The sequence below is a fragment of the Diadema setosum genome, chromosome 20, assembly GCF_964275005.1.
Source record: "Diadema setosum chromosome 20, eeDiaSeto1, whole genome shotgun sequence".
NCBI lineage: Eukaryota > Metazoa > Echinodermata > Echinoidea > Diadematoida > Diadematidae > Diadema > Diadema setosum.
Genome location: NC_092704.1, coordinates 29153266 through 29219836, shown reverse-complemented (window position 1 = coordinate 29219836; position 66571 = coordinate 29153266). Strand labels below are relative to the sequence as shown.

Genomic DNA, 66571 nt, shown 5'->3' with positions numbered 1-66571 from the left:
CCCTTGAACCGCCTACATCAGGCGTATGGATAACTGGACAGGCTGCAGAATGTGATACGAATATTAATGGCGAAAAAGTGCTATGAGAGAAAAATCGAGACTGACCAAAATGGTCCTTTATAATATATTAACATTGCGACCCATATTTGTGTTATTGATAGCAAATTATCATTATTTTATTCGACATCGTTATACATACATACACACACACACACACACACACACACACACACATGTGGAGGTAGGCCCATATCACTTCATATGTAAGTACTATAGAGCCTACATGGTAAAGACCCGGCCATAGAAAACAAAAACAGAAGAAAATAAAAACTGCGATATGAAACCAAAAGTGAAGGGTACACAGATAATTGAACGCAACTAAACAATGGCACTACTAACTATGCACATCATAAAGCAACATAATGCATTAGATATAGAGGAAGATAATTACACAGGAACTAACTTTCTTGGGCAAAAGATTGCTAGAATTTTACATTTTGATTTGAGAACCTTCATTAAATTCCCATTTTTGTATTTTGGGGGTTCAAAGCCTACCTGTTAATCCATCAGGGCAATAATTCATGGTGAAAAACAGCGAACACACAGACATTAAACATACACATGAACATTTGTGAATGCAGACAGTAAACCCCTCATGAGTATTGTTTGCTTGTTTGTTTTTATTGTTCCATATTCCACGTTTGAACAAGTAAACCACAAACATAAAAAGCCACTTAATAAATGAGTGAATCGTCGAATACACCAAATAAAACAAATACCATATCAAACAAAAATATATAAGTGTATGTTAAATAAGATTAAATATCAGTTGAACAAAGTTTGTGTGTGTGTGTGTGTGTTTTTTTTTTTATAATTTCTTAACAAGATTGCAATTCCCAACTCACCCGTCTGGTAGGTCGACCCGTTATACCCCGGTAAGCACAGACATGAAAACATATTGACCGCGTCCTGGCACGTTTCTCCGTTCAGACACGGATTGCTGGCACACTCATCAATATCTGCACAGTAAAGGAATAATTAAATAAAATAGATTGAAATATAGGCTAGAAAAAGTGACAGGATAGAAAAAGATGCAAAAACAGGCGGGGTTGAGGGTATGTTTGAAAATGGGACGTGTAAAGACTTCCTAATTCTAATGGTATAAATCCATACACATGCAGTAGATTGAATGTTCATAAACAATGAATTATAAAGAAAACAAACATGTTCAAAACTTCAAACTTGATTTATCTCTCCTTATTATCTTCGTTTTTACTGCTAAAATAGCATTGACATATTAAACTGCGCGATTTTATGTACACCCTATAGCACACCTGTCTGGCAGTTAGACCCGTTATAGCCCGGTGAACAAAGGCAAGAGTACATGTTGACTGCGTCCTGACACATTCCTCCGTTCTGACACGGATTGCTGCCACACTCATCAATATCTGTAGAGGTGTGATAACACAGAATAGACTGAATGCAAACTAGAAACGAAATAACAAACAGGATGTAAGGAAATATCTCACTATTAAAGGAATAATTTGTACCAGATGAAGGGTATGTAAAATTTTCATTGGGTATCTATATACATACATAATTTTGTGCTATTCAACATTACATTCAACATTGCATTTAATTACTTTGGCAATCCCAACTTCCCTGCCTGGCAGTTCGACCCATTAAAACCCGGTGAACAAAGGCATGAGTACATGTTGACTGCATCCTGACACATTCCTCCGTTAAGACACGGATTGCTGTCACACTCATCGATATCTGTAAAGTAAAGGAATAATGAGATGAGGTAAATTGATATCAGAAAGTATTAGGAAACACTAGCAAAGGTACGCAAAAACTTACAAATTTGTGGCTTCCTCGTATAGCGCCATAGAAAAATTTGATATTTTTCTTTTTTGAATTAAAAATAATTTGTTCCAATTGAATTCAGCACGATCTTTCTTTTTTGTTTTCTAAGGCTACGGTCACAACCCCCAAAATCAGCCTGCTTGGCGACCGGTCGGCGAGTTTTTAGCCAATTTCGGTCGGACAACGACCAGTGACCGACCAGTGACCGACCAGGCACCACTGATTCTTAGGGCATCGGTCGGTCGCCGCTAAAGTTTTAACGCGGAGTAAAAATTTCAGCGGCGACCGACCAGTTTTCACTCGCTGCCCAAAATACGCTCAGTGTCCGAGCGGCAACCGCCCAGGCACTGACCTAATTGAGCAGTCGTCGCCGAGCCATTTAGAGAACAAAAATGATAGAGACAAAAATGACAAAAGAACAGAAGAAAACCAAGGGAACAGATCGAGCGGTCGCCGTCGAGCGATTTAGGGATTGAAAATTATTATAAAGATAAAAATGACAGACGCACTGATGGAAACCAAGGACTGGATGGGGAAGAGAAGACAGGGCAATGTGGAAGAAGCAAGGAGAGGGATAGATGCAAGGAAACTTCACCAAAATCTCAGCATCTCGGCAACCATCATGAGGGACATGGAAGACAGGGACAACCACTTTGGGGCAAAAGAGATGAAAGCTAAACGCTAGTGTCGATATGTAGACTTAGTAATATACGGTTTGGAAACCTTATCATTAATTTTATTAAAGGCCTATTGAATGAAGAAGTCATGAATGACAAGAGATGGGGAGATGAAAATATGAAATTAAATAGGAATAGAAAAAAACTATTAAATAAAGAAGCAAAAAAGATATTTTGGAAAATTCTAATCTATTCTGGTCTTTGTTCCATCTTGGGTTTTCCTCCCTTTTGTTTGATTTCCTAATTTCGAGTTATCTGTGGTTTCACATATTAACTGAGGTTTGTTAGTTCGTGATTTAACTCTTAAATCTTTATCCTCCAGTTTTATCTTAATTAATTGATTGATTATCACGTCACAAATCACATATAGGTACATGAATAAACCCAGGCAGCTCGTAAGAAATTCCCGGCAGAGACCGGCGGGCGGCCGCCGGTACGCTTACGGGACACCGGTAGATGACCTATCGATTACCCGTCGGTCGCTGAGCGTTTTCGTTAAAATAGGCCGATGGCCGGTGGGTGATCGCCCAGTTGCCAATGGGGCATCGCTCGATGACTACTCAGCCTCTGCGCTGAGAAGATCCCCATATTTCGCAATTTTTTAAAAACCTGAAATCGACCGGTGACCGACGGGAAATCGACAGGGCATCGCTCAGTCACCTCTTTGGTATTACAGTCTGCTTAGTCCATGGGCCAAGATCCGATAAATGGGTTAATGGTACCACCTGAGGTGGCAAAACCTTTTTGGTGTCAGTTTGTTTGTCGGGCATAGATATGCTTATCAAGCTACGATAGCATTTCCAAATGAGTAGCTCAGTCATAATAAATGAATTTTTAACCAATTTGGTCTCGTTATATCCCTATACTTCTGAATCGAAACTAACCGCTACACAAAGAAGAGCACTGTCTTCCGTATGTCCACAGGTGTTCTGTTGTTGTTGTTGTTGTTGTTGTTTTGTGTTTAGTGGCGTTTTCCATTCTCTTTAGAATATTTACGCCAAACACTTATCTATAAATTTCTTTTCCTTTTATCATTTTTTTTTTCCAAAAAAGAATATTGTAATGAGTATCCTTGGTCAGCTGTCGGTACGTCTATTTGCCTGCTTAAAATATCATATCTTCTGGCCAATCCGGCTCATTGTCTCGAGCAGACTTCTCAGCCGTTAAAACGGCCTAGGCCCCTCCGATATGCAGGCAGTAGAGTCCGATGCTTACCAGCACAGGAACCTCAATTGGTCCGATACAGAGCCAAACAAAACAAACAAGCAATATTGTGGGCAAGCCCACATATTGCTAAAATATTAGCAAGAGGTAACCCCTCCAGAAATTGACCCTGGCACCCCATCTTCGAATGGAAGAGTCCAACACTTTCTTTGGGGTTGTTATCTCCTCTGCGGGGTGAAAGCATTCAAGACTTGCTTTTCACCACAAGAAGTCTGCCATCTCTCTCTCTCCATCTAAGGTGAGTTCAAACATTTCATGGTATATTTGCTACAATTATTTGGTAAAGATTTGAATAGTGAGCAACTAATATCATCAGAAGTAGACATTTTATCCTGAGTAGATGCTATTGAAGGTATACAAAAGAATGGATTCCAAGAGAGCACTCTACGCAGGTTACAAAAGTTGAGACATAAATGGCAAGCCTGAGAAATTCTACAAATTCGATAAATGCAGCCGAGTTGGCCATTACCAATATGGTTTCATTGTGAATAGCCAGTAGATTAATTGCCTTAAAAATGGACCACTTGGTCAGTTAAGCTTTACATGTGTTGCGATTGTCTCATGAAAATAATGTCCTTTGTTATATTGTACTCTGTAAACTGACGAAGGAAACGGGATAATTATGTCAGTTATCAAATACGTTTCACAAATTATCCTATAACTCAGTAAAACTAAAACTACAGAGTGTAGTGTTGTATATTGTCATTAAAAAAATTGCAGTACTCATGTGAGGCGTACATGAAGGTATATAATGTGGGCCTGTTCAATAATTGTTCTAGAAAATATTGCGAGTTGTTATGTGTGTATGTGTATGTAGGGATGGTATGCATGTGGCTAATGTAATAATGTGGCTCAATGTGCATTGCAATGTCAGGGCATATAAGACTGTAGAATTAGACACTGCAGTGAAGAAAAGTCAGTCAGTTTGTACACTTCATTCTAACAGACTCCATCAAGACAAAGAAACCTCAGTGGTCTCCAAAGAAAGATACGCAGTGGAAAAGATAACAGTTTGATGGGCTAGGGGTACTTTCACATGGGAAGACTAATACACCACATGAGACAGCGTATGGGGAATGTCCCTCGAGGGAATATGTTGAGACTGGTGTTAAATGTTATAATTGTGTGTAGTGTAGATACCGTGTGCCATAATTTGACAATCCAGGTGGAGGGATGAGTAATAGATGACTGTCTCACACAATTCTAAGTTAGATACTCCTTTTTAAGTTTTGAAGTGTTACAGTATATGATAATACAGGATTGTATTTTCGCTAATGAAATTGAGTTGTGTGTTATAGGTGTCAGCAGAAATAAGTAGGGTTATTATTAGGTATACAAGTGTGATGGGGGAGACGGAACTAGAATTAGAGTGTGAATACTCCTCCCACTGCCGGAGTGAAAACCACCGGTATGCACACCAGCGAGCCAGTGGTTCTCGCTCCAGCCCTGTGGTCGGATGTTGATGTGATGTGGTCACTCCTCTCCTGCCTCTCGCCAAGGTTGAGATAACTCTGTACCTCGGCAGTGTAGATAGCTTGCTACTTTCTTCCCTCTGCCTAAACAAAGTCCTTGTTTTAAGTTTTGGACACCACTTGGGAAAGTGAGAGAGTTTATCTCCTCCTTTTGAGGAGCCATCTCGAAGAGTGCTGGGGAAAAGAGAGGAGGTGTTTTATTTTATTTTAGTTCAGGAAGACAAGTTAGAAAAGAACCAGTCAGTGCAGATTGGTAGTAGAAATTTACAGCAAATGTCAGTGTTATTATATGTAGCCTGAAAGAATCCAGTCATTTGAGTCATCGAATTGTTTTGAAGTGAGAAGGAATAAGTTTAAGGGCTATTTCCATATGGATTTTTATTTGTTTTGGAACAGAATGGTTTAGACAAAAGAACAAACATTTTTTTAATTAGTTACATAATGAGTTGGCAGGATAAATTGATTGGAATAATGTTGAAGTTAGATTAAGTGAGTTGTAATTCTATGACTAATTATGATTTGTTTATTTGTAGCACCAATGAGTTATAGGCATTGATATAGATGTAACATAGAACTGCATTTTTATCTATCGCACAGCTCTATGGGATGTAATCAGTAATAGAGATAGGAAAGGGATCAGTGAGAGATTGTGTTATAAGGCATATACCTAATGAGTAACCGCTTTACAGCTAAATCAAGAAGGGTGTATCAATTTAGTTGTTTACAGCTGCGGATAGGGTAGGCAGACAAATAAGAGAGTATATCACATATGTTATTTTGTTTCACACAGAGTGAGCAGTTATCATTCGTAATTACAGGCTGGTTGCACTAAGCAGATGTTGTGTAAACACGGTGTGCTGACATAGAGCCGTAATTGTCGTACATGATTTTGTTTATAAGTTGTTTTGTGTTTCATCATTTGAGTATTCATTTGGTCATTAACGGAATAAAAGATTCAAGACTTGCTTTTCACCACAAGAAGTCTGCCATCTCTCTCTCTCCATCTAAGGTCTACGAGTGCGAAAGAGCGAGAGGTGGGCTACAATATTAATAAATTACAAATTTATATAATAATCACATATACATTCTTTAATGAAGTAAGCAATCTCTGGGCTGTGGTGCGCATGAAAAGCCTCTTCAGGGTACCTCGAGGCAGAGTTAGTGTAAACTATGTGTAACCCGAATGTTACACTCCCGAGTTCATAAATAAAGAATATCACACCTGGGATTAAGTTTTGACAAAATAATCCAATGACAAACTTTATTAGCTTGTTTGTCGTTCAACAAAGTACATCATTCAATTCAATTTGTTCACAGACTCAAATGTGACCTTTGCCACATTAGCATAATTAGATATTTGCCAGTGTACGATGATAATTCGACTCGTTGCTGTCTCTTTGTTTCTCTCGCCGGTTATCCTGTCGACGAGCCCAGAGTAGTCGCAAACCAGTCGTACACGGTAGCTGGTGCAATGCTCAGTAGCCGTCAGTCACGCTGAACCAAGCAAAGGCTGGCCAAAGCTCTCATCCAAATATGTATCTAGTCAAAAGAGTTTATAAGACACAGGACTTTCCTAATATTGTGTCTATCTGATTCAATAATATTTCTTCAGGAATATGGTAGTCCACTCCAAAATCTGATCTGGTATATTATCTATACATACTTGCCTCATAAACCTATATGAGCGCAGTAGACAATACAGATATAAACTCCGATCGTCAAATGTTTGTCAATTCACTTTGACACACAAGTGCTCACGGTCAGTGTAGCCTCTCGAACTTCAGTTTAACATTTCAACATTCTGAATTATATGCAACACTGCTCCCCAAATAATCTTTGATCTATCTGATCGACCTGGCAGTATAATTGCTTGATTTGGGGTCTCCAAATATTTGTGACTCCCATTCAAGTGTCTCCCAGTTTGAGTGGAAATAATGCTCCATGCATACAATGATTACACTGAGCAGTTGTACACTTCACCACGCATGTACAGTTAACATGTATACATTAAAAAGAGCATGAATATCTCCATTCATATATTCACAAGCGCACAGCTATTCCAGGGAGGTGTACCTCCCTGGCTATTCCTCACATTTAGTTCTTTGCAAGGTTCTTCACATCTAGTGGCTAGTCCTCCCCTCTAGAGTTCACATTCCACATTTCAATAGTGCAGTGACCTCTACCACTTACAGCGAACGGTCAGTTGACATAAATCTGTCAATCCAGACGAGGGGGGGGGGGGGGTGTGCTCATTGTAGACCTCAATGTTTACGAGCATAGCCTCACTTTCTCTGAGTGTGAGGGTCTACAAGGCATTTCAATATGCATGTAGGCCTATGCAAACATCTGACTTCTAATTCCAAGTCAGCTTCCCAATTTTGTCTGCCTGTTAATGAACTTTAGTGTATGCATAATCATGTCCATTCATAAAACATTCAAAGCGCAAATACCTTGAAGTACATTGCAATATATCTTCAAATAATATACAAGCATCAATCATCGATCATCAGTTTACATACCATAGCAGATACTGTCTTCGGAATCTACATCTTTCAATATTTTTGGCATAACATATAATAACTTCAGAATTTATATACATGATATCAGAGTCTTCTTCTTAACAAGCAACCTCCATGTCTATTGATTGGGGTTCATAATCACAAACACTCTCCAATGCAATACATAACATGAGAAATACAATGACTTACCTAGTCAAAAGAGCCAACACTCGTTTTCACTACAAGTTGCTCCACACGGCAGTCAGTGGATGTACGTGCCACAACCAGTTGTATCACAGGCACATAAAACTTGTATATAGCAATACAGCTGATGCTTATGAGGGTTTACCAGTATTTTGTGGTAACCTCTCAGCAGATAAATGTGTGGAAAAACTTTCTGGATCACACAGTCGATGTAACAAGCAAAGTGGGTGCAGGCCTCAAAGCGCTGGCAGGAAGCAGATATGCCTATTTGTCCAAAGCTATGGGCTTTTATACTTTTCTAACTTTATGTAAAATGTTTATATTACAAACTTTCTCGAGAAAATCAGAAACTTCCAGGAAGTTAACTGACCAGCAGAAATATCATTGGTTCATGTTCCTATGACATCATTCAAAGTCTACCTCATTGGCTAGAGGTCACTCATTCCCCTTGACTTCCAGGAACATGACTGACGTACTGACCATCCACTTGGCCAGACAAAGTCTTAACATTGACCAAGGGCAGTAACGACAGGCTTTCCAGTCACTCTCAAGCCTTCTAGCTACAGGGCTTTAAAGTTGCACTCCTGTGACCTTGGTCACGAGAGCTGCTGCCTAACCAGCATAGCTATATAACACATTGTTTATACTCATGCAAACACTGACCTAGTTAACATACTAGACAAATCATATAGCATAAGTCATAAAAAGCACTCAATTAGGGTATAGAGACATAATTATACCTCGTTTGCATAAATTATGTATTAAACATAACCACTGCACATACATATTTCTTATGCTGAAGTGCGTGGATCACACTATGTTCTGAACATATGACATGTCAAATAATAATCTTGCAAACAGTCATACCCTTACAGCCATTGATAATATATAGCACAACAGTATCTGTAATATACAATGTAACACAGGTAGAGTAAATCTATTAATGTATGGAGTTACTATACTTTAAGGCACACGCAGAGCCTAAACAGTTCATTGGAAATGGGGGGGGGGGGGGGGGCAGAGAAATGGGAGGGGAAAGGAATACGAGAGGACAGAATTTGGGCTAGACGTGCACTCTACGTCATTGTCACAGAAAATGTTGGTCTACAGTTAGAACCAGTCCACTCTGTATAGGCTTTGCCCATGGTAGGACAGTATCCCTAAATCCCAAAGCAACTACTACTTTGTCCTAGCGAGAATGACCTTCCTCTTCTGAGACATGGTCCTTTCGTTTCTCTTGATGTGCCTACACACCAACAAGGGGAGGGGTGCTTAAAACAATATCCCTAGACTGGCTAGCTTGCTCTCTCCTTGAGTTTTATTACACCTACATAGTCTAACACCAGCAGGGGCGTTTCACAGGGCTTGACCAGTCTCAATACACACAGGCCAGGGAGGTGTGAGAGAGATCTCTCTCACACCTCCCTGGAATCACTATGAGGTCAGGTGGTCGAGCGGTCAGTTATGCGGTCAGTGTCAGACGGTCGGTTGAAATTTTGGATATATGATCAATGTAATGTGTAGTTGTGCTGGAGACTCGTGTTTGTTTGTGAATAAATCTGTTGCCATGGCAACAGCAGTTTTTTATACCAATCATTAAAAAAAATTGTGGGTTGATCGACCTATAACTCCCTGAGTTTTTGAGCAATTGACTTGAATTTTGGCACATGTGACCACTACAGTATGCAGATGTGCAGAACACATCTTCTGCTGATGTTGAACAATGCATTTCCATGGTAGCAGCATTTTTCACTAAAAAGAATACGAAAATATTATGGATTCTGCTAACTCCCTCGGTCTTTGAGCATATGACTTGAAATTTGACACATGTGACTGCTGTGGTATGTAAATGTGCAAACGTATTCTTTCGTCATTGTTGAACCATGCGTTGCCATGATAACAGCGTATTTTGAATGAAAAATCATACAAAAATAATGTGGATCAGATGTCTCCTTAGGTCTTTGAGCACTTAGCTTGAAATTTGGTACTTGTGATTGCTATGGTACATAGATGTGCAAACTTAATCTTTCGTCATTGTTGGGTAATGTGTTGCCATGGTACGTGTACCAGCATATTCTTAATGAAAATCATACAAAAATAATGCAGATTTAGCTGACTCCCTCAGTCTTTTAGCATTTAGCTTGAAATTTGTCACATTTGACCGCTATAGTACAAAGGTGTGCAAACTCAATCTTTCATCATTGTTAAACAATGCATTGACATGGTAACGGTATTTTTTCACTAAAAAGCACACTAAAATATTGTAGATTCAGCTAACTACCTTTGTCTTTGAGTATTGATATATACACACACGTAGCTTGAAATTTGGCACATGTGACCGCTTTTGTACGTAGATGTACAAACTTAATATTTCATCATTGTTGAATAATGTGTTGCCATGGTAGCAGCATATTTTGAATGAAAATCATGGGATAAAATTATTTCAGGTTACTCCATCAGCTTTTGAGCATTTGACTTGAAATTTGGCACATGTGACGGCTATGGTATATAATATAGTTGTGCGAACTTCAATTTTTGTTAATGTCGAACATTATGTTGCCATGTTAGCAGTGTTTTCGTTTAATGAAAATCACAGAAACTGCCAATTTACTTGTCTTGCTTCCCCTGGTTTTGAGCACTTGACTATGATGCATGTGATACATGTGGCCATAGTTGAACAATTCAGTATTGAACAATACATTGCTATGGTAACTTTTTTTCCTTTAATAAAAAGCATACAAAGTTGAGCAAACTTCCTCAGTGTTAGGTGGGGTATTAATCACATTGAGTGATAGTTCTAGTTCTACATGTGACCGTGTCTGTAAGGCGTTGCTAGGGTGACACCATGTTTGGGAGGGGGGATATGCTGGAATGCACTTTTCCTTTGACGGAGAATTATAACTTGCATATTTCTGTGGTATGTGTAGTTACAAATTGTATTAGCAACAAGAAAACATTACAGGGAAGCATGCAGGCTGTGCTCAGTTTCGGGGAGGGTGCATTTCAGGTGTCTTTCCTTTACAATGTATGTTTGGTACTTTGCTGATTATTGACAGGTGTGGTCGAAAGCGGACTATTTTGTTTGGAGGGTCTTTCTGCGGGCATGCCAAAAAATCTGCATGGGGAAAGATAATATGGGGACTAATTGTGAGGTGTATGGCGTATTAGGATTTTTGTTTACCTGCACGGGTGATGATATTATTGAGGGTCAACGAAGGTTGACATGCATTTACACTGCATAGGCTGTTTTTGTTATTCTTTGAATTAAAATAAATTTTATAGTACCAGTAAGTTATCGAAAGTATTTATCTATTCGATGTGAAATTAGATAACGTTTGATCTCCTTAATGATTTTAGTATGCAGTTAGGCTTGTGAATTTTATGAGCAATTAGGGCTTATATGTTTATTGTGTAATTTGACAGATTAAGCATGGATAGCGATACAACATTTGACTGCGACAGTTACTGCAGTTTGTTTGTTTTTTCTCCAAGGAGTTAGGGTTAGGGATAATTGTGATAGGAATTTAGGTTTAATTAGTTTGATTCGACGATTAGGATTAAGGTTAGGGTTAATAATATTTGGCTTCATGTGCAGACATTTCATGAGAGCAATTATTGCAGAAGCAAATGTCATGAAACCGTGCGTGGATACATTGTATGTAGCTAATTGTTAACATAATAAGGTGAGAGTAAATGGTGTTTGAGTGTGAATAGTATATACTGCACATATTGACTGAAAAAATCAATTTGATTGTTTCAAATTGTTAAGGGGATGGAATGAAATATGTATTATTTTTGTGCAATACATGTTAAACATCAGTTTTTATGTTTTTTCAGCTTTTAAGTGTAGGGCCTACAGTACTAGACACCATGAAAGAATGGAATCATATGACAATAATGAATTTGAAGTGGGCATTCCATTCATTTTTTAATAATCTTGATTCATGTATGATTTATGTAATGTTCTAGCAGTGTGTTTCTTATCGATTTGAAATGGGGAATAAAAATGCTATCAAACAAACTCCAACAAGTGATCTCATTGCAATCAGAAAGTTACAGCATTAAAAAGAAATACACTTTCATTGATACCATCAAGTGTGACTGTGGCCAGTGTTACTATGTCTCTGTTTTGTTTTGTTTTACCAGTTATATCAAATTATATTATTCTTGATCAACAGTGGAATTCTTGTATACCTTTTTTGTGTATTGTTCATAGAATGCTGAGCTGTTATATTAAATGCAAGATGCCAAAATAATTTTTATTTTTCCAGAGTGATATCTATATGATGTGATTTTCATGCAGTGTCGAATTCTAAGGGATTGACTGATATGATGTCTTTGTGACAGGACTCATTGTGCATACAAGTGTAAATGCTGTGTTTGCAGTCATACTGATTTTTGTTTTGTATTTGAGGTGGTTTATTTGTGCATGTGTGTGTGTGTGTGTGTGTGCGTTTACTTATGTCTGTGTATTTGTCTTTGTATATGATACAGACTAGACTATACATAATGGTGTCATTGTAGAGTAGACTGGAATAAAAGAAATTACACTGACTTCGTGAGAAAAATAGAATTCTAGACATCTCACAGTTCCTTGCTTGTAAAGTATAGAATGAAACTATGGTTGGGCGAGAAACTGTATCTCTCGATACATTCTGAGATTCGTCTGTAGTCCGGTAGGGACATTTCTAACCACTTCTACTGTTTTTTTTTTTTTCATTCATTTATATTTCATTTCCAACAAAAACATATAGATATATTACAAAAATTGAATACAGTGCATACATTTCATTATACAAAGTAAAGGATAAATTTACAGAAAACTTGTAGGTATATAGAAACATGTTGGAAATGGGGAGGAATGTTAAAAAGCTGAGCTTGTAGGGGGCATTCCCCCACACGTAATACAAGAAATTTATATGATCGATTGACTGATAAACATTGAAAATGGATGAAACAAAGAAACTAAGACAAAAAGACCTATAACCTAACTTATCCGAAACAAAAACCCTGAACAAATCCCTACACTAAGTCGCTGTCATGCCGGAAGAGAGAGGAGAGAAACAAAGAAGTATATGTGTGTGTGTGTGTGTGTGTGTGTGTGTGTGAGTGTATGAGAGAGAGAGAGGGAGAGAGAGAGAGAGAGAGACTACCGACTAATGTGTTTCTGTTAGAAGCATATACAGGTGTAATGTACCAGCAAAGATCAGAAACATGGACTGAACCGCCGAATGTCTAAGCTGTTGGAAAAAAAATTCGCGACGAAATTCGCAACGAAGTGCGCTATAAATTGTGAATATATTCACAAATATTTGTGAAATAGTTGTGAAATTTTTTCCGATTTATTTCTGAATTTATTCACAAATAATTGTGAAAAAAATTCACAATTTTTTGTGAAATACTTGTATATTATTTGTGAAATCTAAGACAAATTCACAAATATTTCACAATTATTTGTGAATTATTTGTGAATTCCGACTTAAATTGCGGGATGTTTGCGACGTCCCTTACAGGCTTCCATAAAGACATAAACATGCTTACCACATTCTAATACTAAACATTAACATAAACATGATAAAGAGGCCAAAGAGATGAGAGAAATATCAATATGGAGTAAATCTCGATAGACGATTAAACAGCTACAATTTAAGTACATTATACCTGTATGTAGGTATGTTCATATATATATATATATATATATATATATATATATGTGTGTGTGTGTGTGTGTGTGTGTGTGTGTGATATAGATATATACATATAGGGTTATATATAAGGTTATGATAGGGTTATGTTTTTCCGATGTACTGTTGGTTGCTACGGAAGCTTTAAAGTGCCATTCGACTTGGAGACTTGGCGAGATAATTTATCTTGTCAAGTCAACATAATAGCTCTATCATGTCGACTTATCAACTTTATAAGTTGACATGGAGACAAAAATTATCATGTCAAGTCGATTTCTAAAAATTTAAATGTCGTCATGGCAACATAACATATCTTGCCAAGTCACATCTAAAAAGTTACATGTCGTCATGGTGAGATGAGGTATCTTGCCAAGTCGACATCTAAAAAGTTACATGTCGTCATGGTGTGATAATGTATCTTGCCAAGTCGACATCTAAAAAGTAACATGTCATCATGGTGACATAATGTATCTTGCCAAGTCGACATCTAAAAAGTTACATGTCGTCATGGTGAGATAAGGTATCTTGCCAAGTCAACATCGAAAAAAGTTACATGTCGTCATGGTGACATAATGTATCTTGCCAAGTCGACATCTAAAAAGTTACATGTCATCATGGTGCATAAGGTATCTTGCCAAGTCGACATCTTAAAAAGTTACATGTCGTCATGCCTACATTACGTATCTTATTTATTTATTTATTTATTCCGTTTTCACAGGGTAGCCCTTTCAGTTAAAAAACTGATTTACAAAGGGGCCCTGCATTAAAACAATACAAAATACAATACATACAATGTTCAATACAGTAATACAGTAAATCCAAAAATAAAAAAGTACACCACACATGACTTACAAACTCAATACAAAATTAAAAAAAAAAAAAAAAATGTATGCATATATGCATTTGCAACCCACATAATACATTGAAAGAGGCGTAAAGAGCCTATTATACCCGCCCGGCTGACACATAAGCTGCCGAAATGAATTGCCCGTGCGAGCATCTCAGGAGCTACAAATGGTATGTACACGCCCCCCCCCCCCCCCTTCTGAAGCGCCCTCCCCGTCCAAAAGTGGGCAGGCAGAAAACCCACGTGATAACCAATAAAGCCCTAAACAACCTTTGCTGTCATTATACGTGTATATTCACTTCAACTAACTTTAAACATAATAATATCTCTGTCACTTACGAATGTATACAAAATATAAACGGTCAATAATAGAGAGGATTTACATTGCTTTTTAAACAAAGATAGTGATACTGCATTTCTAACATGAGGGATATTATTCCATAAGATTGAACCATGATACTGAAAAGATTTTTTTCATATATTCTGTTCTGGGTTTGGGGACATATAATGGACAAGTTACAGCATATCTGGTTAATACCTCACATGTTCGGTATACAAATAATTCTTTCAAATAATATGGGGTAAGACCATTTAGAACTTTGTACATATACAATGCAAACTGATATCTTACTCTTTGGGACACAGACTGCCAATTCAATTCTCGTAATAACAGTGTATGGGGTGTGTAAAAATCCGCATCCAGTACCAGCCTCGCGTACTTGTTTTGAAGACGTTGTAGTTTAACAATGAGGTACTGAGAAGATAATCCCCATATTACCAGACCGTAGTCAATGTGTGGGAGTATAAGACTATTATACAACATAATCAGTACCTTTCTTGGTAGGTACTGTTTTAACTGCCTTATGTAACCAATAATTCTTGAAATTTTACCACAACTCTTTTCAATGTGTTTATCAAAGCCAAGTCGACATCTGAAAAGTTACATGTCATCATGGTGACATAAGTTATCTATCCAAGCTGAATAAATTTGCATGAATTTGCATAATTAATGAATTTCACGTTTTCGTGTAGAAGTTTGGAAGCCCTCACCAAGCCCTATCAGATAAAACAATCAAAATCAAAATCGGCCATGAAATGACGGAGAAGTAGCATTTTCTAACATTTGAGCACACACGGACAGACGCACGGGCGCATGGACGGACACACACACACACGCATTCACTTGTTATATTTCATGGTTTTGATTTCATTTTTTTTTTGGTAAAATATATACCATGGTATTAATTTTGATCATCTTCCTCCTCATCTTCTCTCACCCTTTTTATAGGTCCTGATCAAGCAAGAATCACGGAGGATTGTGTGGGATATGCTGTGATAGAAAGAAAGACAGCTTTTTCATTCCATGTGGGCACACACTCTGCCTTCCATGCAGCACATTCCTTGAAGAGAATGAAGGAAGAGATTGCCCATTTTGCAAGCAGAAAATACAGTCTGTTCGCAGTTTGTATTATTAGCTACCTTAGACCCTTAGTTTGTGTCTGAAAGGGGTGCATTAATGCACAATGATCTCCCAGTTCATGCCTATGTGGCAGTCCTCGATAAAAGGGGAATTCCACCCAAGTCAGTCCGGTGTTTCTACAGTATGTTCCTAAAAAAGGGAAACCAAACCTCAAAGGTAAATTATATCACAAATGCATATTTTTTTCTTTGTAATTTGTGTGCTGGATTAAAAAGTAGCTCACTAAGTTAAATTTGACACCTTGCTTGCGTCAACATTGCCATGGGTTTGTTTCGGATCGAGTAAGGTTTCTTTGAAGGAAAATGATACAACATCTACTTTTCCAAGTTTCAAAGAACCCTAACTCTCTAACTCATGTCAACGTTGACGCAAGCAAGGTGTCAAATTAAAGCTGGAGAGCTACTTTTTATTCCATTATACAAATTACAAGAAAAAAATGAATAAAAAAAAAATGATTGATCCAATCATGAGTGAATAAGGAAACTACACTCATTAACGTTATCTAGTACTTCATTGTCAGTTATGCAAAATGGCAATGCTGATGAAATCACAGTATTTTTAGGAGTAGTTCTCCATTCACATTTTACACAAAATTTCTCATTTTTCAGAGTATGTATTTTCACATCTTAAACTCTGAGTATATTTAGAACAGTTGCCACTCTTTGTCAAACAACTCCTTAGAGTATAGGGTAGAAAAAAAATGTAGCTTTCAAGAAAATTTAGAAAATGGGAAATTCTTATGTACAGAGAATGAAACGGAGACTTGATGACCCATGCACCATGACGACATGTAATTTTTTTTTTTTGTAAGTCAACTTGGCAAGATACCTAATGTCACCATGACGACATGTACCTTTTTAGATGTCGACTTGGCAAGATACCTTATGTCATCATGACGACATGTAACTTTTTTGATATCAGCTTGGATAGATAACTTATGTCGCCATGATGACATGTAACTTGTCAGATGTCGACTTGGCAAGATGCGTTATGTAGGCATGACGACATGTAACTTTTTCAGATGTCGACTTGGCAAGATACCTTATGCACCATGATGACATGTAACTTTTTAGATGTCGACTTGGCAAGATACATTATGTCACTATGACGACATGTAACTTTTTTCGATGTTGACTTGGCAAGATACCTTATCTCACCATGACGACATGTAACTTTTTAGATGTCGACTTGACATGATAATTTTTGTCTCCATGTCAACTTATAAAGTTGATAAGTCGACATGATAGAGCTATTATGTTGACTTGACAAGATAAATTATCTCGCCAAGTCTCCAAGTCGAATGGCACTTTAAAGCTTCCGTAGGTTGCAGAGTGTACAGGTAGAGATGAATGACCCGTGATCATTGCCAGGAATCAAGCCAATTAGTCATAATGGCATCGAATATCCTGAACTGAATTTCTTTCCATATGTCATGTATGTCACAGTGTTAATTTTGTGAACCCTCTTCAGTGCCACTTTCATTTTTTTTTTTTTTTTTGGGGGGGGGGGAGGTGGCATGGGGGATGGGGCAGTTGAAACGTAGGGGAATGTTCTATTTGTCATCGCATCCGACGAATACAAAGCAGCAAACTAGCATCTGAGTTCATCCCATTTTATTTCACCAACTACTTAGTATTCAGGTAATGCAATGATATGTATGTGGTGCTCTTGTATGATTAAATTCATTTCATTATTATGGGTACCAGACCCATTTTATGAGGATTATGAATATAATTCGCTTTTACTTTGTTGAAAAGAACAATGTGCCTTATTGCAAGCTCGATTTCACATGGAGGCTACTATTTTTTTCCATTGAGGATGAGTATAATTGCAATTGCTTCACTGCAATTGTGAACGATCCATTTGTGCTGATGAAATGGTTTGAATAATTAATTTCTTTGCAAAGCGTCCTTTAATGAGAAATGAAATGCTGACGCATTCTGCTTTTACGTGAGTGAAGGTCATTTTTTCTCCACCCTCCACACTACCCCCACCCCATGATATGGATATTCGTTGTAAGATATTGGCACTTATGTCGTTTTGTCTGTTAACATTTCAAATTTGTAACCCATTTCCATAATATGTTATCATCATTCATCTGGCGTCACTCTAGCATTCACGCATTTTGCCATCGCCATCTTGCTCTCGAGGAGCGTACAAATCAGCCTGAGTTTTCATCAAAGCAGAAAACTAGCGAAATTGAAAGTCTTTAAACACCCTTTTACTTTTAATAGTACGACCAATAACTGTTCGCCACTATGACCTATATATATATATATATATATTATTATTATTATTATTATTATTATTATTATTATTATTATTATTATATATTATAACATAACCTTTAAAAAACTTTCTTGTTTTTGTGTACATCGATACATAGAAACAGGTCCAGTTCACGTGTCTGTTTCTATGTATCCATTTACACATCAAAACAAGGAAAGATTTTTTTTTTTTTTCCGAAGTAGGCTTAGACATGTGCGAGGTAGCACATCTAGGTAGCTATTTTCTGACGAAATACGCCCTATTATAAACCCTCTCACACATGTCATATCCAAACACAATGGCTAAAAGCGTTCGCATCACACAGTGTATCATAAAGAAGCGGCGCGCTTCGATAACAATAATTATTGTCTGCCACTGAGGTGTACGGAGGTGCCGTAAAAAAAACAAACAAAAACAAAAACAAAAAGCACCTTACACAATCATTCCACGGCAGTCTGTACAATAAAATTACACCTTCAAATAAACGCTTGTGTATGTAACATTGCTAAAATGTAATATCAGCAATAGACATGATAATTTCTTACCCAAGTGTATAATATCGACCAAAAATGTAATCAAATTTCAATAACCCTATTAGGTGAAATATCAACCCTTATGAAATCTTTACCTTTAAATTATCATTCTCTCATGAACATTTTGAAAACATTTTCCACCCACCAACGACTATCAGATTTGAAAGCTGCTGCTTCCGAGATGTTCTATGACACCCGACTCGCTATCGAGAGTTTGTGCATTAGCCAAGGTATAGTACATATTCGGCATGGTGACAGTTATGTGAGTTAGCACTGCGAGCGATAACATCACGCAAGGCAAGATGTTTTTTCTTTTTGCTTTAGTTGGGAGGAGGGTGGGGGTAAAACTTCGTTTTAGCAAAACAAAAGGATAAGAGAATTCTATTATAATAAGAAAAATATTGTTGTGCATTTTCTTTTCCTCCGTTTCTTTTTTATTTTGTTTTGTTTGTTTTGTTTTTGTTTTGTTTTGTTTTTTCTTAACAAGCAGTTCCTCAACCTGTGAATTATTGTAGATCAATTCAGACCAGCAGAAGTCAACGTAAAATTGGGCGTCTGGGAGCCTTTTACGTTGCACACTGTATCAACCGTCTAGCATTATCAGACAAAATAAAAGATACATGTCTTTTTATAGGTCCTTCGTCATTTTTTCCTCAAGTACATTATATCATCGCGTCTAAATAAAAGCCCAATCTATGCTTTGATAGAGGCTAAATTGTACACCGCAGTCAGGATACCTGCCTTGACATACATACCTAGAAACAATTCAATGCCATGGTCTCAAATAGATGAATTAGTCAAGGCGCTAATTCCTGCAAGGGGCTTAATTAAGGAGTTCGTTAAACCCACCCCGCAGAAAATGTTTGACCAGACAGGGTGGTAGATGGGACCTCCATGCACATCCCCAGGTAGTATATGATTCCAAATTGTGGTATCAGTAGAATTTTACAGGCCACTTTTTATCATTATTTGTTGGAACAAACGTGAAAGAGTCTGCGCACTTCAAGACTATTACACGTACCACTAGCACTGATACAGGCAAGTGCCATTGGTGCGTGAAGTAGTCCTAGCGCACGCAGACTTTTTCTTCGACAAACAAGGGTTTTTGCCTGCAAACTAACTTTTCACGCCAAGCTAGGGTCGGTATTAATAGTGTAGTTTCTAGCCGTTTTTATTTCGTCTTTATTTCTCCGAGTTGAAGCAAGCCAAGTGAGAGCGCATTTTTTTTTTTTTTTTTTTTTTGTCGCAATCACTGGGTATGTGCCCTCACTCGGCTTAGCGCAATACAGCGGGCTTCTGCACAATACACAAGCTGCAACTCAGAGAAATAAAGACGAAATAAAAACGGCTAGAAACTACGTTATAAACTAGGGTCGGTGACGCTTGTCGCTATTGGGGCACTGAAAAGGATAAAATTATCACAGTTTTTGCATTTATTTCATGAAGAATTCATCAAAACGCCATAAAACTATATAATGTACATGTTGCTAGAGATGTCAGCAACACACTGGGATATATTGTAAGGTAAATTATTGTGCATGGTTACCATGGTAACCGGATGCATACAGGTGATTGGCAACCCCAAAATGCCTCCTACTGCTGCAAACTTTGATTTTTTTTATTTTATAGATGCAATGAAAAACATTTTTATTGATTATCGTTAAAAAAGTTTTCTCCTGTTGCCATTGCTACCAGTATTATCCAATCAGGATTCAGCTGTCAATAACTAAAGTCCATAATTTCAAAAAGCTCAATAAGCATGTCCTTCCTTCTGCATACTAAAGTGTACCACTATGTGAAGAATGATTTATATTGAAGCATTCTCAAGTTACAGCAAAATTTGTAAGCAAAGGCATAATAAACGGCCATTGAAAGAAAGATATATTTTTGAATAGTAAAATGCATGAAAAAGTTACATCCGTCGTACTTTCAACACAAATTTGATTTCAAAGTATAGGCAAATACATGTATATTTTTTTAGTAATGCATAATGGACACAAATTTCCCATAAAAATATATGTGAATACAGAGAGCAAAGCCAATTATATTCTAATGTTAGCTCTTTTGAGTATTTACAGAGCGATGGCTATTCGAAACAATCCTGGAATAGGAAAAGAGCAGAGGAAAGCAATTGATTGTTCATGTTCTTAAAGGAAGTTTATTCAAGAATGCAGATAAATTCTATTCTAAAGAAGGAATATATACGTACGCCGTATTATCCATCAAAGAATTAAGCGTACTTTTGTGTTCGTTAGCTGTTGCAAAAAAAAAAAATAATAGAATAAAATGAAAAACCATGACATGTAAATTTGTATCAAAACGTGCAGTAATGAATTAATGCTAAGGACGGAATGAGGGAAAAATCTTGGGCGTCCTTTCCCTTTTATCCAGGCTAATTTTACAGTGTTGAGGTAGGTACTTTAAGATCCGATCTACAATGGGTAGTATGCACGAAAGGCAAAAGAAACAAACCTGTCTAGATTCCAGACATATTTTTTTTTTTTTTTTTTGGGGGGGGGGGGGTGCGGGTTACCAATCACCTGTAGGCATCCGGTTACCATGGTAACCATGCACAATATTATACCTTACAGTGTATCCCATTGCATGGCTGACATCTCTAGCAACATGTACATGTAGTTTTATGGCGTTTTGATGAATTCTTCATAAAATAAATGCAAATACTGTGATAATTTTATCATTTTCAGTGCCCCAATAGCGACAAGCGTCACAGACCCAAGTCTAATTTCTAGTCGTTTTTATTTCGCCTCTATTTCTCTGACTTGCAGCTTGTATATTGTGCAGAAGCCCGCTGTATTGCGCTAAGCGGAGTGAGGGCGCATACCCAGTGATTGCGACAAAAAACGGTTCGGGCGTCACAATCACTGGGTATGCGCTCCCACTCGGTTTGCTGCAACTCGGAGAAATAAAGACGAAATAAAAACGGATAGAAACTACACTACATCGACCCCAGCTTGGCATGAAAATTTAGTTTGCAGGCAAAAACTCTTGTTTGACGAAGAAATAGTCTGCGTGCGTTAAGACTATTACACGCACCGCTGGCACTGGCGCCTGTAGCAACGCTAGTGGTGCGTGTAGTAGTCTTAGCGCGCGCAGACTCTTTTTCAAAGAATAAGGTCTTGTCTGTGGCCTGTAAAATTTTATTGATACCACAATTTGGAATCACATACTGCCTAGGGGTGTTCAAGAGGGTCCAACCGACCACCCCAAGCAGTCAAACCTTTTCTGCGTGGTGGGTTGAACGAAGTCACTTTTTCTGGGTCCCTGAGCCTTGACTAAATAATTACATTAGGCTTCTATGAATAAAAAGACAAACACTCAATTGAAAATCATTTCCTGAATCATACTACTTCAATAACACATTGCGATAAGACCATCTCATCCCTTTCCGGTCAATTATTATTCTAAATTCCCCAATAATACGTGCTGTCCTGCATCCAGTATCATAACTCATGTAAGGGGTGAATTTTTTTCTTCAATTCTAGGTTCCCTGTGTGCATACAAATGTATGTCTCTCGATTGCCTTACTGCTTGTCATTCAATTTCATATTAAATGTGCAAGTAATATTAATAAAAACAAAGTCACTCGACATCAGTTTCAAAGTTCAATTTTTTACCAGAAGAAAATGGATTGTTGTCATCTGAACCAGCAAATAAAATGATATGAAATGAGATGTCTAAGCTCTTTACCTTTGAAAGAACCTCCATCAAGTGAAATATTGAGCACATACACTTTACAACGAACAATACATGGTTTGATTTAAAAAAAAAAAAAAAAAATCCCTCAGGCAGCGAAAGTTAGAACTGAATCATTTTTGTGCGATACGAACAGATATCGACCAATGTCGACTCAACAAAATCCATGTAGTTTCCAGTAGCCCTCCGATCCGTAGCCAGTGAATATGCCAATGAAGTCGACCGATACAGGGATCGGGTCAGTCATTTCCAGGATGGGTGTTTCTTCTCCGTAGTGGCCAAACTTGATAACACCGCCAGCGAAACTGAACCAAAAGCGGTCGTAGTGAGGTATTCCGGAGAGCGACAAGTCATCAGCGCCGAATTCGAAATTGTCGCACTGGGAAGGTGGAGACACACATCGCCTCATCGCCCCGGCAACATTGACTCGTCCGTTCTTTGCTCCTCCTAGTGCTGGGGACATGAAATGTTATGCTGAACGTGTTTGAAACATGCATATTATGATCGAATTATTCTTTCCGCGTGTCCGTTGTTGTTAGGTGATCCGAGTATCCTCTCGGATCACCTATTGTATCTGTACGGATTCTTTCTTCTTCTTTATTTCTTTCTCCTCAGATGTTGTGCAGAGGTTAACTCAAAAAGTCATTCACCTATCACTTCTAAACTGATACCATATATGTATCACGTCATAAGGACGACAGATCTAATGTATCACTGTGATCAGTCAACCATGACGTCACTATGACGTCATTATCTGAAAACACGTTCACATTCGTATCTCATTAATGGAATGGATTTTCTCAATGAAATTTACATATCATATAGTTCAAGTCAAGCTCTATTGATATATATCATAAAATTTAGTCACGTTCATAGTAAACGAGCGCGTACGCGCGCGTTGAAATTTCAACATGCTCCAATCGAGCTCAAAATTGTTTTGCACACGTTTCAGGTCATTTGGAGTATTTCAGAAAAAATCGACGGACGCGTACGCGCGCGCGCATATACGCACGCACAGCTCATATGCAATAGAAATTTCCCGTTTTTTCACACGTATCGGATGTCTGAAATGTCAACGAACGTTTCTACCAAGTTTCAAGTCAATCCGACTCAATATGACGTCATACGGGCCCGTCAAAGTTGAAATTCCGCGCGCGCGTCAATGGCGATATACAGTGCAACAATGCCAAAAAACTGCCAATTTTAAATCCGATTTTACTCGTCAGGATGGACGGTGACCCCCCATTTTCTTTACATATTTTGAAAGCTGATGAGTTGTACATATCATTTCATGGGTTAGCGATACTGAAAAAATGATTAAAAGATATCAGATTTCTTAAAAAAGTAAAAAAAGTAAATTTTCAAAATGACGTCTTCAAAATTCAAATTCACTCGAGCGTATCTCACTTATCCTTTGCCGATTTTCACCTAACTTTCAGTATGTTGTAGCTTATTTAATGTTCTTTCATATTTATAATTACAAACTTTTGATTGGATGACGTCATCACCTCGTAAAAATGGATTGAAAGTATCCTTGTAAAATTTGACCAGTTTACGTGTTATCTCTATGGGAGAGCAGTTTTTCTGGAAGTGAAAATTGACATGACTATCTTTTTCGAGCACAACCTCACTTATGCTTCGGTGAATTTTTCCCAGATTTTAATATGTTGTAGCTGAGACTTTGGGCTATCGTAAGTGTGCCCTTCGTTTTTTCATACGATGTCGGGATCACGTCAAAAAACTTACTTGAAATTAAAGTTTATCTTCGATGTATTGAAATATTTCTTTCTTTTTGCAACGTTATGTGCAATAACTCAAGAAAAACATACCCTATCACCACCATATTTTGCACATATTTAGTTCATGTCACGAACATTATTTCATAAAATAACAACGACTTGATCAGACGCCATCTTGGGTATGTAAATTAGGGTCAAAGGTCATAGATGTTTCATCCTGTATCTTGGTGAATACATGTCCTATCTTTCCCATATTTTGCACACGTAAAGACCATGTTACAGGGATCATTTCATAAAATAACCACTTTTTGCTCAGATGCCATCTTGTCTGTGCAAAGTGGGGTCAAAGGTCATATGTACTTCTTTTTCTATTTTCGCTATGACGTGTTATCTCTATGGGAGGGAATTTTTTTAGATGTGAAAATTGACATGACTCTCTTTATCAAGCACTATCTTGCTTATGCTTCGGTGAATTTCTCTCAGATTTTAGTATGTTGTAGCTGAGACTTTGCACTATCACGATTCGAATCATTGATTAAAAAAGAAATCGGATCACCTTAATTTGTCAGTGATGACAAATTACAATCTCTAGTTGTTCTTGTTTCTGTCAAGACTGTCATTGTTAAGGAAGTGAAGAACTGAATTACGAGGTGAGACTAATTAATTTCAATAATTCTTTATACCACCTAACTAAGATTGTTACGCGCGTATGAGACGATTGTACTTCAGATTCCAGTGTGACTTTTTAGTTGAGTTAAGGGTTTTTACTTTGAATATTATTTCTTATAAAAGGAAAATGAAAGGTGCATCTTAAAAGCTGAAATGCTTTTCAAAACAGACCCCAGTATGACTCTGATTTAATCACAAAATAGCCAAACTATCCAATATCCCGGCTTTAAAAATGTCAGTCAATACAAAATGTTGCTTCATGTAGCTACATGGGGTGAATCATAAATAACGCAGATACAGTTGAGGAATGGGAATGCATGACATTCAGTGATAGGAATTTGAATAAACTGTTAAAGAGAGAGAGAGAGAGAGAAACAGTTGATGGTTTCAAACCTGCATGCACAGATACGCATAATAATTAGTTCATCATGTGCAATTATTTGCGTTTGTCGGAAACGAGAGAATAGAGCAGTGGGATGATTAATAGAAGTAGAATGGAGGCCCGGTAATTATGATGATCACTCTCAGAAGTAATGAAATTAGGTACTCACCAATTTCATACATCCCTCCCCCTGCATTGCTAAACAAACCGACGTGGGCATCACGATTCGCACTGACCTCCAGGTCGAACGACGTTATACCGTTTGATATGTTCCATCCACCAATCGTGTAGGTCCTTGAACCGCCTACATCAGGCGTATGGATAACTGGACATGCTGTAGAATTGATAAGATATTAATGGACAATGATGGGGACATTGTAATTAGAGGGAATCAAGGTAACTGTAAACTGAGAGCAGCAATCATATTGATTATTTATATCATCATCATTATAGTCGGTATCGCCACACAGAAGGTGGAGGTAGGCTCATATTACTTCATCTATATATGGCATACGCATTTGCAGTGCAATACCCAAAGGGTCAAGACTCGCATCCATTTAGAACAAGGAACATTTTTCTGAATTATATTATTATGTTACATGGAATATCACAATGCATTATTTTGTCGGGTGGTAATATACATGCAAAGGCTATTCTTTGAAAATGGAAATAAAAATATATAATTAATACATGTGATAAGAGAACTGGCCACTAAGGAGACGGACGAAAACTAAAATATTCCCCCACAGCATTATGAGATTTAGACATTCGAACACATTCAAACAAGTTAGAAATATTCAAATTCATGAAATTCTTCCGTCGAGGTGTTTTTATTGCAACTGATTGACAAATTGCTCTACATCGACGTAAATAAGCACTGAATTGATCAGTGTTTGAGTCGTAGCTTTGGCTACACCTAAAACACTGATTAATTCAGTGCTTACTTACGTCGATGTAGGGCAATTTGTCAATCAGTTGCAAATTACAAATATGCTTTCAAGACATCATAAAAACATTTGCGTTGAATAAGGACGAAAAGATTTTGACACGAAATACCTAAATTTGCCAGCAGCATGGCTAAGATTCCAACTTTTGTTTGAAAGTGTAAAGAAAATCTCCTTTTTCACTTTTTGGTTCTATGCCTATCTACAAAGAAGGGCATACATCCAGGCGCACATCAGTTTGAAAGTCAGTCTGCCTGAAGATCGCCACAGCGTGAAACCGCCGGTAGCGGACAAGACGCCAAAGCACAGGTACGCCTATACATACATACATATATATATATATATATATATATATATATATATATATTATAATATTCCTGAAACCCAAACTATTTCATTGAAAGAGTAACTTTGATGTAGAAATGCCCTTTTAACAATTCGATATAGATATGCAAATGCGTATCATAAAACTTGTGAGGAAATAATAATCAATAACAATGTTTGACTTTCCATATTACACAATCCGAAAGTTTGCGATGATCCTTACTATAACGATACATTTGTATGTGCTTTCACAAGTCATACTACGCCGATGTTGTATTTACGAATCATATTACAGTATGTACACTATACTTTGAAGTTTGCTTCCTGCCCGCCCCCCCCCCCCCACGTTGCGTTTTGTTTTGTTTGTTTGTTTGTTTTTTGTGTTACGGCTACAGCGTTAATTCCCTATACTCACCACACTGACTTCCAAAGAAGTCATTGGCACAGGTGCACAAGTGTCCAGTTGCAGTCTCGGTACAGTTCCCTCCATTTTGGCAAGGTTCATAACTACATTCTTTGGAAGAAAAGAAAGATATGTTCGAAGTAGCTCCATGAGGTCGCTTGAATTTCGTCAAACGCTAAATGAGAAACATGAGACAACTTTTTGCTTTTGTATTACTTATGAGAGGTAAAATCGTCGGCTTTTTCACGAACTGACGCTATTTCGATTTTGGTCAAAATTTTCAAAATCGAGATATTGGTACCAAATGAAAGTGCTTTCAAAACTCTACCAAATCCCAAAATTTTAGATCACAAAATTAATTATTCTTAATTTTATCAAAGAAAGAAAAAAACGACGGTACTCGAAATATCGAGAAATTGAGAAAAAGGAGTTTCACGAACCGACGCACGAAAGATACGCCGGTTCGTAAAACCCGAATTGCTACGGTGAAGAGCAATGCGGGTTTCACGAACTGTCGCAGTTGCGTTACTTTGAGCTTTGTTCAACTTACTGGCCTAGAATTAGGTTTTGGCCCTAATCCAGATCTCAGAGTGAGAACCAAACCTTCTGAAAGATGAATGACGGCCTAAGCCAGCCCACTGTCCACGAGTGAAGTGAATGGTAAGCTATACTCCTATTAAAATCATGCTCAAAATAACAGTTTCAGTTGGACTACCATAACCATTAATTGCGGTAGTGTGTAGTCCCATGTATTCAATCGCGTGATGCTTATGAAGCCTAGTCTGTAAACGCCATACAATTTCAAATTAGATCCCAAATCATATTATTTATTGTTTCTTTGCAACTTATGTCGTTACTTCTGAGACTACTGAGTACTGTAGTCGTAACGTCTGTGTGCAAGACATGCAGATTGCAAGATTTCAAAGTCTCGAAGACACTATTTAAAGCCTTGACTTTTGAGTTGAAAATGAAATCATGAGATTGACAAAGTAGGCGTACTAAAAAAAAAAAAAAAAGTCTAACAGTAAAACTGAAAGGAAGAGTAAAGAATAAAGTTAGACATGTTAGACTTTTACTTTCAAGTCTAACTATTAGGTCTAAGTTAAGACTTTACTTGTAATACCGGTACCAGTTACTAAAACTAAGATCAGCTGAAGTCTAAGACCAAGTCAAATTAACACAGTTCAGAGCCATACCGGTACACGGTAGTCTAGCTCTAGATCTACATCTAGACTAGTGGTAATAGTAGGTAGAGTCCACCCATTTTTTCCCCCAATCTTTACTGGTCCATTCCTGAAAAAATTACTGGTCAGTGTCCAACAGTGATTTTTCCTGGTCAGGGACCGTCGGACCAGTGCCAGTGTGCAGCGTTGGTGTAGATGTCATCTATGACAGTATGTGGTCTAGTGATACTACCTAAACACTACGAGTACTCTACAGGTTAGGTGGCTTTCCTGTACAGTGCAGTGTTAAAGTATACTTGTGAATTCAGCCCTAGTACCGTACTGTGTGTAGTGTATGTCTAACGTTAGTTCGAGTGGAGTACCTAAGCACAGCGGTGGGGCTTTTTTCCCCTAAAACTTGTGAATGTGGCCCAACCAAATGGCGTTTATATATGTACGCTTGATTGATAGTGATACAGTGGCACTGTCGATTTCCACAGCAGCCATACATAATCTTTTGTCCTTTCTTCTTTCCTTATTTCCCTTTGTTCTTTCACACTTTTTATTCTTGGAATCGAAGGACTTCTAAGAAATGTCCCTCGACTGATTTAACCAGGACTCTTGAGTTCTGGTAAACCTAACCTAACCGAGTAACCGTTAACATTTGTTAGGCCTAACATACAGTAACACTGACTTAGCCCTGTATTGACTTTGTCTTTGGCCGACTTACTGAGATGGCGAGTCTAACTCTTTAACGTTAGTCTAAACGTCGTCGTTCGATCTGTCAGTGTCAGTGTCACCGGCTTTTGTATATGGTGCCATCTCTAACGTACGTTAACAAGTTGATGTTAGTTATCTATGTCAACTTACTGAGTCAGTAATAGTGGTACTGTCATCCTGTTGGATATCGCCGCAATATCATCCGTGACGTGTTAATTTCGTGTCACAAAGACAAAAGTTGCCAAGATCTAATAGTATTAGATGTCTAGATCTAGATGTAGTCTAGATCTATAATATAAATTTTGTGAACCACTGGTAACTTAAAAGTGAAAGGTCTAGACTTCACTTAGTCTATAATTAGACCAGACATTCATGAGGCAAAGGCCTATTTAGTAGATCTATTCTTATTCTATTTTAACGTCAATTCCTACTAACTCGCCACGTGTTATTTCTAAGGCCAAGGACTTCCAGGTTAGTGATTTTTTTTTTTCATAAATACCAAACAGCAGACGTGTTTCATTTGCATTCTTGTGCAGACTTCATGAAAATATGTGCAGTATCAAAGAAATATGATGCACATGACAATGCCAGTGTTTTATAGGTGAATGGTTAATACCTTTAAAAGCTGAATGATAATGTAGAGTCTAGGTCTAATTAAGATGTTACAGTCTCTGATAAGAAACAGGTTTGATTGTCATAGACTGTTTCCCAAATGCAGGTACATGTAGTAATATTCAGCTATTTCAATGCAATGCCTTGTTTACAAATACATGTAGATTTATATTCATGTGAATGATGATTCAATTTCTACATGAGACATACCAAGTGCTAAACATAATATCTTGCATCAGTAAAATGTGTAAATGAAGAGACAATTTGAATATGCATCAAATACGAACAGCAGCATTTTTTGACATTCTTTGATCCTGCATAGGCCTACCATTTTGTTTTATGTTTAATATAAATAGAGCAAAATAATTTCAACTTCAGTTTTGTTGGCTGATTTTTTTTTCTTCTCAAAATTAAAGTTGTATCTTGTGCCATGATGTTTGATTTTAATCAAAAGTTCTTAATTTCTTTCTTTTCTTTCAGATGACTGGTGCCATGTAGTAGCGAAGAACTGGACTGTCTCAGAAAAGAAAAGGAAAAGTACAGGGTCGTGTATATCACCAACGGATGTGAATACAATGGTAATGTAGAGTCTAGGTCTTATTAAGATGTTAAAGTCTCTGATAATAAACAAGTTTGATTGTCGTAGACTCTTTCCCAGATGCAATTAGTAATATTCAGCTTTTTCAAAGCAATGCCTTATTTACAAGGACATGCAGATTTATTCATGTGAATAATAATTTAAATTCTACATGAGACTTACTAAGTGCTAGACATAAGATCTTGCATCATTAAAATATGTAAAAGGCGAGACAATTTGAATATGCATCAAAAACAGCAGTATTTTTTTGACATTCTTTGATCCTGTATACCGTTTTGTTTTATGTTTAAATAAATAGAGCAAAATAATTTCAACTACAGTTTAGTTGGCTGATTTCTTTTTCTCAAAATGAAAGTTGTATCTTGTATCATGATGTTTGATTTTAATCGAAAGTTCTTAATTTCTGTCTTTTCTTTCAGATGACTGATGCCATGCAGTAGTGAAGAGCTGGACTGTTTCAGAGAAGAAGAAAAAAGTACAGCATCGTGCTGATCATCAAGGAATGTGAATACAATGGCTTAGGAAAGAAGACAATCTACAGATAGGATAGAAGGGAGAAATTGGGATGAAGGGCGACAACATAAGGACGGTATATCTACAGTGAAATGTGATTGTAAAGTGGAAACATGAAAGGAGATCCTAAGATTGAAGGTGAAAACAATGCATTCCATTCTGTGATGTCATAATTACAATTTTGCTACACTTTAATAACACTACAGAGAGACATTTATATCAAGGAAAGCTTCATGTGGATGTGGAACGTTAGATTTTTTTAAGTGTTCATTGGTATGTATTTCATGATAATAAATCTTGAAGGTTTTGTGTGGTAATCATAACCTTGTGATAAATCTTGATAGATTTCTAAGTGCACATTGGCAATATTTAGATGATGCTGTAATCAGATTAAGTTCTATTCTCCTTTATTCTTTTATTTATTATTTTGTTGTCTTCAACCCACTTTGAATGTGTCACGTATGATTCTTATAAACATGGGAACATGCACTCCATGTAAATGATAGGACTTTTCACAAATTGACATAATTATTCAACCATCACTAGACTGTTCTGTTATAAGATGTTCTTTATCTAACTAAAATTGTAAATTATGATACGTGTATGTTCCCATGCAAACTCACAACAAAATACAGAAATTTGAGTTCTTTTAATAATAATTCATTATGTCTCTAAATTCACGATTAAAGAAAGTGATTGCAATAAGGATGTCAAACATCGTATATTAAAATAATAGATTATTCATTTGTCTCCATCCGTAGTAACGCACGCAACTGCAGTGTGCAGTTTGTAGGCTGCTGTGAAAAAAAAAAATCACAGGCAGCCCAAGCAGGATTCGAACCCACGACCTCTGGATTACTAGACCAGCGTCATAACCACTAGACCACCAGAGTGCCCTGGCTCTACCTTTACACATGAATAATTAAGTATAGAAGGGCTTGGGGGCGCTTCGAAGTTTACTGCTCTTATTAAATATGTACATGTCATTTGCAACTCAACTAAAGATGATTAAACACACTGAAATTCTTACTTTAAATGATATTCATAATCTGTTTTTTTTTTCTTTAATAGCTTGGGATGTACACTTTATACACTGTATCGGTCTACATTTCGCCTACAATATGGAATTCTTTACTTCGAGACGTTTGTTTTTAACAAACAAAAAATTAAGAGTCCTTGAAAGGTGCTGTAAAACAGTGGTGTTTGTTTGTTTGTTTGTTTTTTGGTGGGGGGGGGGGGAGGGGAGTCAAATTAGCCTTGGCCCCTCTCCGCCGTCTTTTTTTTTTCCTTTAGCTGCATATTTTTTAGTCATCACATGAAAATTCGTCTGCATCCACCCCGTAGTTTTGCTGATGACCTTTCTTTTTAATTATTTTAGCCACACACAATTTTGGCTGAATTTCCCCAACCCTCTTGTGAATTTGCTAGTACATGTACTAAAACACATTCTCAGAATGTGTTTATAGTACTGGTGGATTAAGGATTCACAGGGAGGGGGGGGGGGTCGGCCAAAATTTCTCTTTTCTCATAATACAAGCCTTCGGGGCGAAAGGCTGATATTATGGGCTTTCTACACACATTTTTAGATGCTAATTATTGGTTAACATGAGCATGATCATTTATGTTGTGATTAATTTGTTTCCTTATATATGTATGACTTCTATTAGAGACTTAATTGGCTTGGCACTCCTTACATCGACCTATTTTAGACACCCATTTCCCTCTCTCGTGCTTTTTCTCTACTGTCCTGTGAATAGTGTAACTACATGTACATGCAGTACCTCTTCTCTTTTGTATGATATACATCAAGTTTTTATCTGAGCATATGGGTGTTGCAGCACTCTCAAGCTTCATGCATATGCAGCAACATCTTTGAGTGGTCATATACATACATGTAGTTATGCTTGATATATTAATTTGAGGATGTTATTCTTTCTCTTGTATATGTTCCGTCCGCACTCTATAGATGTAAATGTACGATGTAAGATTTGGTGTGCATGTTCGAACTGTGTTCCTCTTTTTGTGAACACACAAGAACTGATATAATAATGAACTTGAATTACACATATTCTTGAATCTTGATTCCATCTCCATTTGCCATTGGATATGTATTGATTTATGGAGCTCTTCCACAATTGTTATCCTTCCCATTGTCATTACTCATCTCTGAATAATTCAAATTTGATATTCTATTGAGGACCTATGTTTCTTCGATTACATAATGTACCTCTTCAATATATTGCTGCAAAAGGCATAATAAAACATGACCATTATTATATATTTAAAATGAAGCTTGAAATTCTGATAGTGTTGATATTCATGTATTTTTAGGAGTTTATCAGTTTCGAAGAGTGCATGCAGGATGAGTTTATGTCTTTATATGATCAGGTGCAGCTATCATAGAATCTGTTGAGCAGGAAAGAGAAAGATGGAAAATGAGGAATTATGAGTGAATTCGCATGCGAGCCAAATGACAATAATGACACTGATAAAAATTGTGACAAAGTAAATGTCACAAATATGTGGAATAATAAGAAATAAAGAAATTAATATATTATTTCAGAGAAAGAAATAACAGAGTGCATGCATGAGCATGAAAGATGAGTAAATACAAGTAATTATTACTGACTGGCACGTCTTTTTCCCAAGATTTAGCGGTATCCTTCATCTTAGAACAAACATTCATAATTACAGTGTATTATGAAAGAAGTGAACCGAATTTGAATTAAAAATAATGTGAAAAAATGAAAAAGTAAGTTAATTAAGTAAAAAAAAAAACGGTAAAAAGTAAAAAAATATGAAACACAGTATACCGAATACATGTATTACCATAGATGTCCAAATGCAAAAGTGTTAAATAATAATATATCCACAAAAAAAGGGGGGGGGGGGGCAAAGAAATCTTTGGAACGATCAACCACAGCTATAATAACAATACATGCGTGTACTAAATGAAGATGAAAACAATGACAACACTCTTTTTAGAACAATTAAGAGAAACTGGCTTGTATTATCATCTTAATTATCACTAAATGTATTGTAATCATCACAACAATCATTACATGACAATTAATTTCAATTAATAAGGTTATTGTTGATAAGCAGGTATAGCCCTAATAGTATTTGTATGTAAACACATACGAAAATGAAATAGCGACGGTTCGTAGATACACGCGTATTGCACGTTACCTATTGTACAGGCCCTACAGCGCGGGTCTCACGAACCGGCGTAATACAACTTACGTCGGTTCGTGGGACCCGCGCTTAAGTACATAACCTATGGTGCGCGCAAGAAACGATGGATTTACGAACCGACGCAGTGAGTTTGAAGACAGAAATATCGTAAATTTTTTGAATTCACACTAAAATTACACTCTGGATAGGAAGAATAACTTCCACTCTCATCACCCTGTCAAAATTTTCACACACAAGACAGGAAAAGTCATTGAAAACGTTGTCTAAAACTTGTGAGATCTTTAAACGCGATTTTCTCAGAACTGCATTTTCGCTCAAAAACGAAATAGCGTCGGTTCGTGGTAATGCCGACGAAATATGAAGGTAGCAATATTTTAACTTTGGAATATTTTATCCTGCAGCTATGTTTATTACACGCCATCCTGATGTTAGACATGACGATTATTCAGAATTTTCGTTCATCTTTTTTTTTTTTTTTTTTTGGTCAAATTGCCGACGACAATTGTGTTGTGCCAACGCATGAGCATACTCTAGGGCAATCCGTCCTCTACTTCGTTGACTTGCTTTTGCTTGCGTTTGCTTTTCAGACCCCACAACGTGTTGGAAATTCGACCATTCATCTTCGTACTATAGGCCACATTAAACAACAAGTGACTTTGCACCTAAGGCACGAATTTGTTGTTAAGCCAGGACCCAACATTACAGGAGTGGAAAAAATGTTATCAGTGCCAATGAAATGGGCACTCTTAAATTACTATTATTATATAGCATTGCTTGCCACTAAAACAGTGACTTAAACTGTTACCATTGTGTCATGTACCGTCTTCAAAGTCTTCAAAAATACTGTCATAACAGTAAACAGAAAAGATCTACGTCACAACTTAATTGGTTATAGTATCCAGTTTCGACTTCTACTTGGGAAACCTGAACTTATTGTACATAGGCCTATCCGTACAACTGAATTAAAAAATATTATGTTGAATGATCCCCTTTACTGAAATTCGCCGGCTGCGTGTCAAATCTCTTGTTTAAACTCAGATGGCAAGGTTTTTTGTGTTTCTTTTGGGTTTTCTGTTTTGTGTTGCCTGATTGCATTTGAATTTGATTGGAAAACCCTTTTCTGTGTCATTTAGTATCAAAACCGGGCGAATACCGAAAGTGCCCAAGAGATTGTTCTGAATTGTCGAGAAATACGTTGTATATGTCCCCCAACAACCTAAAAAAACAAAAAACAAAACAAAACAAAACAAAACAAAACACAACGACACCCTCCTTGACGATAACTTTAAAAAACGGTTAAAAAATTCCAATACAATTTCAGGGCATGAAGCTATAACTCATTGCCCGCATCTTACAGAAATCCCATCCGATTTGTTTCAGTGGTCAAAAGGAAATTAAGGTTTACGTACAGCATGTAGGGGATCCCTTCCCTGCAAGTTCTGTCCATTCTGTTCACACATTAATATACAGTTCCAAGAGCATCCAAGTGCTAAACTTGGAAGAATCAGACGCATGACATGCTCTTCAACGATCCATATTTTTCTGTGACCACTTAACCAAACTGAACGGGTTTTTCTGCAAAATATAGCTAAGATGTTATGGTTTAAGACCCTGAAATAGTATTCAGATAGTTTAATCATTAATGCGGAAATCCGATCGTATTTCTTTTTAACAAACTATACAGAGGAGGCCTTACAAGTTCGGTTTCGGGGGATGCATTAGCGCATCTATAAATTTTCCTGATTTGGGATGTTGATCTCCTTGTACCATAAGATTATTTTGAACGTTTGTTCACTTATTTGTTTTTTTAGATACCATGGCACCCTTCGCTTCTCCTTTAAACATTTTTTTTTAATGATCTCTTTCTTGGGTTGTGCTACTTACCCTGTGCGATACCAAATAAAATACATTTAATGATTTTTGTCACTCTATACAATACTTGAAAAAGGAAATGGTGAGAAAATTTGGCGTAAGAGATAAGGAAATAAACAAATGTACCTGGTATTTTACACATATATCCTCGGATCTTGTTCCCTGCATGTTGAGTTCCGATCCTGGCAAAGTCCTCGTCACTCATCAACTTCATTACCATGGTTACCGTCCTTCCATTCCTTAGTTTTATTGTTCCGCAACCTCCACTGAAGTTTGGGCATCTAACGTCGCAGCTCTCGTCTGCTGACAACCCAGAGACTAGGAATGAAAACAAAAGACATGATTGTGATTGGGTAACTTTTCAATCAATTTGTAGATTATCAATACATGTCATGAAGATGTCCTACAGCAATGATCGACAATGTAGTAGAGGATAGCAGTAAACTCAGGCCCCTAGCTCGCTCACCAGTCCTGCGTGATGACGTGCGCGAGCATTCTCTTTTGCGTTTGTAATTGTCCACAGAATGTTCACGCAATGTTTTTGATCTTAGAAATCATGTACATATAGATATTTTCATTTATACTGGCTGAAAAGTGTGAAAACAAGGAAAATGTGAGGCGTCTTATAATGGCATCAATTAATGCAATGCAAAAATGAGAAAACTCACAGAGATTGCTGCCAGTAATTAGTAAAAGTGTGAATGGCCTTATCATAGCCATTTTGGTGTTGGTGTCCAGCAGCCGAGGATGAACAACACAACGTTATCTAAAATAGGCAAATGTTTCCGCCCGTCTCTTTGAATCCATCCAAAACGGCGTGTATGCGTCTGTCGGAATGATGGCGTATTAGTGGGCGTTGTGTTGTTGAAAGGGATCAAATCTTGTCTCGCATTCAGTCCATCACATAACTTCTGTGCGTGCGTATGTGTGCGTGCGCCTGTGTGTGTATGTTGGGTATCCTCACATATACGATAGACCAGATCGTAATTCCACTTTGCGCATAAGCAGAAAAAAGGTCATTTGTACCAAAAGACATTTTGGTTATTTTTTTTTTTTGTCTTGATTCATTGAGATAAGCATCTGTGATGTCATGGTTATTCATGTGATGCTATCTAAATGGTGCTTGCAGCACATCCACCTGACAGCAGGCGGCACTTTGGCAAAATCAAAAGGAAAAGGTTGTTGTTGCATTCAATACAAAACAATGAAATGGAGGAGTGGTAAATGTCAACTATTCTGGTCACGTGCTCTAAACGCAAGTCAATTCTTTGTTCAACCACGAATTCAATAAATTGTTACATCGGGCAAACTAATGATTACGCCGCTATGAAAACGTGTGAAGTGCTTATCCAACCATATTGCCAACTGAGAAAAAAAAAAGAAAGGTCATTAATTGTACCAATGTATACATGAGCTATTAATTACGAACAGGCTTATACCTCGTTGGGAACACGGAACAACACATCACAACAGAATGATAGCCTTTTTAAGAATAGGGCCTACGCATTGACTTACAAAAAAAAAAAAGAAGAAGAATAAAACAGGAGACCCGAATGCATTGAATTTTTGATAAAGTGCATGGAGAATCCCTTTACTGTTGCTATAGTGACTGAGTGAATTAGTTTCCTATCTAACACGAGGTACATTGAGTACCTTTCTGATGTCTTCATTTGTTCGTCGTTCCACCCACGGGACTCTCAAAATTCTGCGATAACATTTATTTTCAAATGCACAGATTCTTTTCTCATCTGCCTTCCGTAGAACAAAACCTTCGGATGCGTAGGTTGCAATTGGGAAAATGCAGGCTCTGAGAACTCTGAGTTTTGTCTCCTTGTCTTGTCCTTGCCACAGCTTCTTCATGACATTCAATGCCTTTAAGCCCATAGCTAGTCGGCTTTTAATTTCCCTGCTGTCATCACCATCTTGCTGCATTCTCACCCCAAGATACTTGAAGCTGTCAACCTCCTCCAGTATTGAACCATCAATGCTAACTCTTTCATCATTTCCCCTCTTCTCTTTAGCCATTGACATAACTTTTGTCTTTGATGCGTTCATTTTCAGACCATATGAGTTGCTTCTCTCATTTAGGGTTGTGACAAAACTTCTCAGGCCAGATTTTGATTTAGAGATTATAGCTGCATCATCTGCGTATCGCAAATCTCCTAGCTCTTTCCCTCCAACATGTAGGAGATCAAAATTTTCTGCTTGTTTTCTGTCCAGCACTTCCCTCATTATGTTCTCTGTGTAGATGTTGAAAAGTGCTGGAGAGAGTATGCACCCCTGTCGTACTCCTTTCTTGATGCCAAACCAGTCCGTAGTGCCACATTCCAATCTAACAGCTGAATGTTGTTCTACATACAAAGATTTAATCAACTTAATTACATACGATATGGTATTAAACAGTAACTAGATCTGTCGTCGTTAGGACATGATACATATATGGTATAAATTTGAAATTGATAGGCAGAGGACTTTCTGGGCTAACCTCTACACGACTTTTGAGGAGAAAGAAGAAGAAGAAGAAGAAGAAGAAGAAGAAGAAGAAGAAAAAGAAGAAAGAATCTGTACAAAAACACTAACAGAAGGTGATCCGAGAGGATACTCGGATCACCTAGTAAATGGTTATTTTTAACAATTTCAGTAGTTTTTGTTTTATACACATTATGTACAAAATAAATATGCATGTATTCATGATGAACTGTATTTACATGTACATGTATTATATATGTGATAAATATGTATATGCATGTATATTTATATACATCCTTATAATAGTATAACGTTATTCATTAAACACATTGCATTTCACCACTGACAATTTTGGTCAATTTCTATAAGTCGGGAATGTCTTCGCGCATTATTGCCACTCCTGAATTCTATATTTAACAAAGATTCAGTTTGAAGCTATCCATTTTATTACCAAGCATTGAGCCGTTCGAAATTCAGACAGTATGATCAGCCAGCGCTTTTTGCGGGTACCAGTCTGTAGCACAAGTGAAACTCATCTGTGATATTAGGAACTTTGCCACGCTGGATTTGCATAGGCCTACACTGCCGAAGGGCGTAGTCAAATTTTCGAATGCCTGCCACAATAAACGTAATTCATTACGCATACATTTTTATTTTCCTTTCAAGACCTGTTAAAAAGTCCAGTGAAGCACACTACCAGAGCAAACCAGCAAATCTACTACTAGTATGCTGGTGATACTGGGTCTAGATTTGTCATCTTCAACAATTCGTCGATGAGCCCTGTAACCAAGTGACTGGACTGGACTATGTTTCACAATAACTGATCCTGCTCGAATCCCCGCGACTGAATATTTTGAAAGAGCTGAATAATCACGAGCCTCTTAACGGTAATGAGGTAAGTGCCTTCTCTAGGGGTCAAAAGCTAGGGCACATCCTGCTTTGATTGCAAGTGTGCAAGTGCATTACTCTCTTCTTTGGACATAGATTGATAGTAGATTGATATGACCGGCTACCTAATGCCTATTGACCAAATCACGAGGGATGTGTTTGAAATGCGTTTGAACGTGTAGTAAATTTATTGTGTGATTCGGTGTGCGCCAACCAATTTAAATGCAAAAGTTGAGCTGGAGCTCCCTATATATTATGATCAGATAAGTATAGTGGATTTTTATACCACGATATTTTGACACCCCCCCCCCCCCCCCGTGTGCAGATCCATTAGACGTTTGACATATGTGGCCAAATATGTGAAGGACACAGTATAAGCGATGTCGATATTATCAAAGAGGCATGTACTGCAGAGTGGCAGTATCATAACAGCAGTCCATTAAGATAATGAATAAAATATTTTGACCTCTCTCTTTTCATTTCGGTGCAAAATATCATCATACATATCAACCTGGTATATGATTAGAAAAGGACGGTAATATTGAATGACAATTCAATTCAGCTTAATTCAATTCAATGCAGTTCAGTTCAATTCGATTTATTGTCCATTTCTGGAAATTTGTCTTGTTTGCATGCATACACATTACGTCGGTACACAGGCTGCATAATATTGCATGCATTATACAGAATACATGAATAACATAAATACATAGACATGATTAACATACAAGAGATATAAAACAATGTAATATCGGTATCGATGTCAGAGATACACGACATTAGAGGAAATATCAATTTGCATAATATGAGTCAACGTCGTGTTCGGTGTAATGTCCGTGTATATGCGTGTCAAATAATTGATTATATTAGCATTTTATAAGTGAGTGTATTCTTATGTTCAAATTAGTGATTGTATAAAGGTTATAAAGGTAATATGTTTGAGTGTGTGTCTGTGTCTGTGTATGTGAGTGTATGTAAATGAAAGTGGATGTATATTTGGACAAAATATATACCACACCAAGGGGCATTATCAATATTCTACTGAACCAAATCGAAAAACAAAAGATAATTCATATCCGAAATTCAAAACGATATCAATAGATTATACAAATCATAAATGCCCATTATCATCATTATGCAGGGTACTTTTATATCCCATGTTCACTGATAAATCAACATAAGAAAGGAGGCGTGAAAAAAAAGTATATATGTGTAAATAAAAGGAAACCTACTTTTTCAAATGCAGATAACAAAGTTAGTTTTTGGGAACATTTTTGTTATATGTATCTCTCACTTCTCTTTCTCTCTCTCTCTCTCTTTATATATATATATATATATATATATATATATATATATATATATATATATATATAACCATTTTATGTTAGTCTTATGTTCAATCTTAATAGTCTATGATTATGGTTATATGAAATATCATGGTTTATATATGAATATATACATATATATATATATATATATATATATATATATATATATATATATATATACGTGTGTGTGTGTGTGTTTGTGTACATGTTATTGAGTATTAAAGCTTCACAATATTTATGCACGGCTCATCATCCTTCCAGTGATCCTGCTAAACAAACGTGGACCATGCCACGTGGAGATGAGGAGAGGGGCAAAACGATTTTCGCCGAAATCTGTGCCTCCTGTCACTCCATTGTCGACAGTGGGGCCCGCAGATCGGGACCCCACCTAATGGGAATCTGGGGCCGCCAAGCAAACACTCTACCGGGATACAAATTTGCCAAGTCGGAAGAGAAGAGCGGTAAGATGTATAATGAGTTCAATGTCTTTACTCTTGCTGATGCCGAGACTTTGGCATCATAATTATCTTGATTTCCTCTATAACATTATGGTTTTGTATGTTTCAGATATTCCCTAATGTGCTTCCTTATGTTTGGTGGAAAATTCTGAGGGCCGTGTAATTCTTTTCCGTCCTGCAACTCAGGAAAGCACATCAGGAGAATTTTGATTTATGTGTACTTTTCGATTACTTTGTTGTTGTTGTTGTTGTGATAATTGTATATTGATCAATATTGTAAATACAGAGCTCATCTGGGTGAATGGGAAAGACAATTTGAAATTAATCAATGTCTAATCAAATTAGGCGTATTTTATTACATCAACCTTCGTATACATTAAAAACCTTATGCAAACTGTGTTCTAATCTGTTGATGCAAAAATCACTTAATGTATGACATTATTGCCTGGTTTTGGTACAAACGGTTGTCCACGTACTGATACACGATAACTCTCAAATTTTGACATAGTGTAGCACTGTATGATTTTATTCATATGCAAAACCTAATATCGATCATTTTTCGGATCGTATGTTTCTGAGTCAAGGGGTTGTAAGCCAACCCTATGCTAGTGGCACATAGGATGGTAAAACAAGATAAAAGCAAAAGTTGCATGCTTTGCGTTGCATTTCTTTACCTTTTCTTTATTTTCTTTTAGGTAGTTTTTTTTTCTAACTCGTAAGTAAAGTTGATAATATATACCTGCCCTTGCGATCTGCATTTGATTTAAAGGAATAATCTGGAATGACAAGACATTATGGGACTACTTTGAAAGAGGCCATATACCGGGAACCAAGATGCTTTTCCGCGCTCTGAAGGCGGACGAGCAGAAACGAGCCGACGTACTTGCCTACCTTAAAGTAGCCTCATCTACAAACAAGAAATAACGTCATTTTATCAGCATTTTATTTCTCTTTGTTTTTGGAGGGGGATTTTTTGTTTGTTTGTTGCTCATTGATAACGAGCTGTACTTGAATGTTGTGTCATGTATCTACAGTGTATAAGTTCTCTGGGAATTCAATAAACGAAGAACTTATCTTATCTTGTTTCATCTCAGATTATGAACACAAGAAATTTGTGTCAACAGAGAAATGCAACAGCATGACTCAAGCAAGTGAATCTAGAGAAGAACGATTCTTTTGGGACGGGAGGGGCAGCTGGTCGTAATGTCAATTTTCTAAATATCAAAACAAGTACATACAGGGAAAAAAAGCAAACACGCACTTTCACAGCAAAGTCTGGTATGAACGCTAGGAATGTTAGGCCGCAAATATGCATTCAAGTGGTAAATTGGATGGATGGGTGAAAGATTTGTTAAAATCACTTTTCTGTTCTCACTTGAAGAATTTGACGAGTTCCCACACGCGTCAAGCGCACCTAGCTACAAATGAAGACTTGGTGTTTTGCACGAAATTCATAGGTATTGCATTTTTCTGAGGATAATGTTGTTGGAAAGGCAAGACCTTTCATTTGTCAAAGGAACATAAAATATATACATTTATGTTGAAGAGATATCCCCCCTCAAAAAAAAAATCATAATGTCCATTGGCTTCATTTACTAATCTTCGATGCATGATGTGGAAATTAAAGATCACATACGTGACATGTACAGTATAATCATGATTTATGCCAAACATCATACATTGTGTGTGTTCATACTTGAAATTCAGCATTGGATTTGTCGAGCATTATTTTCTTCAGGTGTTGTTTCGGTGTTTTTTGTTTTTTTGTTTTTTTGTTTTTGTTTTTTGGAGTGAGAGAGATTATGCCTACATAGAACTATAACCAATTTTTGTATGAGCATATCGTGTGTTTTTTCTATATAAACTATAAGACCGTATTTTCCACATTTTCTCTAAGATTAATTTCTACATGTGTGCGTGTGTGTTTGTATATATATATATATATATATGTGTGTGTGTGTGTGAGTGTGTGTGTGTGTGTGTGTGTGTGATTGCTCGTATGATGTGTATGTGTGCGTCCTTCATTTATGACCATGCGAAAGTACATGTATACTCTTTGTATATTAAACCATATGCTGGATTGTGTCATCGCAGCTTGTTTATCAATACCAGGTTGGTTTCTTTCTTGTTTTTCTCACATTTTCCAAAAAAAAAAAACCAAAAAAAAAAAACAACACAAAAACCCTTGCTATGTACTCATACCAAGTTATCAGCATTACGGTATTTAGTTGCGGTATTACCGTAAACTAGATTTATAGATAAGATATTTGACGCCTGATACATCAAAACGATCATGTCATAAAGAAACGTAAACTCTGACCAAAGTTCTGATTCAACAATAGAGAAAGCACAGAATAATTCTATAACGGAAGGAGTCTGTAGGTTTTTTTTTTTAATTAGTTAATCAGTACTGTCACTGTGATTAAAGCCATGTACATAAACACATAATTCACATTAACGTCTAAAGTAGACATGAGCTGGAGTTAGTTCACTCGTGTCACACAGATTTTATGGTTTCGTAGAATTACTTTGCAAAAAGCAGCAGTCACAATTAATAAACATTCGGAAAGATCATCTTAGAAGGGCATTCCACACATATATCGACAGCTCCATATATAGATTTATGATTTTTTTTGTGGTCCTTGAGCAGATAAACTGAAAAACTTAAACCAATTACACTGAACAATGTTGATGACATGGGAGCTTCACATATTTCAGAAATGTATGAATAGTTGTGTAACTGAATTTCAATGCCGCTTAGTTATTACAAGTTCGCCTCTGTAGGATCTATGCATGCCTTCTTCTTTTGTTCTGCTTTCTAACCCCAACTCGTGAATTCTTATGGTGAGGCTGCCATGTCATCATCCTTGTTCATTGCAGTTTGTTATACATTTTGAAAACATTCTCATTCCTCATCGCAATTACTATAAATTCTGAACTGCTGAAACTCTGTATACTCAGTATAACTAATTTTTAATTGTTCAAACCTTAAAGTCTGAAAATCCTCCTTTAAATCATGACCTAAACGCAGACAAGCATTCTGCCCTTCAGAAGTTCCTCTCGTCACATCGAAAGGAGTACCAATGAGTTGATATCAGGACACTGCCAGTTTCTAGCTAATTGTTGGAACTCTGATGACACCGGAGAGAAGAATGCAGTGTATTTAGACAACATTGAAACTCATCAAAACTTCTTGAAACACTTCTTATTCTACTGATACGTAGAACCCACAAAAAGTTATAGAGCAAAATGAACTTTTCTCTTTTCCAGACAACATAAGGAGCAAGGTCTGAGCTTTAAAATGATACGTAGTTCGTTAAACTCGGACCATTCTAACCGATTTAAAAAGTAATTAAAGTGAGAGATAGGAGGAAATTTTAATGCAGCGACTGTTCGCAAAAAAAAAAAAAGAAGAGGTATATGGTATACAAAAAGAGGCTAATTTCTCAATCTCGCTATTGTTTTCAGCCGCCAAATATTGACAGTATGTAGAAAAGAAAAAGATTTCTCTCCCAGATAAGACATTAAAAAAAGTTGAGTTTGAGTTTATTCGGGTTCTATAGTTTCAGTTTGAGTTTATATCCATAAGGTCTTCAATCATTTTTTAATAGCAAGGAGAAAAACCTTGATTTTTATTTCACACGCTTCAAAGTGTTTTCCTTCAATGACTTAATTTCCTATAAGAGTGCCCAATAAAAAGAAGACTATTTGTCTCGGAAAAACCTACGGGTCTCCGATTGTACACCCGCATTTCACATGTAATAATCAAGCAATATGTGGTGACACAGGTAAGAAAGCTAGCCAGTTCGACCTTACTCTGGGGTCAAAGTGCGGACAAGATGCATACAAAATTCTGTTTTCATTGCCTGATTTTTTTTTTCATTTTTCGCACAAGGTTGTTAGTATTTTAAAGAGCCTACTGTGATGGACTAGTAAAAATGAATACATTTCTGTCAAAAAAGTTGACTTGGTCTTGGCAAGGAACCCTTCATAGAATATATCAGACATGCACCACGGCACAAAATACACCTTCTTACCCGATAATGATATTATGTATTGGTTTGTGTCTTTATTGTTAAATATATATGTATGTTTCAAAAATGTTATTCTGAAATGAAAACCTCTCCAACCATACTCACTTTAAATATCATGTTCTATATTTCTATGTCAACATCTCTGTTTACACTTCTGTATAACAACATCTACTCTTACAACAGTATGTAAACAATTATTATAAGTAAAAACAGTATCTGATGAAAAATAGCATCATACCTTGAAAAACAAAGAAAAAAAAATGACCATATTCATTGTACCTGTCTTTAACATAGCCATTTACGTCTATGGCTTGTCCCCCTCCCCCTCCCCCTCCCCCTTTTCTTAGATTAAGGTCATGCCACTTCCTTTCTTGAGTACGTGTTTCCCTATTATCCCACCCGATTTTCAATAATAGGTATTTACAGTTCCGAACTAATGTACAGATAAGGGTACCCACATTATTCATATTATTATGCGGGTACATGTACATATATGAATCCAGACGAAGCATCGAATGTGATGGCCAGGCGTGAGTCAAGGGTCCACTCACAGCACACATCCCACCAGACTGTAGCCGCCAAATCAATTAGTACCAGGTCAACTGTATCTTTGACGTTTATTCGGTAATACATCGACTATTCCCTGGCTTGGTTCATCACGACATATCATGGGGTGAGTGTTGCAGCGTCGCTAGTATAGATCGTAGCGAAAACATACTGTATTACGCGGATTGTGTACGCAGTCCAATGAGTGTAGGCATCTTTATAATACGATAGAAGCCCGAGCCGTTCGGTGAGTGCCTACGTGCCAACTTTCATGGTTGTCATGACGGCATTTCAATATCCAACACTACACGAACAGAGCCGCTGCAGGAATTCCTTGTTGAAACTAATTGTGGGCTCTTATGACTTAGGTCATGAACACGCACGTTTTAACCCGCTCAATTTGAACCTTGGACTTTCCACTTAAAATCAGAAGGCAATGATATGAGTAGGATTCCCATAGAATACGTAGAAGACAATCTTAAATGTATTACCCTTGAAGTGTAGGCATATTAACTACACCAAGCATTATTTCGTCCATTATTCATGATTATTCAATCTTGTATGAAGCGATCTGCGTTTCTACTAAGATCAAGCTTAGGTGAGTAGAATTCTCCCTCGATAGTAGCCTGATAGGCCTATATAATAGTATCCTAGTTTCCATTGTATCGGTGCCTTGATTAATTATAATACCTTACAGGCAGAGAGTCTTTAGATATAAAGCATAGGAGATTACAAGATTACATTTGAAGTTTTTTATTTTTCAAATCATTTATTGGTTCTGCATATATATTGTATAACAAAATGTAAATAAAGATTATGTTCTTGAACACGTAGGCCTTTATAATTATGCTAGAAAGAAAATAATTTTCCTTTGTTTGATAACTTTGAAGTTTCATACAATTCAATCTGAAACATGAAGTATATTCTTGCACTTTAAATGCCAGGTATGTTTATATATATGTATATATTCTTTTAAAAGAAATTTAACTGTTAATTTGATTTGATTTGATTTGATACGATTTATTGGTTTCTGTATCATCATTGTACATGCACATTCATGTATAAGTTGTTCACATAATAAGTCGTTCACATAATGTTTTTTTTTCTTCATTGCTTTTGAACAATGTACAGCAAAACGTACAACAAACATACAACAATGAATAATACAGTGGGGCTACAGCATAAGCGTGGCTTGATTTGCGTGCAGCCCCTGTACATACATACATACATACACTGTAATTATAATACACATCGGAAGGAGAAAAGGAGGGAGAGATGACTTGCATAGAGATAGGATAGTTGTAAGGAGAAAGGGAAAGGAGAGGTCTGTCTGCTTTCACTAAAGGTTTATACCATGTAAGATCACCTGTTTCACTGATTAGCAATGCATGACAAAATATTTTCTCACCGAGGTACAGGTGAACAGTTAATACAGGTCATGGTTGGTTACATGATTACGTAATAAATGAAATGCATCGATATTTCTGCGAAAGAATTCCGTGTATAATACATTAACAATGACAATGGAATTGCTGCTATCCAGAAGCAACACTGTTTTTACAGCTTTCCTAAAAGAGTACAGGGACTTTAAACTTCGAATTTCAGAAGGAAGAGAATTCCAAACATCGGGTTCGGTGTGTCTGACAGATTTCAGAGCCATCACTGTTTTGGGATTATATAAATGAAATTTATCAGATTTTCTTGTGGGATAAGAATGTATGTCCTTGTTCACTTGAAATAGAAAAAAAAAAAAGAAGATGACAACTGACCATTATGTAAGCGAAACATAAAGAGTGAGTTTTGCAAAAAAAAAAAAATATTAAGTGTTTTCGATTTTGCGAATAAAGGATCTGAATGGTCTCGATAACCCGAGTTGGTGCAATTCATGATTATGATACCAGAAATGCTCAGAATATCCATCTCCCATTAAATCGCACATCCTGTACGCAGTCATCAATATTCTATAAAAGTACTATTTTATGGAATAATTTGAATATACTTTTCAGGATCAGTAAGACCGTAAGACAATTTAAAAGATTATATAAACAACATCTTTTTGATGCAATCAAGCTGCAAGTTGATGAATAGTTAAATATGGAGTTTTCTTCTTTTCTTTCATATCTACACGTACATGTATCCGGGATTTTTATTTTTTTTTAATTGATTTCAAGCTGTGAATCTCATCGCATTTTTGTATTTATGTTTGCTTCAACTCAATTACAAATGATTATGAATGATTACACATATCTACATCATGATATTTCTTAAGGGATCATTTTCAATAAGCCTACTTTGTGCTTCTCATGATTCCGCCACTATCATTATTTGACACCATGTATTTTTGTTTGTTTGTTTGTCTGTCTGTTTGTTTTAATGCAATGTTTGTAAACCAATTATGAAAGTGGAAATAAATGAAATGAAATGAAATGGTGTCATCGGCAAACATAATATACTGCAGTGACTTAGATGAGTTGAAATATCATTTACACACACTAGAAATAATAACCGTCCCAATAATTATGTATCCTTGTGGGACTCCACGTTGTATAGGTAATGAAATTTATTGATGACTGCAGCTCTTATTGCAGCATTTTTGAAATATCTTTTAGCCGTGCGTGGTCTGAATTACAAAAAAAGAAGTTGAATTATGGTTACGTAGTACATGGATATGTCTGTAGGATATGTAGTTCCCATTTTCTGTATTGAACGTATTCAGTGTAGAGTCTATAATAATGAGACGTTTTCTTTCTGATTTCCATTTGAAGAAATAAACAGGGTTACCAGCGTATGAACATGGCGGCGCAATCTGATGACCTCTCCGCTAAGGGTGACCCCGACAAGGGAGCGTTGATATTCCAGGAGCATTGTGCCGGCTGCCATGACATCGACAAAAGCGGGGAGCATCGCGCGGGACCCAACCTGATGGGATTGTGGGGCAGGGAAGCGAGCACGGTACCAGACTTTGCCTTTGTAGAATCTGATGAGAAGAGAGGTAAGTCAGCTTTTATTTATTATCCTCCATGACTTTTAAATTGCTCTTTGATACAAAGCGTCACAAAGTGTCAGCAACTGCATGTGTGACGAGTTCACAGTACAACCTGAAGCATACCTTCATTGTACAAATAGAAAAAGAGAATTCTATTTTTTCTTTACATTCTTGTCGCTAGCAAGCATTTGAAACACATGGATCGTATATAAATTATATATACGTTGATGGGTCACATTAATCCGAGTATTCTCAATTTCAGTCACTCAGAAGTAATTAGTGTTTCACAACCACCCCACCCCCCCCCCAAAAAAAAGAAAGACCCAAAACAGTCAAACCGCCTTTAGCAAGATATTCAGGCGAAGGAACATTTCAAAGACTCATTTATAAATCAATAACAAACCATTGATTTAAAGAGGAAGAAACAAATAGAAATGATGTCAGTTTGAAGGATAATTATTAGCTGTTTAAGCCATCTCGGGTGAAACGAAATAGGTTTAGCGAATGGAACAATATGCAAATCTTGTAACGGTGTATTTTGTTGTTGTTTAACATTTACTATAAATCAATGTAAAGGTATCATTCAATGATATCATGCATTTATCATGCATTGTCTAATGCAGCTATGTAGAAACTTTAATCTACACATATGATTTGCTATAATTAGAACAGGAATACAAGTGTATCGCATCAAAGTGTAACTATGCATAATTGGCACACGACATAAGACATGGGAAACATTTTCCCCTAGACCAAACAAAACGTGCATGTTTCCCGCCAATGACTTCCTTACATCTTACTAGTAACACAGAAACACGCACGTTATACTCAGTCGAGGGGAGGTATTTTGTTTATCATAAATATATTTTACAACGATTGACAAACATTGTAAATGGCAGTATCTTGGTTTGGAAGTTGTTTGTGTGTGTATGTGTGTTGTGTGTGTGTGTGGAGGGGGGCGTATCCGAGTAATCTGAGGAAAATTAGAGCACGGATTATCATGAAACATATGTCGCATATTAGATATTCATCTGTTGGCATGTAAGTAATGTTGAGGGTATATATCGTTAAAAAAAAAGAATACACAAGTCGACATGCATGTGCATTGCGTAGTTCCATTTCACAGCAAGATATGCTGTGTAGAACCGGTGAAGTAGGTTTATCTATAGAAAGCATTCGTAAAGAAATAAGAACAGAATGCAGCATTCATGAATAAACAAAAGGTAGAACTACGAGCGTTTTCGTTTTCTTTTGTTCTTCAATCTTATCTTTGTTCGTATTCCATTAAGATAAAAAGTCAGTGATTGCGGTCCAATGACACCTTAAAAACTGTTTGTTCTTCTCTTCATTAATATACAGGAATTGTCTGGAAGGACGATACGTTATTTGAGTACTTCGAGAAACCTCACATTCCAGGAACGAAATTTCTATTCCGGGATCTGAAAGGAAAGGCAGAAGACAAGGCGAACCTTATCGCTTATCTTAAAAGGGAATCAAACCCAGGAAATTCTTGAGTCCGGATATTCGGCGGTTTTTTCTTCTTTTTTTAATCTTACAGATGCCCTTTCTCCATTTTCTGGTGTGAATTTATATTTCTATGTACGTAAATACACTACTCTGTAAATTATATCTCCTTAAAACCAGTTTCAGTGACGGCACAACAACGTTTATGGGCTTATCATTAGTATGCCAAAATAAGTTCGGAATTCAAATTTTGCTCAAAACATGGTCAATACCCAGGGTTGGTTATGAACGTCAATTTGTAAGCATTTTCTTTTAACACAGCCAACTAGCATAAAGTTTTGATAAAAATACTAGCAGAAGCTTTTGAGGCATTAGGTCCGAAAATTATCTTTCGATACGGGAATTTTTTTAAATCTTAACATTTTTTTTTAAACCTTAAGTCTCCAGTATCTGTGTCCGATTACAACAAAGGGATAATGACTTAAAGAGAAAAGATTTTACTCTTTGAAATGCTTTCATTCAGCTGTGAATTTAAACTTGCCTTTAGAGAAAAAGGCAATTTTACATCACAGTGTAAACTTGAAATTTTGAAACATGTTCGCTTTCGATCATTCAGTATTGTTTTAGTTGTCAAACACCTGAAATATAAAACAAAAAATAGTGGATGTGCAATTTATAGTTTCTTGATACACGTGTAGCTGAAATCATCTGTTTTATAGGAAATAATTTGCGTATAAACTTGCATTAGTGAAAGCAAGCTTCTATCTTCAATTAAAAAAAAAAGAAAAAATGTGCTAGTGAGTACTTTGTGAACAATTAGTTTCAGTGCTTTTATTAGATCAATTTTTTACCATACTGGCTTGTGCAATCTTTACATCACATCGTGCCCCTTTTTCTCACATTATGATGAGAACATTAAAAAAAATGAAATGGTTGTTAACAATCACCCCTGGTTTAAAGCAAGGAGAAGTAATACGCTTACGAATATAATATGACCCGCTACAACAGAACGATCCGAAAGTCGGAGGAAGAAAATTATCTGAAAATGACATGATATCATTCCCTTACTCTTCCACTTTAATATCATATATAGCACGACTCATAAAAGTACTCGATGCAGAGATATCGATGATTATATTAGCGCATGGCAAGTGCTTGAGAAAATTAGAGTTTCGAGAAAAACGCCTTCAAAGTTTTCCTTTCTACGCTTTTCTTGCTATCATGATCAAGGGAAGTCGAGACAGTTTTCATCGCTTGACAATAGAAAGTACGCTCCTAGCTACCTCCGCAACGTTCATTCAAGCTCAGCACCGGTCCTGCGATCTACGCACGACCAATCATTTATCAGAATGCCACGCTTTGACCAATAAGATCACTCCCTCGTCGCTAGGGGCGGAGTCTAGCTGCGGCGCTAAATCCAAATCTTCGGCACGTTTCTGTTGTGTTGAAAGTCGGAATCATTTACCTTCGAAATTTCGGCAGATGATAGACAAAACATTAGACTAAAACAAATTATGCCAAAAATAGAAGTCGAGTGTTTTGACCAATTTTGATGATGTGACTTCAAACTCGAATTTCTCGGCTCAGCCGTCAGCGACTTTAGGATCCTTTTGTTTTAGCGGGTCACATAATGTATTTATATGATTATAATATATGTATGTGTATATATATATATATATATATATATATATATATGATTATAATATATGTATATATATATATGTATATATATATATATATATATGTATATATATATATATATATATATGTATATATATATATATATATATATATATGATATATATATATATATATATATGATATATATATATATATATATATATTGGTGTGTGTGTGTGTCTGTGTCTGTGTGTGCATGTGTATGGATAAATGTATATAAATTAAGAACAATGTATATATCATATGTACAAATTTTAGATAACCATTGTAATTATTTTTATGAATATATCATACATTGGTAATTTTTGTCATAAATGAAAAAAAAAAGTATATCGTGCATTTTATACACATATTTTTGCATACTTTTCCTATCCACAGGCAGGTACGCACATACACACACACGCGAACACACACACAGACAATCATAATAAGCATGCAGGTAATCATACATACGTACAATAAAAAAAGTACTGCACTTGCATTCGCTCATTTAAACAAAATGTTCATATTTAGCAAAAGTCACATAGAGGATGAGTATTTTTTTTTTTTTTTGCTATTAATGAGGCTTCAATCAGGATGAAGCGATAGGATCAATTCATTTTTGGTCATATGAAAGAAATTTTGATAAACACTTTATGTTTTAACTGTCGGGAAATGAAATCGCTTTAAAAAAATCCCTTGATTCATGTTATAACCATTGTATTACAATTTGAATAATTTTCTTTAATATATGTATAGAAGTATGGGTGTTGCCAAAATACCTTTTTTGATAGATAAAAATGCAGAATGAAGAACATAGACACACAAACACACACACACACACACACACACACACACACATAGAGAAGGAGAGAGAGATATTATGTGTATTGTGTACGTGTGTGCGAATGTGTGTCAGTGTGTTTTATAATGCAAATACTGCAGGCAATTTAACATAACGATTACCAAGGCACCACCGTTCTGATGGTATATTCAAAATCTTCAGGAAAACGTATGTTATATAATTGCAAAGACAATATAAATATACAATTGTCTTTGCAATTATATAGGCCTATATATATATATATATATATATATATATATAACAAAATAAAGAGAAAAAAAAACAAAGCAATACGTACGTTTTTGTCATTTTCTCAGACTTGATTGAACCATAAAGACGTGACCATCAATGAGGGGGGGGGGGGGGGGGTGTAATAATGAATGGAGGCAATTGATAGCTCGGTCAAAACAATGGTTCACATTTTAGTATAGTTTTTTTTTTCTTTTTATCACATAGGCATACCCCGCTTTTCTTAGTTGGTACCATTAACTCGCCTGGTCTTATCTTCCATCCGTTCTCCGTTTCTTTTTCACAAACGCTGATTACTCGGGGCTTACAGCCAAACGAGCTTGTTTTCATGTAGGTCCCGTCATACTTCTCTTTGTTCAACCCCATTCGATTTCGACCAGTTATCATTGCAATTGATGTGTTCTTACCATGTGTATAGTTTGTTCTTGCACATTGTTTACAAAGTGAAAGAACTTGTGTTATTATTTCTGATGTAATATTCACATACGAGAAGTATGAAAATAAATGAATTGAATTGAATTGAATTGAATTGAATTGAATTGAATTGAATTGAATTGAACACAATGTCGAGACTGCCCGTTACCGTTTTTTGTTCAGTCTTTTTGTTGTTGTAAATTCACGTTTGAAAAAGAAAAAAAAAAACATTACAGGTAAATATATGCTTCCTGGTACAATGACAAATGTTACTATGTAAACAAGTGCATACCCACACACACACACACACACACACCCAAGCGCGCCGGAACACTTCTGGTTTTGGGGGGGCAAAATCTCGACGGGGGCACATTATGTGACGATGTGAGATCCTCGGCGCGGGAGCGAAGCGAGCGAGCGGGGGGGGGGGGGGTGGAAAGGGGATACCCCCTCCTACACACACACACACACACACACACACACACACACACACACACACTGTAGGGAGCTTTTGTAAAACAGAGTCGCGTTTATAGACCATTTAAAATAAAAAAAAATTAAGGAATTAAACATAGTAAAAAATAATCAGTGCGAAGGATTATGATTATTACATACGTGAGTACATAATAATGTGATGGTGTGAGATCCTCGGCGAGGGAGCGAAGCGACCGAGAGGGGGAGGGTGTGGGAGGGGGAAAACCCCCTCCCACGGTAGGGACTTTTTGTAAAAACAGAGTATAAAAGTCGCGTTTATAGAGCATTTAAAAGCAAATTTCTAGGGAATTAACATATTGAAAAAATCAGTTGGAAGGACTATGATCATAACATATGGGAGTACATAATAATGTGATGGTGTGAGATCCTCGGTGAGGGAGCGAAGCGACCGAGCGGGGGGAGGGTGTGGGAGGGGGATACCCCCTCCCGCGGTAGGGACTTTTTGTAAAAACAGAGTATAAAAGTCGCTTTTATAGAGCATTTTGAATTGAATTTCTGAGGAATTAAACATAGTAAAAGGAATCACTGCGAAGGACTATGATAATAACTTATGAAAACTTTTCATTTTACTATGAGTACGGGCAGAACGAGCGAGCCACTTTCACTTTGCCATTTATCTGAAATGTACTCATTAAAAGCTTGAACGTGATCGCATCGTTCGAACAATAAAAAATATTCTTATACTGCTGGAAAGCTAAGAAGAAAATGAAAAATGTAAGATTTACTGAAGGTATGTTTCAGCGGGCACACTCGAGGACACGAGGCTACCATCTATACACTTTACTTATAATTAAGTTGCTATTAGTGTATAGATACAATAATGTATGTTGTTAGTGTATTATAATTTTCGCCCCGTTAGGGGCGAAAATTTTGCATTTTCAGTCATGAAATTACAACATTTAGACAAGAAATATGCCTTTATTGTTCATTTTGGTCTTTAAATAAGTGATTAATTATTTGTTACAGGGGGCACTTTGGGGGGGCAAAAACTCGTTTTGCCCCCCCAACATTTTGTTTGGGGGGGCAAGTGCCACCCCTGCCCCCCCCGCTTCCGGCGCCCTTGCACCAGCTTCTTGAAATAATTAGTGTGTACAAGAAAAAACCATCGGCCGAACTCGTCTATACTGCCCTCTACTGGTCAAAATAAAATACCACCGTTGTTGTCTGCGTGACATATTCATGGCCAAGCCTTGTTCACATTGAGGTTTTTGTGTATTCATGGATATTATGAACTCTTTACTCCAGAACTATGAAGAAACGGAAATCGAGTTTCCAGTAAAATTCGCGCACACACAGAAACACACAGAAAATACGTTCAATAAAGCTTAGGGCCATCTGTATTTGAGAGCAAAATAGGAAAAAAAAAGATGTTTGATAAGAAAAAAAAAAAACACGCTACAATAATGGATTTTAACAGTTTCAGTTATTCTTACAAATTACTGATATTGGCCCAAATCATGCCACCTAGATGAAGTAATGACGTCATTGCTTCCAGTTGATAGGTTCACAATCTTCCATTTCCTTCTCAAAAACATAAGACATAATGCTCTTCACATTATAGATTGAAAAATTGTATCTTAAAAGAAACACTGATTACTTCAAAGGGGTGTTTATTAAGATGTACCTTTTCGATCAACTATCTACATAATATCATGAAAAGTTGATCAAAATAGATTTGAGATATTTGTGATTAAAATGCTTACAAACGAGTAAGAAAAAAATGCGGAGCATTCTTTACCAAAACGTAAAGCATATTGTTAAAAACAAGGTATCATAGGAAAACAACTCTATCGGACGATGGACTTGTCCTGAATGTTTAACAATGGCGATAACCGCTTAACTCTCCATACATTATGGGCATTTCCACAGTATTGAACGCGTGTAACGTGGACAGACCGTCTTGTCGCATGTTGGTCTGTCCATGTCCATGTTACGCTCGTTCACCACCAAGTGTAGAAATGGTATAAAACACAATTTCAATAGAATTTATAGCTGTTATTATCTTCTCTCGTTGAAATTAAACCATTCAATTGAAAAACAGCAAAGTTTTAACGAGCATTCATAATTTGACCTTCATTATGTTAGTACATAGATTTCTGTCCTGCGTTATACATGCGTTCACCCCAAATTTTTCATATTGGGATAAATTTTGATAGATTGCTTGTTTGAAGCAATTTCGGGATGCAAAGTTATCTCTCATTAAAGTGTTCTAGAAGATCAGATTGTATTCAGGGTTAATGCACAGAGGAAACAGAAAATATTATAGAGACAGCCCTGAAAAGTACCCATTTACTGTGGAAATGCCCATATGCATATATACATATTCCATGTGTAATTTTTACGCTCAAAAAGAGTTTTTAAGAGAGAAGGAAAGAGAAAAAAGAGAGAAAGAAGAAGTAAAGAAAGAAGGAAAGGAAATAATGAAATAAGAAAAGCTAGACGCAATTTACAACCTTTCAAGCAGCAATAAGAGTACTATTTGACCGCCTGTATGTCCACGCACTCTGTACCTCATTCTCTATTTACCAACAAACGATTGAAAAGTCTATTGCACTATCAAAAGGGCTCTTCTAATGCTTGTCAAACACGCCAAAGGCCTCCGATCTATTACAAGCTGAACTGCTCAACCTTAATGCGATGCTTTTGTACAAACACACACACACACACATAGTCGTTGTCTGAAAGAAAGAGAGAAAAATGACACGAAACCCCGATAATGTAACTGTAAATAAATATAGCAGGCGATGGAAACTTCACCTGTTACACCTTACTTCCTTTTGCCTGCAACTCACAAGGGCAGGGTAACGCACTATGATACACAAACTAGTTCCTATTGATTATTTTGCACACAATAGAATCCGCTGGTTTAGGATCTCAATTTCCGGATAACATATCAATGTGATCCTTATCAAAGTGCAGTGAATCTAGTCCAACAGAAATTGAAAAGAGTTCACAAAAGTCAATTCACGTGATATTATCTAGAATTATTTCAACTTTATTCTGGACATGATGCCTTAAGCATGCTAAGAGGCAATGTATTGGCGACGAAGGCAGAAAACATTAAAATATAATTTTATCAATTTGATCACATTTTCCATTTTATGCTTTTAGGAAAGAACGGAAATTACGAATGTAAGTTTTTTTTTTTTTTCAGTATTGTTTGTTTACTCTGAGTTTGGAAAGTTGACTTTATCCCATTCAAATAAAAGGAGTTCCTTGATAGTCACTTCAACAAATTTTAGGAATAGATAAGATAAGGAATGATTTTTCAAGGTTTTTAATGTAAAAGTTAGCAGATGTTTCAAATGAATTAAGTTCAATTTATATATCATATACTTTCTATTAAAAATCAATAAAAAAATCTAGAAGACATACACAAAACAAAAACACCTTTTGCACGATTTTAGGACACAAACTTTTACAAACAAATAAATCATGCTCAAATATTTTAGTAGATACCTTATGTGAGATTTTCGTGATGCATTCAAATTCGTTGGTGCCGGATGTGGAGTGAACTTTTAATCGTGTGATGTATTCATTACAAATATTACACGTCTAAGTACCAATGTTTTGTATGTGGTACAAAAGCCTTGATCTGTGAGTCTACATATCATATACATATATGCATAAATTATATATAATTATATATATACATACGTAAGATATGTGAAACATGATATTGACATTAGTAATTCTACATATTAAAGCAGCAAATTTGAATTCGTAAGAAATAGGAAAGATGTTGATGTTTCATTTCACCTTTATTGAAATACTCCCTCTAAGCAAATCTTATTTTCCTGCAACTAAGATCTTTACCAACAGTTTACTTATGTCCCGTGTTAGCCAAAAGATGAATACTCTAACACCGCTTTCAAAAAATCAAGCTCAACCTTTGATTTATCAATTGGGAAAAAAATGATTTACACTTGATTTCGTATTTTGCAGAGGAGTGGGGTAAAACATCCCACCCCATTTTGTTGAATCCTCAAGATAAGGAATAATACAATGGAAAAAAGTGAAAATAGTGTACCAACTGCCGACTTTGCTTTTGTCAGTAGCCAAAAGTGTTGCCAAACTATTATCGATGCTTCCAGAAATCTGTCGTTACCACATGAAATAATATTGAACTGAACTTAACAAAAAAAAAAAAAAAAAAAAAAAGCAATGAAAATATTACAACAGGTCTTTCGTTTTCAAAAGTACATAATATCACTTACAATAATTATTATTCATCAAAAAGTGGAATTAATCCGGCGTCTATTTAGTTTATTGATGGAACGTGAATTCAGTTACGTTCATTAAAACGCACATCGTCGCAGCTGCATTATATCATACATAAATATTGAAACAATTTGTTAACCTGCTAAATGGATCCAGTTTCACAATCATCCCTAAAGGAATACTCAAGTCCCTATTTGTAGAATCGAGACTTTTGTTGAACGGAAACTTTCTACATGAAATTTTAGAGCGAAAACAACAAAAACAAATCACTGTCTGGAAACTAGAGAAGGAAGAGTGGCATAAATCATTTTGATAACATAGCAACAACAAATACTGCATGCAGACTGTGAATAAACTATAAATACGATGAAAATCCATCACAGCTTTTATGGACAAGTTGTCTTTCTAAGAGTGGTGAATTGCAGACAGTGTTCAACATGTTGGCCTTCGCAGCCTTTCTGGTGACTGCGCTTTTGACTGGATCGTCACACGGGCTGTTCTTCAGTGAGTTTTGGTTTTTGAATTGTTTTCAGACCTTAAAAGCGCGTTTTAAATGTCATAATTTTGATATGCACTGTACGCCAAAGGAATGACTACCGACAGAGTACCAAAAGACTACCAAACAGATTGCATTTTTCAGTACACCTGTGTAATTTTCCCTCCTCATATTCTTTTTTTTTTTTTGCACGTTTAGTTGGAGAAATGCTTTCAAAGATTGCAATCGGCATATAAACATCCTGTATTGATGGCACAAATGAATGTACAGAAACAGAAATCGTAAATTTTGATGGATACACCTAGTACAGTTGAAATGAAATTTGTATCACCGGATAAGTTTTCATTGGTGGCATTATTTTAAGTATTGAGGGTTGGCAAATGAAGGCACTAGTCGTAGCGATGGTCGAGATTACAGGGTATATTTCCTCAGTCTCTCTTCTGAACTAATTAAGATATTAATCGCCATCCCGGTAGATTGGTTTGTATTCTCAAAGCTCCGTTCATCACTGTTGCAAATGATAGAATAATCAAATAATAAAACAATAAGATAGTACAATAATAGATAATAGATAATAGAATAATAAAATGTCAGGAATAGTCTGTCCTTCTTTAATCTCTTCGAAAAAAAAAATAGTCCGCAAAACCATTAGAAAACCACCCACATGATATATTCCAATACTAACGAGTATAACTTCTTGCTATAAGCTCAATAGATCTTATTTTCAAAGATCCTTAAACACCATCAAAGGACAGGTGATCGATTATGATAGCAGTTTCTATTTTCTATGTATAAGTTTGAACTAAATAAAACTAAAGGCTTAGAAAAGACAGCTTGAAAATCTTGTGCTTGCTTTTGCGGCATAGGTCTCATAGGCATCCGTTCGAATGCACAAGTGCATGCGTTTGGTATATTCTACCAATCGGTCTGACATTCATCTTTATTTTAAGGATATTATCAACACACAAGTCAACAGGCGAAGGCTTTGGCAGAAAGTCATTTAGAAACAGGATCGCACACGCCTATACTTATTATTGAGCTCATCTTCAGTATAATATTTATTTTGGGGGAATATGAAGATAGCTTTTTTTTTTTTTTTTTTTTCAAAGTAAAGATATTTGTGCCCTAATTCTTTGTATCAACGTATGCTGATGATGATCAAAACATATAAGTTTGTCAAAGGAGATTTCATGACGACTGTTTGTTTTGTGAAAGTACAGAGAGAACCAGCCATTCTAAATGAGTGTTATAACAGTATTAACTCGCATGCAACCTATGTCCATGATTAGGCCAAAAAAAAAAATGGTTTGTTTGCCCTTCGCGACCGACCGAAAATCACGGAAATTTCGGGTCGCGTTTTTTTTTTTTTTTTTTTTTTTTTTTGCTCTTTCAAGTTTATCTTTTTCCACAAATTTCATCTTCTACAAATTTGTGAATGGTTTTAAACCCAAAATTATCCATTTTAAGTTAGAGAAAGAATAAAAAAAGTCTAAAAATGTTTTTTTTTTTCATCTCATCAACCCGTCGTAATTGTGTTCTTGCCGCGCGGGTCCACAGGCTACGTTTTACGGCATGCATTGCATGCTACAATGTAGCAACCTTTTTGGCTCACATGCGTGCACGTGCACGAAATCCAATCAATGCATACGTATATTATGCAACAGGGCTGCACACTGGCGACCAGTATAGTCGCGCTAGCTTGCGCATTGGCGCTGCTCACGCACTGCCATGCCATGCAATACATGCAAAGCATGTACAGTGTAACTGCTTTTCGTTTGCTTGCGATCGGCGGTCATGCCAGACAAGAAGCATTGATAGAATTAGAAGCGCACGCATTTCTGGGTCATTTTACTCACGATCCGATCCCGGCTTCGCAGCAGCGTGGCAGTTGACATGTTAGAACTAATTTACTTGTGTCGATTTTTAGAAAAGTAAAAACATATTCGATATTCAGCGATACAGTAAATGGATCTGATTGCGTTCAGTTTCATTTTACAGAGTCATTTCACAAATGAATATTTTCATTCGTTCAGAATGATCTCACAATGAAGATAGGCGCAAAAAGGATCACGAAATCGGCCCTTCCGGCGTGTACCTTTTAGGAACGCATGCACAAAATGTGAAGAGATAATACTAGGGAGAAAAAAAAATCATGAAATCATCGCAGTCCCGCTTACATATTTGAGGTAGAAATCGTCCCAAACTAAAAGGATCATGAATTCGGCCGGCCGCGTCGTACACCTTTCAAAAGCTCATGTCGGTATGTACGAAAAGCGAAGAGATTATAGAGGAGAAAAAAAAAATAAAGGACACATTTGGTACGTGCATCATAAAAGATTACAGCCGAATAAAAATTCATGAAATATCAAAACGCATGCACAAATGCGGCGAGATTATCGGGAGGAAAATAAAAAAACACATTTTTACCCTTCTGGTGCGTGCATTACAAAAGATTACATTCGAAGTAATTAATGAAATCGCCACAAACCCGCTGATATTTGAGGTAGAAATAGGCGCAAAAAGGAACGTGAATTCGGCCGTGTCGTATACCTTTTAAGAACGCATGTACGAAATGGGAAGAGATTAGCGGGAGAAAAATAAAGGACACATTTTCATCCCCTTTTGGCGCTTGCATCATACAGCCGAGTACGTATAGTAATTCATGACAATTTCGCAATCCCGTTGAAATTTGAGTAAACAATAATAGGCGCAAAAAGAATCTCGAATTCGGCCCAGCATGCAGTGTATAGATTTGAAAACGCATGCACAAATGCGAAGAGATTATCGGGAGAAAAATAAAGAACGCATTTTTAACCCTTTTGGTGCATGTATTACAAAAGATTACAGCCGAAATAATTAACGAAATATCGCAATCCCGCTGATATTTGATGTAGAAGTAGGCGCTAAAAGGATCGTAAATTCGGCCGTGACGTATACGCATGTACGAAATGCGAAGAGATTAAGAAAAATACAGGACACATTTTCAACCCCTTTTGGCCCGTGCATCATAAAGATTACAGCCGAATAATAATTCATAAAATCATCGCAATCCCGTTGAAGTTTGAGGAAACAATAGGCGCAAAAAGAATCATGAGTTTTGGCCGTGTCGTATATCTTTTAAGAACGCATTTACGGAATGCGAAGAGATTATGGGGAGAAAAATAAAGAACGCATTTTCAACCATTCTAGCTGAAGCGTGCATCACAAAAGATTACATCCGAAGTGATTTATGAAATCGTCACAATCCCGCTGACATTTGAGGTAAAAATAGGCGCAAAAAAGTATCATGAATTCGGCCGTGTGGTACATCTTTTAAGAACGCACTTACGAAATTCGAAGAGTTTATCGGGAAAAAATAAAGGACGCATTTTCAACCCCTTTTGGCGCGTGCTTCGTAAAATATTAGTATTACAGCCGAAGTAATTTATGAAATCGTCACAATCTCGCTAATATTTGAGGTGGAAATGGGCGCAAAAAGGATTGCGAATTCGGCCCTGCATGTCGTGTACCTTTCAAGAACGCATGCACAAATGCGAAGAGATTATCGGGAGAAAAATAAAAAACCCCTTGTATCGCGTGCATCACAAAATATCATAACTACATGTATTGAATCATCGCAATCCAACTGACCACCAAGAGCAGGTTACGCAGCAAGTTCGTGCGCCGATGTTTAGAAAAAGTCGCAAACGCATTTGATACAATCTGATTTTGTTCATTATCATTTTACACTAATTCACAAACAAACATTCTAATTTTTTCCTGTCTTTATTTTTAAATTTCTTGTGCAATAAATAATGCAAGTTTAAAAAAAAAATATTAATCTGTAAAATGTACATGGGGGGGGGGTACATCCATAAAAAAACAAGAAAATAAGTTTGCAAGTTATTTAATGTTTTTTATGTTGTCGTTGTTCACCGATAAATTTTCTGTTCGGACCTGTAAAAAATGGTAAAACGGGGCATTTACCGGTCCGACAGAGACAGGTCGGACCGGCAGAAAAAATGGGTTAGTGTGCAGCCCTTCACAAGATGGCTACTTTTGCAGCATCCGTTACCAGCTGTCATGGCACCAAAACTGTTTGGAGTTCAGTTGCCAGCATCTCACTGGAAGGTACTTTTTTGGAGCTGTTTGCAAAATTTAACAAAAATGAACGTTATAAGTGTTTGTCAGTGAGTGTATCTGCCTCGCGTACCGAGCCCTAGCAAGACGTAAATTTGAATGAATCTCTTGGAGTTTTGAGTGCATTGACATGGAAAAAAGGGTACCCTGATATTTAAAAAAAAAAAAAAAAAAAAAAAAAACGACCTACCGACCCTCTTGGGTTTTGGCAATTAAGGGCAAACAAGCAATTTTTTTTTTTTGGCCTTATGCACGTCTGACTGACTGAAAGAAAAGAAAAGAAATGTAATATACTGTTCTTTCCCTCATATTTTCTGTATCCATAGATGGACCATGTGACAGCGCTCCGTGCATGAATGGGGGCTTATGCTTAAACGTGCCAGGAGGAATATTGTACGTTTGTGTGTGTCCTCAAGGTTTTGGGGGAACTAATTGCGAAATTCCAAGTAAGTTGTTCATTGCACTAATCCTATGTCATTCGGGACACTCTGTTTTTATTCACTTAGAATTTAACAGACAAACAGATACAACAGGAGACATACTCGAGAGTACATTGACAGAGATCTCTTGGGATTCTTATAATTATCATTTTGAATTATATTTTGGAAGGGAGGTCAATTGATTACACCAATACCATGACTAGGCTACTTACTAGAATAAATTGAAATAAGTGAGATGTCAATGACAGTACGTGTGTTTGGATATATAGCTGCGATTGCATATTATCATAATAGATGGATTTCTCTTTATCCCATAAACAATAATATTAGCAACATAAATTTGCCTGTGGATCATCTCGATAAATGACGTTTATCATGCAACATTTTCATGCTTGTATGCCAAACCATAGTTACTTTCACCTTTGATTACGAAAGTGGTAAAAGTGGTAAATAAATCTATTTTTAAATTGTTTCCTTTAACAGACGACCCCTTCTCCAGCTACTCCTACTACCCATCGTACTCGTCCTACTCCTCCTACCCATCATACTCATCTTACTCATACTATTCCTCTTCAGGTAGGTGATGTACTGTATCAATTCAATTCAAATCAAATATTGGTTTCTATATATGAAGTATAGTACAAACAATAATACATAATGCTTACATGAGTCACATCACGCAAATTTCAATAATACATTATACAATAATAATTATTTTGTCCTTTATGTTTCGGGAAGTGAACTAAGTAAGCAATCAAAACTATATTGTTTAACTGCATATGAACTAGAGAAAATACAAGAAGCTTGTAAAAGCTTGTAAACAAAAATTTTGTGAATTATTCTCCGGATCCAATGTATTACTCCCACTGGCATGGTATATCCCCTTATATTGCGTTTCCTAATTTGATACTTCCCTGGTCATGGAAAATGACATTTTGAATCAAGCGTACAAATTTCCCATGATCTGGCGATTTTTATCGATCCATGCTTTGTTTGCACGGCGAAATTAGCATATGAACTTATGTATGATATTTCGGGGAAAATGTGTTTGTGTGTTTGTGTGTGTGTGTGTCTGTGTGAGTGTGTAGCCGTTGTTATGAAATCATGGTATTTCATTTTTTTTTTTTTAATTAATTGAACAGATCCCTTCCCCAGCTTCTCTAGCTACCCATTCTATTCATCCGATTCATATTCAGGCAGGACTAATGTTCCACTGTTCTTACTGCCGTGGTATTGTATTTTTCAGTTATGTGTTGTTGTTGGAAAGAAAATGGGTTTCTATCGGGATGGGAAACCCAGTTGAAACCCATTTTCTGTGTTCAAAGTTTTCACTATTTATCATTTGTTTCTGGTCAGTTTTCCCTTTCTTTGTTTCAATATAATATCAAAGAAAGAAAGAAAGAAAGAAGAAGCTGCGTCGCTTCGGCGATCCCTCGCATTTATCCCAAAGTTGATTTACATTCTTTGGGTTTATGTCAGGTTAATGTGTGTGTGTTTGTGTGTGTGTGTGTGTGTGTGTGTGTGTGTGTGGCACACATACACACACCATAGCTTCTGACCACACGAGCAAAGAGAATCAAGGGTTATGGGACGAACACCAAACTAGGGCTTTCTATAGCTCAGTCGGTAGAGCACCGGTCTAGCAATCCGGAGGTCTCGGGTTCGAATCCCGATGTAAACCCATTTTCTTTGCTTAAAGTTTTCACTATGTATACATATATATATATATATATATATATATATATATATATATATATAGATTTATAGTATAGTATATATTATATGTTATAATTATATTATATATTATATGTTATATATTATATATTATATATTATATGTTATAAATTATATATTCTATGTTATATATTATATATCATATATTATACATTATATAATATATTCTATCAATCAAGTTTCTTAACATCTTACAAGCAGCTTTTGTTCAAGTCACTTTTAAAAGAATGGAGTGGAAAATCAACATTTTAAATTTGTTTACTCCTCTTAACTTTTGTAAATATTAAATCTAATCCTCTAAAAGGTATATCCAAATCCAACATTTTGGGTCTTACATTCAACATTTTGAGCGTGAAATTTAACACTTACAAAAGGTTCGAGTAGTAACAAACTTTTAGAGTGCGGATTTGCCCGTACTGTTCTAAAGAAATGCATATAGAGCGGCACACTTAGCCTCATCTAGACTTCGACACCGGTTGTGTTTTTCAGTGTAGTACGGCTCTGCCTCACTACGTATTTTCATATACACGTAAGTGTTTAACATACAAACCAGGGACGTGAAAAATCGAACTTTGTTACCCTGACAGATCTTTCTGATGGCACTTTACTAGAAAAATTAACTTTATGGGATAAATCATCCTTCAATTACAGATTTTGGATGTGATGACTACCAATATATGTGCCCGGATGAATATCGTTGCATCCCGAACAGCTGGGTTTGTGATGGCATTGTTGACTGCTACGACAACAGTGACGAAATAGGCTGCGGTAATTTAAGTTCCAAGCGTTGTAAAATACTTGATCGTTGATTGCATTATAATTTCATTGCACTTTTATTTTATAATATATGATACCATACCAGTTCCCTCAGTGGTTACAAGATTAAAGAATTAACACCCAGTTACAAGAAGTAAATAAAGTAAGGAGGTACTTCTGTCTTTCGTAATATACCAAAATTTCTATGATTTTGATGAACTTTAAAGGAACGAAGAGAATTGAAACAACGTATTACGGCACGCGGTTTATCGTGTTATCGAGTTTTATTAATGGGTCACTATTTTTTTCTGTGCCAGGTAAATTTCTCTTTATCCATATATTGTTATCTTGTGCTATAGTAACCCGTGCTTAAATGAAGGCTTATGCAGCGCCCAGAGAAAGTTAATGTCGCAAGCGTGCTTCTTACCATTACATTTTACGTAAAGAATATAAGCGATATGAGCTCGTTTGAAAAAAAAAATAAAATTGAGATAGGTCTATTTTGCACACCATGGAACATTTCCGTCAGTTGTGTTCACCTATCCCAGGTATCACTAATTCTTTCATATGAAATCGGTATAGCTCTAAAATATGTGAATTTTTTTTTATCATTTTCTTTACAGGAGATTCCTTCTCCAGCTTCTCATCCTATTCATTCGATTCATATTCAGGTAATCTTAGAATTTCTACTAACGTGGTATTACCTACCTAATTCGAAAACAAAGAAAACTCTTGAATTTGATTGTTTCTCTGTTAATTATGTCCAGTACTCATTGTCTGCCAACGTGTCAATATTTTAAAGGTCCTGTTTACCTTTGGGAGCAGTGATTTAATAAAATGATATCACATTTGATGCATATGTGTAGGTCTGTTGTATCACCAAACATCCTCCCATAAGAAATTTTCGCAATAAAGCTATGATATCAGGAGATATCAGTATTTTTCACAATAAACATAACTGTAGATGGTTTAGTCTGGAAACATACTTATTATAACTATTGTTCACATTCTGTGTATTTAACAATTTAACATAGATTATACTGATTCAAATTCTGACAATGGTCGTTTCTATCCCTAACTCACATTTTAGAACTATTTTAAAGCACTAATGTTGGGTTTTCGTTTCATCTGCAAATGGTAAATTATGCCTTTAAAGTCCAAAAACTCAAATTTGAAAGTATGACCCCTTTGAGTTTGCAGATCGCGCTGCTACGTTATCCTGACTTTCCACACATTGTCTTACTACTTAATCTCGGCACCATAACTTAAAAACCGGGCTTGTTTCGTAACGTTTTAGCCGGGGCTGTTATAGCAGTAATCAAACTAAATTTCATGAAACTCTGGTATTTAGATAGATAGGATTAGACAAA

At 36.4% G+C, this 66571-nt stretch overlaps 2 protein-coding genes, 1 long non-coding RNA gene and 1 other non-coding gene across 4 annotated transcripts; all 4 read left to right on the top strand.

Moving 5' to 3' along the window:
* Positions 1-27277: 27277 nt before the first annotated feature.
* LOC140243935 (uncharacterized) lies at positions 27278-29988 on the top strand. The gene is made up of 2 exons (XR_011902263.1): positions 27278-27588; positions 29904-29988. It is a non-coding gene; the product is annotated as an uncharacterized lncRNA (long non-coding RNA).
* Positions 29989-40572: 10584 nt separating this feature from the next.
* LOC140243584 (cytochrome c iso-1/iso-2-like) lies at positions 40573-41668 on the top strand. Its single transcript, XM_072323250.1, has 2 exons — positions 40573-40747; positions 41514-41668. The coding sequence occupies exons 1-2, from the start codon at positions 40573-40575 to the stop codon at positions 41666-41668; spliced, it is 330 nt and encodes a 109-aa protein (XP_072179351.1).
* Positions 41669-45268: 3600 nt separating this feature from the next.
* On the top strand, positions 45269-50555 carry LOC140243829 (cytochrome c, somatic-like). Its single transcript, XM_072323496.1, has 3 exons — positions 45269-45451; positions 48090-48316; positions 49670-50555. The coding sequence occupies exons 1-3, from the start codon at positions 45447-45449 to the stop codon at positions 49822-49824; spliced, it is 387 nt and encodes a 128-aa protein (XP_072179597.1). The 5' UTR covers positions 45269-45446; the 3' UTR covers positions 49825-50555.
* Positions 50556-64318: 13763 nt separating this feature from the next.
* On the top strand, positions 64319-64392 carry Trnaa-agc (transfer RNA alanine (anticodon AGC)). Its single transcript has one exon. It is a non-coding gene; the product is annotated as a tRNA-Ala (tRNA).
* The last annotated feature ends 2179 nt before the right edge of the window (positions 64393-66571 follow it).

Coding starts and splice junctions, on each gene's coding strand:
- LOC140243584 (XM_072323250.1), top strand. CDS start 40,573: ATGCCACGTGGAGATGAGGAGAGGGGCAAAACGATTTTCGCCGAAATC. Junction 40,748..41,513: donor CAAGTCGGAAGAGAAGAGCG/GTAAGATGTATA, acceptor TTTGATTTAAAG/GAATAATCTGGAATGACAAG.
- LOC140243829 (XM_072323496.1), top strand. Junction 48,317..49,669: donor AGAATCTGATGAGAAGAGAG/GTAAGTCAGCTT, acceptor ATTAATATACAG/GAATTGTCTGGAAGGACGAT.